Source organism: Eschscholzia californica, unplaced genomic scaffold (assembly GCF_041429995.1).
Source record: "Eschscholzia californica isolate CP2 unplaced genomic scaffold, dmEscCali1.0.p SCAF_3, whole genome shotgun sequence".
Lineage (NCBI taxonomy): Eukaryota > Viridiplantae > Streptophyta > Magnoliopsida > Ranunculales > Papaveraceae > Eschscholzia > Eschscholzia californica.
Window position 1 is genome coordinate 30,932,422 of NW_028238420.1, and position 60,948 is coordinate 30,993,369.

The 60,948-nt window shown below is 36.5% G+C and overlaps 3 protein-coding genes across 3 annotated transcripts; 1 reads left to right on the plus strand and 2 right to left on the minus strand.

The window, feature by feature from the left end:
- Window positions 1-21,346: 21,346 nt before the first annotated feature.
- LOC147549494 (uncharacterized) lies at window positions 21,347-21,754 on the minus strand. Its single transcript, XM_086668311.1, has one exon. The coding sequence runs from the start codon at window positions 21,752-21,754 to the stop codon at window positions 21,347-21,349; it is 408 nt and encodes a 135-aa protein (XP_086524437.1).
- Window positions 21,755-31,690: 9,936 nt separating this feature from the next.
- Window positions 31,691-36,669, plus strand: LOC147549495 (protein SHOU4-like). The gene is made up of 4 exons (XM_086667467.1): window positions 31,691-32,680; window positions 33,923-34,078; window positions 35,763-35,974; window positions 36,054-36,669. Exons 1-4 carry the CDS (start codon window positions 31,943-31,945, stop codon window positions 36,244-36,246), a joined length of 1,299 nt encoding a protein of 432 aa, XP_086523593.1. The 5' UTR covers window positions 31,691-31,942; the 3' UTR covers window positions 36,247-36,669.
- A 482-nt stretch (window positions 36,670-37,151) lies between these two features.
- Window positions 37,152-39,979, minus strand: IBR1 (indole-3-butyric acid response 1). Its single transcript, XM_086667468.1, has 6 exons — window positions 39,663-39,979; window positions 39,414-39,530; window positions 38,907-39,041; window positions 37,936-38,061; window positions 37,531-37,632; window positions 37,152-37,421 (listed from the first exon to the last, which is right to left on the minus strand). The coding sequence occupies exons 1-6, from the start codon at window positions 39,780-39,782 to the stop codon at window positions 37,272-37,274; spliced, it is 750 nt and encodes a 249-aa protein (XP_086523594.1). The 5' UTR covers window positions 39,783-39,979; the 3' UTR covers window positions 37,152-37,271.
- Window positions 39,980-60,948: the final 20,969 nt, after the last annotated feature.

Below are 60,948 nucleotides of genomic sequence, written 5' to 3' on the forward strand. Positions count from 1 at the left end.
TTCATAAGCGTGGTGTTTTGGTGAAACTTAATTCTGATCGAATGTTTCGTTTTGAATTAGAGAGACCAAATGCACCTATATATTTTGTTATTTCTTAATATCTTGGTGATTCTTCTCTCATGAATTTATCTCAATTAATCTAATTTCATGCAAATCTTTTATTCTCTTTTGTAGCATAAACGTTTTGCCAAGTTTCTTGCCTGTAGGTGTGCGAGAATCATCCACAATTGTATTGGCGAGAAAAAAATTGACCATTTTTTGTTCTCATTTATTGTTATTTTTTCCTCAAAAGAGGAATGGCCTTTTCACTTTTTCAAATTGGAAGTAGACGCCTATGAATTGCTTGAATCTAGGATTAACACTATTTGAAGATTTGTTTATTGTTACCCATTCCAATTGTAATTGTAATTTTAATGTTTAAGTGAAGTTTTTTTAATGATTGTCAATTTCTGTCTGGAAAAGGTATACTGCAGTTAACACGGTTTAGATGACCGTGTTCAATTTCAACCTGGTTTGATACGTAGGTGGGTTGATCTTCAGTTTCCAATTCTTTCACTTTGTTGGAACTTTTGGTGTTGCCCAACCTCTCCATCTACTTGCAACTAGGGTAAGTTGTACTTTTATAGCTTTCAAATCTTCTTTTTGCTTTTTCTTCTCTACCTGGAGATTATAAATTTGCAAATAGTTGCTGATTTTATTACAATATTAGTGCAAAGATTCATCTAGAGATATCTACAAATTTTGTTACAGATGATGAGAATGAAGAGAAGAAAATGTGGGAATATTGTTATATTCTGGTTAACACATTTTGTAGGTATGAAAGAATTTCGAAATATTTCCATGAACAATTGTCAATTTCTTTGCTTTATCAATGTAATCTAATGAATTTTGATCCCTCCAATGCATTTTGGTGGTCAGTACTTTCACTACTTTTAATCTTTTGTTTTTGTGAAACCTTGGTTCGTGAGTTTATGGTGTTTGTTACCCTGATAATGTAGTTGGGGTGAAAACAACATTGTGAGGTGGATTATTGGAGAGATTGTTAAACGATTTTTGTTACCCATTACCTTAGTTTAAAGAGAGATGTATGTCAGCTTATATTTTTTGTCATTTTGTATTACTAATATAGAATTTCGTCATGTGCGTCATTGGATGCTACACTATTTTGAGTTCAAAGTTTAAGTGATCAACCACGCACGTTGTAATCGAGCAAACGATCAGTGTTTAGCATTTGATTTGTAGACCTGATATTGAATTTCATATTTACTTGCTCCCTAATAGAGGTTGGTTGTTGGCAGGAGAATATGATTCAGTCAAAGAGTTCCTTTTTTCTGGACAATAAATTAAGTCCTCGGGTTGTACTATACACCAATAGAGGCTGGGTTTTTTTTTTTGTTGGCATGAGAATGTGATTCAAAGAAAGAGTTTGTTTTTGATGTTTAAATCAGTTTACATGTTAAAAAGATATGAAATCATTTGAAAAACTTTTTCTACTACCATTTCAAATCTTGAAGATGTTTGATTCCACGCCCCAACGGAAAAAAAGACTCTGACACCCTCTCATTCTGCAACTACTCCATTTCATCTGTTTCAAATGAGGCAACAAAGCCGTGTTTGGGGGCGGGCGGGCACGGCGTCCGCCCTGGTCCCCCACCTCTTATGAAGGTCGTACTCAGGTTATATATAAATAATCCTAAACACTTCCACGTGCAACTCCATCAACTCTAGTGGTCAAGTTTGTGGAATTCCACACTTGAGACATGGGTTCAAAATCCATCACTTGTTTTTTCTTTTTCCTTATAATTGTGAGGTTGAGAGGGATTATTGCTAAATCAATTCTTATTTATGCTCCGTCACACTTTTTCTTTAAACTGTTTTGTTATTTGGGTGCATATCTTTCATCTTTAGACATGTTTTTAAGAAAAAAAGATCTAAGTATTTTTTTTAATTCTAACAATACATAAATACTTATGAGAAAATTATGATACAAAAGATATCATATTAAAGAAATCGCTTAGGCTCTAAACCATACGTTGTACAAAGATTTTGTTTTATCATTTTAAGTTAACCGCGCTCATTAGAAGTCTTTATTCGGCGCGTGGTTCAATTTTTTGCTTGTAATTTTTTTTTATTATACCAAAGGCAATAATCAAACTTCGCCCAAGGCCCTCAAATTCCTAGCCACGACTCTGTGAGGCAATCCAATTCTATATCAACGAAGACATGATTTCGTGGATACATCAGAAGAGATTAGTGATATAATCTCTCTGCCCATTGACTGAGTTTGATGTTTATGTGTACTTAGTTAGTTAGAACATAGGAGTAAGAGAAGGATGTCGGTTAACGATGTCCCTTTGTTCAATTTCATATAAAAGAAACACAACTTTCCTGAACTGTATCGGTGATAATATGTTGCACGCAAGAAATAACGTATATTGTCCAATTGATGAATAAATTGTTGATTAAGTTACCATATATTCCTTCATCAAAAAAAAAAAGTTACCATATATACATCACTATATATACATCTGTTCATCTGTATAACAAAACCAATGCTATCATTGTATAGAATATGCATCAATTTATCAGGAAATTGTACATTCTTTTATAGAATAAATCTTCCAATATCACTCATGACTTATCTCTAGATTTCGTTTCACGTTATATTCTGAAACCCAAATTAATAATCGCAGGCAAGAAGTGTATTTCTAATATCTTTGGGTTACTATAGCTCAAAATGCTCTACAAGAATATCTGTGCCGGAGGCACGGGTCATACCTAGTAAATCACTATGGGAGAATGGAATATTTTTGAGTTAATTCCTATTTGGCCCCCTACTTTGTGACCAGCTTCCTTTATGGCCCCCCATTTTTTGTAAATTCAAATATGGCCCCCTTTTTTGATGTCAATGTCCTAACTACCCTTCCTATAAATATTTTTGCAAAATAAAATAAATAAAAAACATAATTTCACCACACTTATCTCTCTCCACGTCATCTCTCTCTCCAACTCACCTCTCTCTCTCTCCAACTCACCACTCTCTTCTCCGATGAAGGTCGTTGGCCAGGAAAATTTTCCGGCCGACGACCTTCAAAAAAATATATATATTTTTTGTCATCACTCTATCCTATCTCTTCTCTGACAAAGGTCGCCGGCCGGAGTGGTTAGAGAGAGAGAGAGAGATGAGAGAATTTTTTTTTTTTTTTAGTTTGAAGGCCGTCGGCTGGAAAAATTTCCAGTCGGTGACCTTTGTCGGAGAAGAGATAGGAGAGAGTGATGACATAAATTTTTTTTTTCAGGGTCGCCGACAAGAAAATTTTCCGCCCGACGACCTTCATCGGAGAAGAGAGTGGTGAGTTGGAGAGAGATAAGTGGTGGAGAGGGAAGTGAGGTGGAATTATATATTTTTTTTTTTTAAATATTTATAGGAAGGGTAGTTAGGACATTTACATCAAAAAAGGGGTCATATTTGAATTTACAGAAAATAGGGGGCCATAAAGGAAGCTGGTCACAAAGTAGGGGGCCAAATAGGAATTAACTCAATATTTTTAAATCTCAATTGTAAACATAAATTATTATGATAAGACCAATGAAGTGTCGGACAAATTTGGTTAATTGTCCTTCTCCAATACACAATTCGACGGTGATTTCGTTCTACGAATTATATAGACAAAATAATAATAATAATAATAATAATAATAATAATAATAATAATAATAATAATAATAATAATAGGTATAATGTTATGACCGAATCGAGTATTGGATACTCTCTCCTTAAGACGTTATTCGTCCCGCAATGGTGTTAAACCGGGTTGTATATACGAATCGTGTCCAAGGATAAAATAGTCTCACCTTCCTAAAGCGTAACACTTCGTTCTTCAAGAAACTTCGAATAAAATATGTAGAGAACTCTCTTGATCACTTGGACTTCTAATGCAAACTCTAAATGAAAAGTGATTGATTTTTCTATATATCTAAAATGAAATCTGAACTTTATTTATAGAGATGATGGTGACTATATGGAGAGACATAATCTTAGAGATGTGTCTCTCCTAATATTAATTCAACCAAGGCAATGGTCCATTATTGCCAACAATCCCCCACATGAATTAATATTTATTTTATATGAAGACTATGCAAACTCACAATGCTTGAAGTAGGGAACTTCCTTTCTCTAATTTCTCTAAGTTATAGAGAGATAAACGATAAGTTAATACCGACTTTATCAGTAATTCCTTCTTTCGGATTAACCGAGATAGACAAAAGATAATGGAGTCGAGGCGAGAATAAATTCTCTTTCCATAAGACATTTTACACCCCCGTAACAGTACCAATCGTTAGAGTGTATGCCTTCAGGATACAACGACTATCCTTTCAGAATTTAAGATGGTACTTCTATATTCTGAAAGCGGGCGAACATTCGTAAATAATAAGAGCTCTTGGACTGATCCGATTGGATCTTCTAGACGCTTTAAGGTTATAAGTTCACTCAAAGCTTCTTACTTCCTTTTTCTAGAGATACTAGAATTACTTCCCAATTAGATATTCTAGACACACCAGAATACTAATTGTTAGAAGAGAAGAGACGAAGAGAATGACTTTGATCTTCTAGACGCTTTAAGATTCTAACTTCACTCTTAACTTCTTTCTTCCTTTTTCTAAATATTCCAGACACACAAGAATATACTAGAATTACTTCCCAATTAGATATTCCAGACACACCAGAATATACTAATTGTTAGAAGAGAAGAAAAGGAGAGAATGAATTGAATGTAAAATGAAGTGGGTTTGGGTTGTTTATAAAGGAATCGAATGGGTGCATGTGGCTTTTGGGGTCAAAAGACATAACTGTTCGGAATATAGGGAGTAATCTGAAGTATAACTGAAAGTTGGAGGCGGTGGCAATATAGACCGTTGGATTTGGCTGAATTCCTTGGGTGGAACGCCAGCCATAGATGTTGCTAGACCAAATTCCGAGAGTTGCCCAACAGATGAAGAAAGCAACGACTAGTTTAAAAGCTTGGAGTTATCCCACTAGGTGCCCGCCACAGAGTGAACGCGCGTCGTTGGATCCCGCTGATCCAACGCGTATCCAGACATCCCAACATTGTCCCGCGACATCTAACACGAGACCCTTAGATCTCGCGCAATCCCGCCGACTGAACACCAGCAGTCCAGATTTGGATGCGCGTGCTTCGCTCAAACGACCCCCAAATTGACTTTTCCCTTTTGACGTTTTAGTCCTTATTTCAACCGATCTTTGTCGAAACTTTAAACTTGAATTTCTCATTCATCTGGAATCGGATTCGAGTGATTCTTAGCTCTAAGTTGAAGAGCTCAACGAGACAAATGAAATGGTGCATTCTGTTTCTGAGTTTGACAAGTCAGGTCGAGCCAAAATAGGCTCCGATTCCAACAGGTCACAGAGTAATAAAGCTTCTTCTTCTTCTTCTGAAATATAATCTCTCAATTTTTCATAATCACCACATTGGCGCGTCATTTTTGGAGTTAAAAGAGATTTATATATAGTTGAACAAACTTTCATTAATCATTTCTCATAATTACATTTGTATTTAAAGAGAAATCATAACAACCAAAAACAGAAAAGAAACTAACTCTCCTCTTCTCTAACAAACAAATAACAAACTCATGGGAGTAGGATAGTGTGTGACTCGAGTGGATGAGATACACTCCAACCTCAACTAACTAAACCGACACAAGTCTTGATAAGGGATAGCTAGGCTAGACAAGAGATGTCCAGCTCTTCTATCGTGAAACACATCTCTATTACCCTCCCTCAAGCTAGGCCGAGCTTCCTTTGGATCGAAGGCCAAGCTTGGAACGATGGAGAGTGAACTGAGGTCCAGGTAATGCCTTAGTCAAAATATCAGCTGGTTGATCCTTGGTCGAGATATATGACAACCGAATCCTTTTGTTACCAACAAGTTCTCGAATAAAGTGAAAATCTAAAGCCAAATGCTTATTTTTAGAGTGAAAGACAGGATTCGAGGCCAATGCCAAGGCTGAGATATTATCACATCAGAGAGAAGGTGGAGAAGGCAGAAACATATGAAGATCCTAAAGTAAGGAGCAAATCCAAAGTGTTTCTGCAGCTGAATGAGCAAGAGACCTATATTCAGCCTCAGTAGATGATCGAGAAACTGTAGGCTGCTTCTTAGCTAACCAAGAGATGGGATTATGACTAAGGTAAATAACAAAAGCAGAAGTTGATCTGTTATAAGAAGAACTACCCGCCTAATCTGCATCAACAAATCCCTTAATATTCAAAGAAGGGGATTTGGAGAACTGAATTCCATGTGTAATTGTACCCTTGAGGTACCTTAAAATTCTCTTGACAGCTGATGAAAGATGGACAGTGGTAGGCTTGCTCATGAATTGATATACCAAATTGACTGAATAGTTGAAATCTGGTCTGGTCCAGGTTAGATACTGAAGAGCTCCCACTAAACTTCTATAATAGGTAGGATCTTCAAGCAAAATACCCTCATGAGGAGAAAGTTTTGTACCATGTGGTAAAGGTGTAGGACAAGGTTTGGCATCAACCATTTGAGCTTTTGTTAAAAGATCTAAAGCATATCTGGTTTGAGAGAGAAACAAACCTGTCTTATACCTAACAACTTCCATACCCAAGAAGTAATGAAGGGGTCCCAGGTCCTTCATAGCAAATTGAGAGCTGAGATCATTGATGAGAGAAGAACAAGCTGAAGATGAGTTCCCAGTTACCAAAATATCATCAACATATACTAAAACATAAAGAAGAGTACTTCCTTCTGAGTAAACAAATAAACAAGTATCTGAAAGTGATTTTTGAAACCCAAAAGCCAAAATGGAATCCATCAATTCCTCATACCAAGCCCTGGGAGCTTTCTTCAGTCTACATAGAGACTTATGAAGCTTGCACACAAAATTGGGTCTTATCTTATCTTTAAAACCAGGAGGCTGAACCATATAAACCTCTTCCTTCAATTTACCATGAAGAAATGCATTACTTACATCAAGTTGTTTGATTAACCATTCATTTTGAACTGCAAGTGTAAGTAATACTCTGATTGTAGTTGGCTTTGCTATTGGGCTAAAGGTTTCAGAATAGTCTAGCCCTTCTCTTTGATGAAAACCTTTAGCAACCAGTCGACCTTTGTATCTCTCAATACTACCATCTACTTTTTGCTTAACTTTAAACACCCACTTACATCCAACATGATTTAGAGAAGGATGAGGAGGAACTAGAGACCAAGTCTAAAAATCCTCCAAAGCAGTAAATTCAGTTAACATAGCATCTCTCCAATTTGGGTCTTTGTTAGCTTGTGTGAAACAAGTAGGTATTTTGGGTAACTCAATGGCAGCCACAGTAGAAGAAATTGGATGTTTAGTTACAGCTAGAAAGGTTTTTGATTTATGTATACCAGACTTAGCCCTTGTCTGCATTGGATGGATAGATGTATTAGCAGGTGGTGCTATTTGTTCAGGAGATGACTCAGGTAGTGATATTGGTTCAGGAGATGTAACGCCCCAAATCCTAAATCTCAAGCCGCCTTGAAATCGAAGATTTGAGACCTTCAAACTGGATCCACGAGCGACGCCTACCATGAGTGCACAAACAATACCTGAAAAATGAAATAGCTGGGTTAAAACCCAACTGCAGTAGATTTCCTCAAACCTAAGTCTCGGGTAGGCAAGCTCAATCCCCAATCAAGGAAGTATTTCATTCATATTCATTATTAGCGTTATTTGAAATTTAACGTGACAACTAACATAATACAACGAGATTTACCACACGCATGTAGAAATTAGTAACTTATGTTCTTGGTTATTAGGCTTTCAACGTCCTCGTATTCTAATCCAATATTAACTCTCGTGATAATAATCTTTCTCCTTTTCAATAGATATAAACAGATCACACTATTCACCAAGCTAGACCTTTATAAAACCCTAACTTGACAATTAAGTCGACAAAACATTATGCCAAAAGACACAATCATCCAACTCTCGTCGAATGATATGACAAGTTGGTGTCCACGTTGTGTGGGAGTGTGGTCCACAAGGTCATCCATTGTGTTAGCGCCGACCCCATACGCTCCATACCTAGATCGCATCCGGTAGAGAGGGTCGAACCAACCACATAAACTCATACAACCCTCCATCACATCACACACATAATAGCATCATACAACAAACATAAGTCGAATGAGAGTGTGGCCCACAAGGTCATCCATTGTGTTAGCGCCGACCCCATACGCTCCATACCAACATCACCTCCGGTAGAGAGGGTCGAACCAACCACATAAACTCATATAACCCTCCATCACATCACACACATAATAGCATCATACAACAAACATAAGTCGAATGAGAGTGTGGCCCACAAGGTCATCCATTGTGTTAGCGCCGACCCCATACGCTCCATACCTACATCACCTCCGGTGGAGAGGGTCGAACCAACCACATAAACTCATACAACCCTCCATCACATCACACACATAATAGCATCATACAACAAACATAAGTCGAATGAGAGTGTGGCCCACAAGGTCATCCATTGTGTTAGCGCCGACCCCATACGCTCTATACCTACATCATTTCCGGTAGAGAGGGTCGAACCAACCACATAAACTCATTCAACCCTCCATCACATCCATCGCATCACACACATAATAGCATCATACAATCATAATAGCATCACACCACAAATATTGGCTCTAATAAAGAATTACAAACAAGTTCACCAAACCATTCAAGCCAACAACACATGACAAATCAAAATGGATGATACTCATAATAGATCTCCACGTGGATCACAACCTTAAACAAACAAATAACAATAATAGTTAAAAAATATAGACTCACCAATATAAGGTATCATATACCTAGGAAATACATTGCTTAAAGAATAGAAACCATGTGAATTATCTCAATCAATTCGTTCATTGGAGATTGTAGCGACACCTAGTACAAAAAACCATTATAACTCCTCACTCGGAACTTCAATTAACTCACCGTTTGAACCACTAGAAAGTAGACAAACAAACCTTTCCAATCATATAAGATACACATCGAGATTCATTACCAATCAATACCAGATCTAATTTTAATCTACACCGAAATACAGTAGGGACTGATGTGACACCTCGTACGAAAACTATTATAACTCCTCGCTCGGAACTCCAATTAACTATCCGTTTGAACCACTAGAAATTAGACAAACAGAACTTTCCAAATATATAAGATAGACACCTATATTCATTATCAATCAGTACCAGATTTACTTTTAATCTAAACAAAAATACAATAGGGACTGCTCTGACACCTCCTACGAAAACTATCGTAACTTTTCGCTCGGAACTCCAATTAACTCAACGTTTGAACCAATAGAAAGTAGACAAACAGACCTTTCCAACCATATAAGATAGACACCTAGATTCGTTACCAATCAATCCAGATCTAATTTTGAAGTTAGATCAAAACATTGTCCTATATAGATATTTTATGGAATTCAAGATAGAACTAATATCTAAATCATTCAATCATTCTTTATAGAACTTTATGTGATTAACAATACTAAACCTATCATGGAATCAATTGAAAAAGCCTACAAAAGAATTAGGAGATAAGAAATCTACCTCTTTTGCCTTAGATGACATCAAGACCACAATCATGCTTATTTCTCTCTCTAGAAAACTCCATCTCTACCTCTTTTCTTCTTTATCCATTCTTCATTCACTCAGAGTGGCTTGTTGAAGATATACTAACCATAACATAAACAATACATAGATTTCTTCAACTTATTCATCAAAATCTTCTCCAAAGAATACCATTTCTCTTTCTCTCTCTAAGTTTTGTTCTAGATCTACAAAAAGAGCTCTAGACCCCTTTTTATATAATTAACTCAAGCAGCCCTAGTTTTCCTTCTAACCCACTTCTATTTTTATGATGCTCAAGCCCACACTAACTTACTCTTCATATTTGGCCCCACCCCAAATTGACCTAGAGTTTTTGTTATTTCCACCTAATTTGATATATATAGAGAATAGGGGTGTTACAATCTTCCTCCCTAAAAGAGGATTTCGTCCTCGAAATCTAACATACCATAATCACAAACAATATGCAATAAGTGTAGCAAATGCTAAAACGTATATGTTATACAAGCACAAGAAAATACAACACAACATAAGGCACTCTGTACCCACGGGTTTAAGCAAACAACATGTACAAGCTCGCTACCACAAATCATAAGTTATCAGACTCGATACAAGGCACAAGCGATGTACAATCTCTATATCATAATAGAAAACTCATATGACATCATAACTTTCATAACAACGTATTCCAACCAGATTGATTATGCAATTTAGAAATCCGTACATTTCAATTTTCTTTTTGATAGGTTATAACCCATTTCGAGATCCACTTAATAGCTTCACTTGCTATCCATGTTTGCATCAACTTAATCCTCTCCAATAAACCATGCGACCCTTCAGTCATCGCACCTCTTATGAGCAGGAAGCGAGCCAACTTCTGACATTGCTCATTGAGTAAACATCCAACTCAATGCTCCACTAGATAGTCTACCACAAAGTAGCCATGTGTTCGTATCAACCTTTACGTCGAGGCGACCTCTATTCCTGTTAACATTTTCTCATTCAATCAAATTATTAAGTAATTCATAAACAACTAATACACTAGCGACAACATACATTCAAACAATTCAAAGCCCCATAAAAGTAGAGAGTTTTACTACCCTCGTATACATCATAAACATATAGATTGCTATAATCACGATCACATACTTTAAGTTTGACATCACATTCAAATAAGACATTTGATCACACATATCACAGACAAAAACACATCACATCAATACGCATTATCCTTCATATGAAAAATTGCACCCACAATTTAGATTCAGAAAACACAAAACAAACTTCTTTAAAGTTTTCACAAGAAAATAACTCCAAAAATACATGTTCTAGATTCAACCGGTTGTGCAAGACACTAGTCAAAGTGTTTCTAATAATTACATGTCTAACATCGACAATCAAACCCACAATACAACCCTAGGAACACTAAACCTAGAGCTCTGATACCATTTTGTAACGCCCCAAATCCTAAATCTCAAGCCGCCTTGAAATCGAAGATTTGAGACCTTCAAACTGGATCCACGAGCGACGCCTACCATGAGTGCACAAACAATACCTGAAAAATGAAATAGCTGGGTTAAAACCCAACTGTAGTAGATTTCCTCAAACCTAAGTCTCGGGTAGGCAAGCTCAATCCCCAATCAAGGAAGTATTTCATTCATATTCATTATTAGCGTTATCTGAAATTTAACGTGACAACTAACATAATACAACAAGATTTACCACACGCATGTAGAAATTAGTAATTTATGTTCTTGGTTATTAGGCTTTCAACGTCCTCGTATTCTAATCCAATATTAACTCTCGTGATAATAATCTTTCTCCTTTTCAATAGATATAAACAGATCACACTATTCACCAAGCTAGACCTTTATAAAACCCTAACTTGACAATTAAGTCGACAAAACATTATGCCAAAAGACACAATCATCCAACTCTCGTCGAATGATATGACAAGTTGGTGTCCACGTTGTATGGGAGTGTGGTCTACAAGGTCATCCATTGTGTTAGCGCCGACCCCATACGCTCCATACCTCGATCACATCCGGTAGAGAGGGTCGAACCAACCACATAAACTCATACAACCCTCCATCACATCACACACATAATAGCATCATACAACAAACATAAGTCGAATGAGAGTGTGGCCCACAAGGTCATCCATTGTGTTAGCGCCGACCCTAAACGCTCCATACCTACATCACCTCCGGTAGAGAGGGTCGAACCAACCACATAAACTCATACAACCCTCCATCACATCACACACATAATAGCATCATACAACAAACAAAAGTCGAATGAGAGTGGCCCACAAGGTCATCCATTGTGTTAGCGCCGACCCCATACGCTCCATACCTACATCACCTCCGGTAGAGAGGGTCGAACCAACCACATAAACTCATTCAACCCTCCATCACATCATAGCATCATACAACAAACATAAGTCGAATGAGAGTGTGGCCCACAAGGTCATCCATTGTGTTAGCGCCGACCCCATACGCTCCATACCTACATCACTTCCGGTAGAGAGGGTCGAACCAACCACATAAACTCATTCAACCCTCCATCACATCCATTGCATCACACACATAATAGCATCATACAATCATAATAGCATCACACCACAAATATTGTCTCTAATAAAGAATTACAAACAAGTTCACCAAACCATTCAAGCCAACAACACATGACAAATCAAAATGGATGATACTCATAATAGATCTCCACGTGGATCACAACCTTAAACAAACAAATAACAATAATAGTTAACAAATATAGACTCACCAATATAAGGTATCATATACCTAGGAAATACATTGCTTAAAGAATAGAAACCATGTGAATTATCTCAATCAATTCGTTCATTGGAGATTGTAGCGACACCTAGTACAAAAAACCATTATAACTCCTCACTCGGAACTTCAATTAACTCACCGTTTGAACGACTAGAAAGTAGACAAACAAATCTTTCCAATCATATAAGATACACATCGAGGTTCATTACCAATCAATACCAGATCTAATTTTAATCTACACCGAAATACAGTAGGGACTGATGTTACACCTCGTACGAAAACTATTATAACTCCTCGCTCGGAACTCCAATTAACTATCCGTTTGAACCACTAGAAATTAGACAAACAGAATTTTCCAACCATATAAGATAGACACCTAGATTCATTATCAATCAGTACCAGATTTACTTTTAATCTAGACAAAAATACAATAAGGACTGCTCTGACACCTCCTACGAAAACTATCGTAACTTTTCGCTCGGAACTCCAATTAACTCACCATTTGAACCAATAGAATGTAGACAAACAGACCTTTCCAACCATATAAGATAGACACCTAGATTCGTTACCAATCAATCCAGATCTAATTTTGAAGTTAGATCAAAACATTGTCCTATATAGATATTTTATGGAATTCAAGATAGAACTAATATCTAAATCATTCAATCATTCTTTATAGAACTTTATGTGATTAACAATACTAAACCTATCATGGAATCAATTGAAAAAGCCTACAAAAGAATTAAGAGATAAGAAATCTACCTCTTTTGCCTTGGATGACATCAAGACCACAATCATGCTTATTTCTCTCTCTAGAAAACTCCATCTCTACCTCTTTTCTTCTTTATCCATTCTTCATTCACTCAGAGTGGCTTGTTGAAGATATACTAACCATAACATAAACAATATATAGATTTCTTCAACTTATTCATCAAAATCTTCTCCAAAGAATACCATTTCTCTTTCTCTCTCTAAGTTTTGTTCTAGATCTACAAAAAGAGCTCTAGACCCCTTTTTATATAATTAACTCAAGCAGCCCTAGTTTTCCTTCTAACCCACTTCTATTTTTATGATGCTCAAGCCCACACTAACTTACTCTTCATATTAGGCCCAACCCCAAATTGACCTAGAGTTTTTGTTATTTCCACCTAATTTGATATATATAGAGAATAGGGGTGTTACAGGAGATGACTCAGGTGGTGTTATTGGCTTAGGAGATGGCTAAGGATTAGGTTGAGCATGAGACACAAAGGGTGAGGACAGATTAGAAGCCAATTGGTTGGAACTGATATTAGAATTTGGAGAAATGGCAGAAGTGAGAGGCAGGGCCGTGTGGTGGGGGGTGCGGGCAGGGCGCCCGCACAGGACCCCCCACCACTAAGGGGTCCCATTTGTCTAAAAAGTTGGACTTAAAAGAATATATAAAGATACACACACAACTTACATAAATATGAGAACTACCTTTGCTGGGTAACGTGGTTGCTTTCCAAGCAAGGGACACGGGTTCGACTCCCCGAGCCACCAAATGAGGTATTTATTTTTTATTTTCTCAAGTGGGAACTAGAGTTAAGAAGAGTATTATCGCTAAATCGATTTTTAATTTTGCTCCGTTGCACCTTTTTTAAACTATTTTGTTATTTTAGATCCATATTTTATATTTTCTCAAGTGACCTCAAAGAAATAGAAATCTAAGAGCTTTAAAAAAAAATTCCGACAATAGATAAATATATATGTGAAAATAATTATACAAAAGATACCATGTTCGAAAAATTACTTTTAGATTCTAGACTATACGATGTACGAAGATATTATTTTCTCTCTATTATTTAAGTCAGCTATGCTTGCTAACAACCTTCGTTCACCCCTGGTCATGGTCGATAAGTTGCAAACTGAACATTTAATATGATTATGCGTTGAAATCCAAACATATTATGAAAGTTTAGATTTTTATTATGTTACATGTAGTTATAAGTTTATAATTTAAAATAGAATAATTTTTTTTTGTTTACAAGTAATAGTGGATTCTTAGATTAGATTATTCATAAAAATGATGTTACAAAATAATTTTTTTTTACTATGACTATTTTTCTTCAAAATACGTTTGTAATTTTTATTCAAAGGCCCATAATCAAATTTCGCACTGGGTCCCCAAATTCTCAGGCACGGCCTTGGTGAGAGGAGGTAAAATTGGATTAATAGGAACTGAACAAGGTGAAGCAAGAGGAACATGAGACCTAAAGGATAAATGATCTTTTATAGGAAAGTGGTTTTCATCAAATATCACATGCCTGGACTGTTGGGATATTTCATCATTATAAACAAGAATCAAATATATATCAAGTCTAAACAATGAAACTATTCCAGGAGTCATATTTGATGAACAGAGAGATAAAATTTAAATGAGTTACTTACCTGAATCATTGGAAGCCATAATGATGATGATGAAGCAAAATCTTCTAAACCTAGAGAGATCTCTGTAGTAATTTTGTCTTAATGGGAAGAGAACAAAATCAGAGTCGTGTCTCTCTGGTTTAGGGATTTGCCCATTTATTGATGGGAACTGCCAACCAGTTATTCGAAGTTACCCAAATTATTACAAAAGATCCCATCATTCTTTAGTAATAATACTTAAGGGCTCTACACAATACATATCTATAATATGCCCCCACATAATGTAACTAATATTAAATAGGTCTATATGATAATTAATTAGACCACCAAGGACCCTTAATCGAAATAGCCAACATATTATATACTATAAGCCTCATATTAAGTCCACATAATCATTAGTATTGAAAATACTAACAATCTCCCACTGGGACTTCATATGATTCTGAATTATATAATACGAAAAACTTTAGTGTGCGCATAAAAGGCTATTTCTGAGCTTAGAAATATCACGTCCAATCTGGTTCATTAATCACATTAGCAAAGGATCAAAACGGCGTTCGTCGCATTAGTTCATGACTAGACCTTTAATGGTCACATTACTAACGTAATTAACAACATAAATCAAGTGTGGATGTGTAGCTTGGAAATTACATGTAATGTGATCTAAACATGCCTATTTCCAACTAATTCAGCAACTCCATAGAGTCCAACTTTCTCTAAATGATTCCTCAATAGAAAGTTGTAGTACTGAAGTTCAGAATATTGAGATGAAATACATACTTTTATTAAAACTTAAAACTTGTACAAGATTAATACAAAATACAGTTATGTTCAAAGAATAAACTGAAGGATCCAATAAAATGATCAAATAAACTCCCGCTAATCAATAATATCAAAGGGGTCCTAGAATCCCCATACGAACCACATGTTCACAAAACACTTTAGGCGGTAAACCTTTAGTAAACGGGTCAGCTATATTGGAGTTTGTATCAATGTGCTCAATGCTCACTAAACCATTATGAACTCTATCCTTTATCGCAAGATACTTTATGTCGATGTACTTAGACTTCGAAGAACTTTTGTTGTTCTCTGAGTACAACTTAGCTGCCTTATTGTCACAATAAATCTTCATTAGTCGTTCAATATTATCGACCAATTTCAAGTTAGAGACAAAATTTCGAAGCCATATAACATGATTAGATGCTTCAAAGCAAGCTATGCACTCTGCTTCCATGATTATTTGCTCCCACTCATCTTGAGATATATGCACTGATCAATGATCATTTCCTTAAAGCCAAAGGAGGTAATAACCTCATCAAATTTCTGGTACCATTGACGGGACGCCTGCTTTAAGCCATAAATGGACTTCTTTAACTTACATACAAGTTGTTTTGAGCTACTCGACTCAAATTTATCAGGTTGTACCATATATATGGTTTCTTCAATGTTTCCATTAAGAAATGCTAGTTTTACGTTCATTTGATGGATCTCCAAATCATAATGAGCTACCAGAGCCATGATAATCCTTAGAGAATCCTTCGTAGAGACTGGCGAAAATGTCTCTTTGAAGTCTACTCCTTCCTTCTGTGTAAAGCCTTTAGCGACAAGACGTGCTTTATATCTTTCACCGTTACCTTTTGAGTCCCTTTTGATTTTAAAAATCCATTTGCAACCAATTGGCCTCGCCTCTTTAGGTAGCTCGACAAGATCCCAAACATTGTTGTCAGCCATAGACTTTAACTCTTCCTTCATGGATTCCATCCACTTTTCACAATTTGAGCTTGTTTTGACTTCATTAAGAGAACTTGGATCGTTTTCCAACCCTAAGTCATATTCGTGCTCATTAAGATAGACAATGTAATCATCAGAAATTGCCTTTCTTCCTTCTCTAGTGGATCTTCTAAGTGGCTCCTCAACTTGAGGTTGTTGATTTGGAACTTCCACAATTACTTCCTCTGTTTCTAAAGGTGCTTGTTCAACTTGTATAGGGAAGGGTTCCTCATTTACTACAGGATTAGTCGGCATGATTGTATATGATGAAATACCTTGATTCACGGGCTGAACAATGAGAGGTACTATGACTTGATCATTGTCAGTAGTGACTATAGGAGATATATTTGCATAATCCTCCTCAAATGCAATTCCTTTATTTTGACTACTCCCACTGTAATCAACATCCTCAATGAACTTAGCGTTCCCTGTTTCGAAGAATGCCTTGTTTGAGGGATCATAAAATTTATAACCCCTCGATCTTTCAGAGTAACCAACAAAATAACAACTAATTGTCCTCGAGTCCAGTTTCCTTTCGTTATGCTTGTAAGGCCTAGCCTCAGCTGGACAACCCCAAACATGCAAGTGCCTAATATTAGGTTTCTTGCCTGTCCATAACTCTTAAGGGGTTTTAGTTATTGCTTTATTTGGTACTCTATTCAATATATAAACTGCAGTTTTTAGGGCATCTCCCCACAGTACCTCTGGTAAAGAAGAATGACTAATCATGCTTCGTACCATGTCTTTGAGGGTACGGTTTCGTCTCTCAGCTACACCATTTTGACTTGGAGTTCCCGACATGGTGTATTGAGGGACTATACCACACTCACTCAAATATTGGGCGAATGGTCCTGGACATTGTTCTCCTGAAGTGTCGTATCTGCCGTAGTATTCACCTCCATGGTCAGATTTGACTGCTTTAATCTTCTTGCTAAGTTGGTTTTCAACTTCAGCGTTGAAGATTTGGAACTTGTCCAGTGATTCTGACTTCTCCTGGATAAGGTAAAGGTATCCATAGCGCGAGTAATCATCGATGAAACTAATATAATAACGTTGTCCATTCCATGATGCCTTAGGAAATGATCCACATATATCTCTGTATGTATAAGTTCCAACGGTTGAGTAGCTATATCTGCGCTTTTACCTCGTTTGTTTGTTTGTTTGCCCTTAACACATTTTATGCAAATTTTATTTTCAGAATCGTTAGGGGAGTCAAGAATTCCTTCAGACACAAGTCTCTTGATTCTCTCCTTAGAGAGGTGACCTAATCGTTTGTGCCACAATATGCTGGAATTCTCATTAGCTAATCTCTGCTTTGTACCTGCTAATATGTCAATTTTCATCACAATTAGACTTTATGGCGTTTAATAGATACAATTTGTCAATTAATTTACCAGTACCAACAACATCAGACTTTAGAGAAATACTAAATAATCCATTTCCAAATGAACAAGTAAAACTAGATTTGTCCAGACAAGAAACAGAAATTAAGTTACGTCTAAATGACGGTACAACAAAAGTATTTTCTAAATACAGATAAAAATCAGTACACAACTGAATTCTAAAAACACCAATAGCTTCCACTTTAACCATAGTTCCATCGCGTACGAAAATGTATCTTCCACCATCAGACGGCGTTCGGTAGTGGAGACAATCCTGCATAGTGACACTAATGTGAGTAGTAGCCCCTGTATCTATCCACCATTGTCACTTGGTACAATAGCTAAATTAACTTCAGAACAAACAAAGTTCAGAAATATACCCTTCTTAGCACGCCAAGTGGCGAATTTGGAACAATCCTTCTTCACGTGACCAGTCTCTTTACAAAAGAAACAGGAAGGTCCTAAGACCGTTATTTATTTCCCTCTTATTTGTGATGTTCCACCAACTGCAGTTGCTTTAGCTTTAGCATTGTTTCGCTTAGCAAACTTATTGACTCCTGATTTATTTTTATTTGAATTTGTCAGCGGGAATAAAGGGCCCGAACCCGAACAAAGAGGACTAGAAAAAACTAGAGAAAAAAATAATACATCAAAATGTCAATAGAGAAACAAATAAACGAATAAACAATAAAGAATAGAGCAAATATTGTCTTGCTAACTAGCTACGCCGCACTCTAATAACTCCTCCTTTGTCGTCATTTACAATCTTCTGAAGGTCAGCAGGTAAATTATGTGGTAACATCTCGATATATCCCGATACTGGCTTCATTTTCGATAGGTAATCTGCTGCTTGGTTGATTTCTAGGTAAACATGTCGAATAGAGCATTCATCCATTTGCCTCCATAACTCCCATATTTCTCGGACTACACGGATAAGTTGCGAGGGAGGCTTCTTTCCCTCATAACACAAAATCGAAACAGCAAGGGAGGAGTCCGTAGCGATCTTCACCCGTCTTTTACCAAATTTTGCCGCTAGCTTTAACCCTAGGCAAATTCCCTGCATCTGATGCATAATTACCGGCCTCCTCTCTGACCATGCTGCTGCTGCTATTATAGGCTCACCTCGTGAGGTTCTCAAGATCGCACCATAACCACCTGGGACATCATCAAATGTCCCATCGGTACTGATTAGAGTCTTATCCATACTAGGACCTGCCAATTTACAAGTTTTTCGATACTTGAATTGATAGTGGTAAAGTCAGATTCCATCGTTCTAAGATCTGCTGAGCACCATCCAACCCATTCGGTTTACGTTTCCACGTCATTACCTTTGTCTTGATGTCGGTGACTATTTGCCTGAATAGGATTTGTTCTGTTTTTTCCACCCTACGAAAGACTCGGTTATTACGTTCGAAACAAATGTGATAGAAGAACCCGATAAATACCATGCTATCGAGTCTTCCTATAATGGAGTTGCCTTTGAAAGTGTTAATACACCATTCAATTTCATCAGCCCAACACCCTGTTGCATTTTTTCTAATACCTATTTACATTAGAAGATCTGTCCATACCTTAAGAGAATAAGATTATTGGAGAAAAAGGTGTTCATCAGACTCTTCAGCTACTTTACATAGCGGACATACCTCATCTATATCCAGCCCCGATGATTTTAACTTTACTTTGGTTTTTAACCCTCATTTCATGGCGATCCAGGTTATAAATGAATGTTTCGGTATCCCCTCTGGACACCAAACTAATTTTGACCAGGGAACTAGCTGCTTTTTTTGCCTAATAAAGTTGTATGTATCTCTAACCGTGTAGTCTCCCGTATTAGTCATCTTCCATACCACCGTATCCTTTTCAATCCCTCCCACCGCAACTTCATTCAGAGTATTAAAGACCTCCTCGAAAGCATGTCCAATCTGGTCAGAGAACTCCCAACGACCCTCTAGTAAGAAGTCTGATACCAAGGCGTCTTCCCTCATATTGTGAACGAATCGACCATAAGTAGTCGATAAGTGATCCCATAAGGTGCCAAACATCTCTCCAAAAAAAGGTTTTTGTGCCATTGTGTATCAAGTAGTGAACCATACCTCTAGCCAGATCCCTACAACCAAGTATACGTCTCAAACACCACGAACAGATAGTAGGGACTTTCATGGTCCAGAAACTCTTATTTCTGATCAGATTCCTCGTTACCCATCAGACCCATAAAGTATTCTTCTCACTGATTAAGTCCCATATGTGTCGAAGATTCATTGCTAGATTCATAGTTTCCATATCTCGGATACCAAGCCCTCCTTCACATTTTGCTAAGCAGACATCAAACCATTTCACCGCAAGCTTATTACTGCCCTCCTCGAGCCCTTCCTGTAGGAATCTGTTGAAGGTACGATTAATCTCTTTATAGACCCTCTTTGGGAGAGCAAAAACCGAAGCCCAAAAAACTAGCATGCTGCCTAGAACCGTCCGGATCAACAGTAGACGACCTGCATAAGATAGGAATCGTACTTTCCAATACTGTACTCGAGTCTGAATTTGATTTAATAACGGAATACAATCTTTGTAAGCTAGTTTGGATACTAGTAGAGGTAGCCCTAGGTACCTGATCGGTAGGGTTCCTAGCTGGAACCCAAGTACTGCTCTAACCACCTCCTTCTGGTCCTCTGACATACCTGCACAAAAGATTGAGCTCTTCCCCACGTTTACTGCCAGACTTGTTCCTTTTAATAAGTTGTTCACTACCTCTTTTAAGGCTTGAGCTGACCCTACATCTCCTCTCATAAAAACCATCAGGTCATTGGCGAAGCATAGGTGAGTTACTATCGGGTCTCTACATCGGGGATGCAGCTTAAGGCTGCCACATTGTTGTTGTTTGTTGATCAGGACAGAGAACACTTCCATCGCCATGACGAATAAATAAAGCGAAAGTGGGCAGCCTTGTCGTAGCCCATTCTTTCCCTTGAAATACCCTTGCGAGCCACCGTTAACCATAATTGATGAACGAGGAGTAGAAATACATTCTTCGATCCAACCAACAAATCTGTCTGGCAACCCGAACTTCTTGAGAATCTAAAAGAGAGTTGACCACCTGACTGTATCATATGCCTTCCGTAGATCTATTTTCACGGTGCACCTGTCAAGACCCTGGGCTTTACCGTAATCTCTGACAAGTTCATGAGCCAACATAATGTTATCTTGTATCAACCTTCCAGAAACGAATGCTAATTGATTTTCACTGACAAATGAAGATGCATACCTCTTTAGTCTGATTGCCAAAAATCTTGGTAATACACTTATATATGACATTACAACATGAGATCGGTCTGAAATCATTTATTGTCGAAGGGTTAGATCCTCTCTTCTTCCTGAACACATTGTGCTATGAGCTCATTCAAACTCCATTTGTCCTTCTGAGTATTGTAAGAGATCTTCAGTATGTTATTCTGAGCAGGAAGTGAAATGAGGATCAAATGAACAAGAATGTCATCTGATGGTTCCAACCTGAGTTCCCTGAGTTTGGAAACCAGATTAGACTTTTCCATAATGTACTCTCTTATGTTTCCCTTTTCTTTGTACCGCATGGTGACAAGCTTTGTTAATGCAGTGCTTATCACCACTTTCTCACTGGCTGTAAAGCGGTCAGAAAGTTTCTCAAGGAACTCCTTAGCACTCGTCTCAGTTAAACCACTGCTTATTGAGTCTGGAATTGAGTTTTGCATGATCATTAAGCTCATACGGTCAGAGACCTTTCCCATTTTTCAAAAGCAATTCCTCTGTTCAGAGTTACTTAAGTCTGTCAGAGGTGTTGGGCGGTCAGTCCTGAGAGCAACATCTAGATCCATACAACCAAACACGATCATCACGTGTTTTTTTCATTTCTTGAAATTTGTGTCATTAAACACAGGAATGTTGTTCATGTTTGCAGATACTGCAGATACTAAAAAATAAAGAATAACAAAATACATATATGCTTAATTAGAGTTCAAATTACATCAGACAAAAATTAACAACAATTGAAAACAACAAAAGTTGCAATTTGTGGGCCCATTTCAAGATACCAAGTGTAACATTACTACCTAGTCTTTGGATAGAGATAGTAACCTACTAGTGATACTCTCGGATATTGGTATAAGATCTGCCAAATATTATGCCTTTCTTTGGACCGACATAATACTCCCATGACAACTAAGTATACCACATACCCTCATCATAAGGTAATTTAAGGCTTCCCTTAGACCGGTAAAGTAACCTTCCTTTGGGCCGATCACTTCACATGGACTAAGACATGTTTATCTACATCAACTATGGTATTTTACCCAACAGAGGTCACTTTGGTGACATGTCAGTTCAATGTCATAATCAGTGCAATAACCATCTAAGTTCTTGTCAAAATAAAATAATAATATTTTGATACAAGATTAAATTAATAGCATAACCGTTGTACAATGATTATCAACTTATATCAATTTATTTCATGGATAATAAATGTCAATTCATAATAATCAAATAAAGAATTTCAAATATATGCATAAAACAAAGACATTTTGAAATTCCATCTAAATTTTGTTACACATCCATAATAATCAACCAAACATATACCTAAATATTTGGAATCAAAAGTATCAAAAAATGTTATTGTATCCAAAACATTTTTGATTCATGATTCCATGAGGAAGGGATACTGTATGGCCGATCTATGTTAAAAGTTGTTAACAAACCTAACTTTATATTAGGGGAGACAAAAATAATTAATCAAATATTTATGTATCCCTAAATCACTTAATAGAACCATGAAACCAAATTAATAGTAACTAATACTTAATTTTCTCTACAGAAGTAATAATCATCAGAGAATTTATAAGAATATTATCTACTCAAATATCTCTCAACTACCCAAATATTCAAACAGAGAGATTAGGGAAGAGGAACAGGGGGAAAAATAACTACGATCTCTATTATTCCTCCCTAACCAACCGAATCATACAAATAGAATAGATCTAGGGATAATCCAAAATAAAACAGTTTCTAACAAATTATCTTAAACATCATAAACAAGGTGATGAGAACACATAAAACCATCTCAACATTCATACAAATAGTGGCTCTGATACCACTTGTTGGGATATTTCATGATTATAAACAAGAATCAAATATATATCAAGTCTAACAATGAAACTATTCCAGGAGTCATATTTGGTGAACAAAGAGATGAAATTTAAATGAGTTACTTACCTGAATTATTAGAAGCCATAATGATAATGATGATGAAGCAAAATCTTCTAAACCTAGAGAGATCTCTGTAGTAATTTTGTCTTAATGGGAAGAGAACAAAATCAGAGTTGTGTCTCTCTGGTTTAGGGATTTGCCCATTTATTGACGGGAACTGCCAACCAGTTAATCGAAGTTACCCAAATTATTGCTAAAGATCCATCATTCTTTAGTAATAATACTTAAGGGCTCTACACAATACATATCTATAATACATACAAATTGAATTTGATTGCTTCGGTTTAATATTAATGGGTCCTAAAAATTACATCCACTTACCGAACAAAAAGATTCCCATGGCTGCAGTTACGAAATTTACCCTCCTTCTCTAGAAACATAACAGAATTGCCCCCCCTAGCTGCAGCCAAAGGCAGTCTGATCGTGCCTCTGCCCTTGTATAGTACTATATTACGTTACATTATAATCAAAATATTATAATAATAAATATCTACTAATTATTTATCAATGTCCACATATATCTACGGATGTCCACAGAAGTTTAGAAATATATTTTTGAAATATAGTAAAAATATGTTATTTGTTATGAGGTGATGTGGATGACAATTATTTGATCAAGTATTTGCTTGAGATTAGAGATGACGTGGTGCCTTTAGTTTATATCTTATAGACTAAGAAAGTAAACAAGTATGAGGTGCTTCTTTTGGTGGTGTTCTAAAATATGTCATTAACTAGGAACTCACACCTCATCCCATGCAAAGCCACTATGTGTTAATTACTTGGAGATTCTCATGTTTAGTTTCATTTCAGTTGTACTTTTTACAAAGAACAATAAAAAGAAATAAATAAACCAATAAACTTTCTTATCTTCCACTTTCATTTGCCTTTATTAAATCTAGTAATTTAATACAACACGAGATATATTATGCTACGTTATCTGCACGAAGCTCTCTACAAGCGGGTAAAGAAATCCAGTTACAGGCGAGGAATTGTCCAGAAGGCTATCTGAAGATCAAAGTAAGTTATGTTAATATTTTTCAAATGTCGAATCTAGCTAATATAAATTTTGCACCTCTTGACATATTAGGAAATAACTATATTTTGAGGCTGAATCTCATTTATAAGAAAGGAATCTAAAGAAAACCATAGCAGAGGGTAATAATGAAACTTCTAAGAATCGTGCGACTGCACTGAATTTCATCCGACACCATCTATGTGAAGATCTAAAGTCAGAGTATTTAAATATGAGAGACCCTCTATTACTATGGATCGGTTTAAAGAAAGGCTTTGACCATTAAAAAGAATTATCCTTCCTAAGGCCCTAAATGACCGGCTACACTTAAGACTACAGGATTCTAAAACTGTTTCTGAGTATAGTTCTATTCTGTTTAAAATAACAACAAGATTGGAACATTGTGGTTTTCTTGTTAGTGAAGAACAAATGTTGGAGAAAATATTTTCAACTTTTCATGCTTCTAATTAGAATTTGCAAGAACAATATAGAAACATGAATATTAAATGTCACTCGGATTTAATTACATGTCTTCTGGTTACGGAACAAAATAGGGAAGTGATTATGAAAAATACAGAAGTTCGTCCAACTGGATATACTAACTTTTCTGAAATATATTTCACATCCGTCTCTATTGAAAGACGGAAACGTAACCAAAAAGGGAGTGGTCGTGGCAACTACCACAATAAAAATTCGGAGGATCGTGACCGTGGTGATGACCAAAATAAAGATAAAAGAAGCGGTGGTTACCGTTTTGGGGGCCGCGGTCGTGGCTACGGTTGAGACCGATGGACAAAGTAACAAAATGAACTACTAAATAATTTTCAAGTCAAACGTTGTGATCTTTGTTTAAACTTTAGAATCTATGTTTATTTTATTACTTGATAGTATTATTAACTATTAATTTTATTAAATAATAACTATTTTCAACAAAATAATAATAATAATATTTTGTAAATTAAGTACCCGTTTCTAACGGGTTAGCGTGTCGTGACGGGTAACGAACGCCATGAGCCGTGGCGGGTCGTGTTTCCTTTCCTGACGTGCCGCGGTTGATGGGTCTGGGAGCTTAAAATCCCAGACCCGCCACGGCCCGCTTTACCCGTGACGGGTCGACACGCGACGTTCTGTGTTGCCTTATAAGCGGGTCGTGTCGTGCCATTTTCGGGCCAACACGACCCGTTGGCCACCACTAGCTAACAGATACAAGTCGTATAATTGACAAATAAAGGGAAGAAGGTGGTAAATGAACCTTCTGAAATGAAGAATCAACTCTGTTTTAAATGTCGTATGACAAGGCATTGGCAAAGAACATGTAGGACTGTTAAACATCTAGTAGATCTTTATCAAGCATCCTTGAAGAAACGTACTGTTGATGTAGAAACAAATCATATGAAAATCAAAGATTCTTCATGTAACACAAGATTGGATGTATCTGACTATTTAACTGACGATGTAGAAATACATCTTACTAAGTCAGGACCGAGTCAAGAATAACAGATTATGGTATTAATCTGAATAGAGTCGCATCGGTGATGCAGTACCTCGTCGAAGAAAATGATATATATGGTAGTGAATATGAAAATCTTACATGTAATGAGTTCGATCAATTACTCTATGATGAGTTTGAAGAAATGATTGATCGAATTCATAACTTCCCTCAGTAGTTCTTTTAAATATTTTCAATTCTTGTACATTTTTTATTATATTAATGTTTTACTTTTTGACTATTGTATAACAATGTAATATATAAACATTACATGTTTTCTAATGGTATCTTATGTTTATTTTCATGATCGTTAAGGTATGAGTTCTAGAAGTAGAGTTTTTAGAGATGATGAAGATATTTGTCAAGCAGACAGTGGAACCACGAATTCCATGTTTGGAAGTAAAAAATACTTCTTGACTCTTAAACTGTTTAAGGCTAATGCGATTTCTATCGCTGGTTCATCTAGTCTCATTGACGGCTATGGCAGAGCAATTATAACATTACCAAGTGGTACGAAGTTAACCATTGACGAGGCATTATATTCAAACAGATCTTTGAAGAATCTGTTAAGTTTTAAAGATATACGTCGAAAAGATTAACACCTTGAGACTAGAGATGAAAATAATGAACAATATTTATATATTACTTCAACTGCTTCGAGTCAGAAGTATGATCTCGAAAGATTGGCAACTCTCTCCTTAGGATTGTATATTACAAGGATAAAAACGGTCAAATCTTATGTTGTCATAAACCAGAACTTTTATGATCCAAGTGTGACGAAACTTTGGCATGACCGTTTGGGACACCCAGGATCTACCATGATGAGTAGAATAATCCAAAATTCTCAGGGACACAAACTACATAATCAAAAGATTCAAATAAGCAAGGATTTTGCTTGTACACCTTGCTCATCGGAGAAATTAATTGTTAGACCATCTCATACAAAAGTTCATATCGAATCTGTTAAATTTCAGGAAAGGATCCAAGGAGATATATGTGGTCCTATTCACCCACCATGTGGGCCGTTTAGATATTTTACGATATTGATAGACGCCTCTGCTAGATGGTCTCATGTTAATCCCCTGTCTACTCGTAATAATGCATTTGCAAGGTTGTTTGTCCAAATTATTAGATTACGAGCTCATTTTTCTGTTTTTCCGATTAAGTTCATAAGCCTTGATGGAGCAGGTGAATTTATATCAAAGGCTTTTATACGTACTGTATATCAGTTGGTATTGATGTTGAACATTCTATAGCTTATGTTCATACACAGAATAGTCTAGCAAAATCATTCATAAAACATATACAACTGATTGCACGACCAATATTGATGAAAACCAAGTTGCCTGTTTCTGCAAGGGGATCTACAGTTTTACATATTACTGCTTCGATCCGCCTACGACCTACAGCGAATGGTCAACATTCTCCTTTGCAACTTGTTCAGGGTCATCAACCTAACATAGCGCATTTGCGTATTTTTGGATGTCCGGTGCGCGTACCGATTACACCTCCTAAACGGAAAGAATTCAGACCTCAGCGACGTCTGGGAGATATATGTTGGTTTTGATTCACCATCTATTATCAAGTATTTAGAACCTACATCAGGTGATACTTTCACTGCAAGATTTACAGATTGCCATTTTGACGAGACAATTTTCCCGCCATTAGGGGGAGAAAATTCGTCTGCAGTGAATAACAAACAAACTGAATTGTGTTGTAGTACACAAAGTTCATCTCATCTTGATCCTTATACAAATCAATCTGAGCTAGAAGTAGAAAGGATCATACATTTGCAAGACATTGCAAATAAACTACCAGATGCATTTAATGATGCAACAAGGGTAATAAAATCATATATTCCTGTTGCTAATGCTCGTGCACGAATTAATATTCCTGAAGGATCAGGAGGAACTGCTATAGAAATGAGTCGTCTAAGGCAAGTCAGAAACGTGGACGACCAATTGGTTCCAAAGATACTATAAGAAAAAGAACCAATCACAAAATAATAGTTCTCTAGAGGAGACTATTAATAAAACACCAGCACTTTCTAAACAAACACCCCTTGAAGAGGGTGAAACCGTTGATGAGGCAGAGATACCTAATAAGGAGAAAATCTTTATGAATTACGAATGTTTAAGAGAAGTGTGGGATCGAAATGAAACAATTGTCGATGAGATATTCTCTTTTGCGGTGACAACCTCAATTCTAAAAGAGAACGATGATTATGAACCACGCTCTATTGAGGAATGTCGACAAAAACCTGATTGGTCGAACTGGAAAGATGCAATTCAGGCAGAACTAGATTCACTCAATAAGCGTAGTGTTTTTGGATCAGTGGTCCTCACACCTAAGGATGTAAACCCAGTTGAGTTAAAAGGGGTTTTTGTAAGAAAATGCAATGAAAATAATAAGATCGTTCGCTATAAAGTACGACTTGTGGCACAGGATTTTCTACAAAAACCTGGGATAGATTATGAAGAAACATATTCTCCTGTTATGGATGCAATTACATTTAGATATTTAATCAGTCTAGCGGCTCAAGAAGAACTCCATATGCATCTATTAGATGTCGTTACTGCGTATATATATGACAATCTAGATACTGATATTTATATGAAAGTTCCTGAAGGGTTCAAGCTACCAGAGGGAAAACCACGTATCATATATTCATTAAAACTTAACAGAGCTTTATATGGTTTAAAACAATCAGGGCAAATGTGGTACAATCGCCCCACTGAATACTTGACCAAGGAAGGATATGTAAATTATCCTATTTGTCCATGTGTGTTCATTAAGAAATCATAAACTGGATTCGCTATCAATATACGTATAAATTTAATTGGGACAATTGAAGATGTCTCAAAAGCTGCAGAATATTTGAAGAAAAAAATTGAGATGAAAGACCTTGGAAAAACAAAGTTTTGCATTTGCTTACAAATTGAGAGAAGTGATAGTGGCATACTTGTCCATCAAAATTTATACAGAGAAACGGTTTTGAAAAATTTCGCATGGATACAGCATTCCCCTTTTAGTACTCTAATGGTTGTCAAATCTTTAGATACTGAAAAAGATCCTTATCGTCCTAAGAAAAATAATGAAGCACTACGTGGTCCTGAAGTACCATATTTAAGTGCACTCGATGCTCTATTATATTTGGCTCAATGTACTAGACCTAATATTTCTTTTGTAGTAAATTTATTAGTCATGTTTAGTTCGGCACCAACAAAGCGACATTGGATGGGAGTAAAACATATTCTTCAATACCTTCGAGAAACTATTGACACGGAATTATTTTATTCGAAGAATTCATCCGATGGTTCACAAGTAATAAGATATACTGACGTAGGATATCTCCCTGACCCACATAAAGGTGTTTCACAAACAGGTTATGTTTTTACTAGTGGTCATACAACTTTCTCATGACGATCAAGTAAGCAAAATATGTCCGCTACATCCTCTAACCACTCAGAGATTATTGTTCTTCATGAAGCTACTAGAGAATGTGTATGGCTCAGGTCTATTAACAATCACATTAGAATTTCGTGTGATCTTCCTGCAATTACAAAGTCACCTACCACTATTTATGAAGACAATGCGGCTTGCATTACTCAAATTAAGGAAGGATATATTAAAGATAACAAAACAAAACACATTTCACCGAAGTTATTTTTCCGCACCATCTACAGAAGAATGGTGAAATTGACATTCAGAAGATACAATCATGTGAGAATTATGCTGACTTGTTTACCAAGTCTTTGCCTACTACAACATTCAGAAAACTAGTAAAAGACATCGGAATGCGATGCATGAGTAATATGATGGTATAAGATTACATCTGATGATGCATAAATTGTGAAGACGTTGACTAACGTCAAGAAGTCAATAAAAGACCCGAAGTCCAACGGGTCAACCCGACTTAAGGCAACAGAACAACTAAACCCTCAACACTCTGCCACCTACACCCCTAACTGGGAGGTCAGCCAGGATCAGCTAAGAGGAATCAACCTTATTTTGCCTACAACACGAACATATCAGCCCTGGAATTCGCTAAAGGAATGAGGGGGTCCTACATAAGCTAGGTCGATGCCTCACGTTCTAAACTGGGGAAGCAGAAGCGCGCCACAGGCTTACCGGCTCAATTCCGAAATCTCCATAAAAGATCCGAGTCGATTAAAGATCTTAAGTGTTTAAGCAAGCTTGGACTTCAAGAGTCTCAAAGGAGGAAATATCTCCTAGAAGATCTATCACCTTGACAGGATATCTACGAACGACCATTGAATTTAGGAACTTCTATTTATCTTAGATACGAGATAATTACAAGGGAAACCCTAACCACGAAGAGGGGGAAACTTCCCTAAACGGTGAATCACAACCGTCTCATCTACACCGTCTATCACAGTCGGTCCAAATCAGCCTATAAAAGGGCCCCTATCATCTTCCACAAGACACAAACACTTCTCACTGAGTAACTCATACTCGCCCCCAAAAGGTTCAATCAATATTCAATCTTTTACTACAAAGAGCAACCTGACTGTCTTGGTCGTCGGAGTGGTTTTCGAACCCTTTGTAGGTTTTCTCCCAGGAATCAGAAGCAAAGAGCTGGAGCGAGAAGCAGGAGCAAGACGCAGGAATCTTAATCGACCTAACAGAATATTCTATCATAACAGACGCTGCCATGCATCAAGTCCCGTTTTCATGTTGATCTAACGGAAAATCGCATCCCAGATATGATTATCACCAGGGGAGCCTATCATCATTATGAGATTTCCACATTAATAGTACTGGATATCTACACTTTGTACTCTCTTTCCTTCGTCCAGTTTTTGTCTCAATGGGTTTTTCTGGCAAGATTTTAACGATGCAGCATTTTATATATCCAGCGCCACTTAGGATCTCTAGCATTGTACATTTTTTCTTTCATCAAGTTATGTCCTACAGGGTTTTTCTGATAAGATGGTAATGAGGAAATCTATACATATCTTTTAGCTTCGTGGCTTCGAATATGTTTCTTTCACTCCCATGCTCTTTGATCGAAGTTATTTTCACGTATGTCACCCAAGGGGGAGTGTTATGAGGTGATGCGGATGACAATTATTTGATCAAGTATTTGCTTGAGATTAAAGATGACGTGGTGCCTTTAGCTTATATCTTATGGACCAAGAAAGTAAACAAGCATGAGGTGCTTCTTTTGGCGGTGTTCTAAAATATATCATTAATTAGGAATTCACACCTCATCCATGCAAAGCCACTACATGTTAGTTACTTGGAGATTCTAAATGGGTATATATATATATATATATATACCATGCTTAGTTTCATTTGAGTTGTACTTCCTGCAGAGAACAATAAAAAAGAAATAAATAGGGAAATGCTAAGTGTATAAAGGATCTTTGACAAGATTCTTGACACGATGAGTCACACAGGTAAAAGAACGGCCCAGATCAAAGTCAAATTTCGAAAAACTTTGAATTTCTTGTCTTTTAGTGAAAATGACTCATCATGTCAAGGATTTTGTACATGTAATACTCCCGAAATAAATAAGTCTATAAACTTTCTTATCTTTTACTTTCATTTGCCTTTATTAAATCTAGTAATATTGTGCGGTTTTTTCATATGATCAGACAATAATAATAGTATTAGAAACCATGTTTAATTTCATTTGAGTTGTACTTCTAACAGAGAACAATAAAACAGAAATAAATAAGCCTATAAACTTTCTTATATTTTGTACTTTCATTTGCCTTTCTTAAATCAAGTAATATTGTGCTAGTAATTCATAGGATCGGACAATAATAATAGTATTAAAATAATAAATATCTACTAATTGTCCATCACCGTACAAATCTACAGATGTCCACGACCGGACCCGAGTTGATGTGAGCCCAAGGCTGAACGGGGGCCAGCGCCTTTCACACTCGTACCAGCACCTCATGTAGGATGTGTATGTTCACAAACTTCCAGACCCAATTTAGTAATTTACCAACTCGTTCCTCCCCACCTCCTTCGGCTCCAATCCCTCTCTTCTCTCCTTCACCCACAACTTGTCTTCTTCCTCAATCACCACCACCTTCCTTCACACTCCCACTTCACTCCTCTCTCTCTCTCTCTCTCTCTCTCTCTATATATATATATATATTCTCACTTTCTCTCTCTATATATATATATTCTCACTTTCTCTCTCTAAAACTCTATCTACTTACTTTTCCTCTCTCTAAAATGGGGACTAGAATCCCATCTCACCAACTAAGCAGTGGCTTATATGTCTCAGGCCGACCAGAACAACACAAAGAACGGCAACCGACAATGGGATCCCGTGCCGTTCCTTACACAGGTGGTGACGTTAAGAAATCCGGCGAACTAGGTAAAATGTTTGATATACCAGTTATGGATCCATCATCTAACATCACTCCTCCATCTCTCAAACCCTCTCGTCCTACATCTTCTTCTCAACATAACAGTGGATCTGTTCGATCTGGTTCTAGTTCTGGTCCTCTCAACAAATCTGGTTCATTTCAGAAGAAATCTTCATCTTCTGGTCAGATGCCTTTACAACCAACTGGTTTAATAACTTCAGGTCCTCTTGGATCTTCTGGTAATATTGGGAATCGAAGGAGTGGCCAATTAGAACCATCTGTTTCGATTAGTAAAACTGTTTATGGTACGGCTGTCACAAATGTTAGTGGTGAAGTTAAATTTGGGTTTAAATTATCCAAAGCTATAATGTGGGTTGTTGGTGTTGGGTTGTTGATGCTTTTAGTTGTGGGAGTTTTCATGATGGCTACTGTGAAAAATGGGGCAATTTTAGTTGGGGCTGCTGGGGTTTTGGTTTTGGTTATGGCAATTGTGATTTGGAATTTTGCTTGGAGGAAGAAAGGTTTGTTAGGGTTTTTGAGTAGGTATCCTGATGCTGAACTTAGAGGTGCTCAAGATGGACAGTTCGTTAAGGTTACTGGGGTAATTTTCTTTTACCTTTTTAATCTCACTTTCTTTTGTTTGATTAGGTGCAATTGGTTAATTTTTTTCCTGAATTGTGTTAATAAACTTTTATGAAAAGTATTTCGTTTGGTGCCTCCTTGTCGGTGTGATTGCTAGCTTCTATGTAGTTGTTGTACCTAGAATGATTTCATCTCTATATATATTAATATGTTAATAGTTTTATTTGTTTTTGTTTTCTTCTGATTGCTTTTATGAATTGTGGAGTTAATATGTACATCTAATTTTGAAACATCTAATCTTTAGCGGATCTAGGAGAAGGTGGATGCTAAGAAAAAAAGAAAATAGAGAAGGTGAAACCCCAATGAGTTAAATTGTTGATTTGTCGTGGATGTTGTTTTTGTTGTAGTTTTAGCTTCAATTTTATTGTAAACGACTTTATTGGGGAAGTCATTTAGGCCACGTTAGGCGCGTGGAAATAAAATGTGATTGCCAGGAATCACATTCCATTATACTCGTGTTCTGAGGAGGAGTGCAATTCCTACTAAAGGGGTGGGTGGGTTTGCATTCCCTTTCCCTTCGAATTGTCAACCAAATAAACAATGGACAAACTCAACGTCTACCACACTTATTCCTAACCAAACTAAACAAAATAAGGGTATCCTGAATTCCTGATTATTGGGAATCACAATATGGGTTGTTGTTTCTGGTGGACTCATTTCTTTCCCGCACACCAAACATGGCGTTAGTTTCATAGTGTGCCAAGATGATACTTTTGATACTTCGTATTTCGTAGTTACTGATATAGGGCCCAACAAGGATATGATCATGTACCTATCATACAGAAATGACTGCCCCGCTTCCAATAATTGATAAACTTCAACGAGTATACAATTATGTAGAGATCATATAATTTGACAAGTTGTATAGTGGATTAGATTAAAAATGAATTACCTTGTAATGTTTCATCTTGCAATTCGTTAAAACTTGCTCTGGATGTAGTTCTTTTCATACATTAAATTGCATCTTGATTTGCTACATTTCCACCATTTGTAGCACAGGTTTTGAGTCCTTTGACACTCTAGCCATTTGATTTTCTGTTTCTTTCTGACACATTGTTGTCTAGAGTACGAGGTTATAGTTTAGCTGGAAATTTGTATTAACTTCCTTATTGGCTGAGTTTCTATTATTTATGATAAATTTATTCAATCTACTATGATTAATTTTGATCTCAAATTGAGTTTTCTATATCAATTTATGTAGGTAGTTACGTGTGGTAGTATTCCATTGGAGTCATCCTACCAGAGGATTACTAGGTGCGTATACGTATCCACGGAGTTGTATGAGTATAAAGGATGTGGCGGAAAATCTGCGAACACTAAACACCGGCCTTTGTCATGGGGATTGAGATATCACGAGGTTAGTACAATATATATGCCAGATATCTTGATATTTTCAGGGTTTACTTGGTTACGTCTTATGATGCTCGAGTTTGGGCTACATTAATATGGCCAAATGCATCAATTGTGAAGTGGAGACAGAAAATTGAAACGGGGTAAATATATTAAGGGTAATGCTAAGTGTACAAAGGATTTTGACAAAATCCTTGACTTGATGAGTCGCACAAGTAAAAGAACAGTCTAGAATAAAGTCAAACTTTGAAAAAACTTTGTCTTTTAGTGAATTGAGTTATTAAGTCGAGGATTTTGTCATTGTAGCACTCCCCAAATATTAATCATTATTATTATCTTTCTGTGTCAGAGATTATCAGGTCTGCAGAAGTACACTACAAATATGGTGGTCTGATATAAAACCATAAACAGAACTACGTTTTCTAAATAATATGTGATCGTTTCAGGCTTGTATGACCACATTAGTTGATCTAGGGGATCATACCATCATAGTCAGTGGTCATTTTCTACTCTTTCTGCTATCATCCTTCCAAATATATAGCCCCTCTTCCAGCAATCAACTATTAAACTGAACTTATAGTCACCATTGATTTTGCAATTGTTGTCAATTAATGGATAAAACGTTACATGTTTAGAATGAGCTAAGTAGCTAACTTTTTTAGAAGATAGCCACCAAAAGTTAGCTCATGGATCAGTCCATATCAGACGCATGCGAATAGACAAGACTGTATTAATAAGCATGTATTAGTAGGGTTCTTTCTCATAGATATATTTGTGTATTAGTGTGTGAATGTATGTGTGTCTAGGAGTGGAATAGATGATAACCATAGACTTCAATTTGTAGTTTGGTTAGATATTGAACGGTGGAAGTGGAACCACATTCAGTATGGTTCTTGGTTCAAATAGCTTGATGCTGAAATGGAACTTGAAATTAACAACATGTGCACGAACTGTTTAACAGATAACCTAAATATTCTTATGCTACTAGTTTTTTCCTTCCTAGCGAGCATGAGACCTGGTGGCAATAATCAGTAATTGTAACTGCATGACATGTAGAAATCAAGGATAACCTCTCCGTAAGGTTCGTCTCAAATTTGACGTGTAAAAGATGATTTTTAAGTGAGTAATAAGGATCCAGCTTAAATTTTATGCTGCACACTTGCTAAGGATCTTACTCCAACATTTTAAATAACAAAGGTCAAGGAAAAAAATCGCCAACTACGCCTTCATTATTAAATACTTGAAGAATGAAGCCTCCAAATTTTACAGGCTCAAGAATTATAATCAGAACATGCTGCTCGATCTTTTCTTTTTAGTCTTTACCTGGCCGTTGCTTTTTCTGAACTTGTGGAGATTTTTTCCTTTTCTTCTCGCCCAATAAAGCTCAATTTAATTATTGCTAATTTAGATTTTTTTCGTCTTGTAAATTTATATTTGGATGGCTGTGCATTTGATCTGGCATATGACGTTACCAATATTTTCAGCAAAACCGAAAATGTATTAAATCTGCAGTGAACACAAGTATCAAATGGAATAGCTTTCCTGTGTTATTATACTGTACACTTGGAACTTTTACAAATACTCTGAAGTGTGGTGGCTCTTTCAGATTTGACTAGTATCCGTTATGAGGAAAGCACCTCTTACACTTCAGACGGTTATGTTAATATTATGTTGATGCTCTTTCTCAACAGAAACATGTAGCAGATTTCTACATATCAGACTTCCAGTCAGGGTTAAGAGCACATGTCAAAGCAGGTTACGGAGCAAAAGTTGCTCCATTCGTTAAACCTACTACTGTGGTTGAAGTAACTAAGGATAACAAGGATCTCTCACCTAGCTTTCTACGCTGGCTGGCTGATAGGAGCCTCTCTAGTGATGATCGGATTATGCGCCTTGAAGAAGGGTAAGGCAATTCTCATTTTTGAGCCCAACTATTTAACTTCCGAGTCATCTGAACTACTGCGTATCTCATTATTTCTCAGGTACATTAAAGAAGGGAGCACCGTAAGTGTGATGGGAATCGTTCAACGGCATGATAATATTCTCACCATCATCCCATCAGTAAAGCCAGCATCAATGGGTTGTCAGTGGATCCGATGTCTTTTCCCATCCTATGTTGAAGGTCTTATCTTGACATGCGATGAGAGCCAAAATTCCGATGTGATTCCAGTGTAAGAATTTCGCTTCCGTCTACTATCTGGTGCTCCTATCAGGTACAAATGAAATATACTGGCAGGAGAAACAGCGAGATAAGATTTAAGTGGTGCGAAATACAGCTTTTGTAAAATTTGTAGAAATCCCACGAACTAAAGAGCGAGGAAGACGACATAATAAGTGAAGGTTGCACAGGTGTGGGGTGAATATGCTTATGTATTTAGTGGAGAGAAAGAAGAGTTTGTTCCCCCTTTTTAAGCAGGTAAAAATGTTGTATTGTTTAGTATTTTTTATGCTCTCTCCCTGTGTACATGAAGGTATGGCAGAAATGCTCCAAATTCGTTAATCTGTGTTCGGTGTTCTTTTTTGTTCTTGTGATTTGCGGTTGTCTGGGGAATGCTCTATTCTAAACTATTATGCCCAGAAAAAGAAAAGTTTCTGTAATTCAGTTTTGCTTGAGGATGACTACTGTAGTATTTGTTTTTGTAAGCCAGGTCTCAAATCTGACTCATAGTCCAAATTGTCTCCAATCAATCGGTTTTGTTTAACTTTTGATGTGACTCGTCCGACTTAATGAATGAGGCTGATTATAGTCTATTTGAGTAGATTATGCAGAGCAGGCAAGTCAGAAAAAGAAAAAAACAATCTATGATTGTCCTTCAATCTTGATCCTAAATGGAGATCCAGGATTGAAAGTTACAGACTTAGGCATAACCAGCGGTAAAAGTTTCGATGTGCACCTACTTCAATCGAACTCGTTGGCACAATAGAGGTTTATTTAACTTAAATGGTCCTTTGGTGATGTTGGAAAAGCAGATTTCATCTCTCCTCTCAACAGATAATGGCTTTTTTTTGCTCAATGGAGTTGGAAGAGCAGATTTCATCTCTCCTCAAACAGATAATGGCTTGATGAATCCATAATGGAGTTTGAAGACAATACCACACCACAAAGTATTCTATATGTGGGGGCTAAATTTATTCAGACACAAGATAAATAGTTTGTATCCTCATAGAGTTATGATCATGAAACCCTAACATTTATTAGTTTAAAGTCTTGAAGGGATTCCTCCTGCTACCACTAGTGTCTCCCCTGTAATGTAGGAAGCATCATCGGATGCCAAAAATGCAGTTGCCGCTGCCATGTCTGCTGTTGTTCCGAGTCTGTTCAGCGAAGTCTTTTCCTCAATGGCCGATCTCTGAAATAAAATTGGCAGAGAAGACTCAAGTTCAGAGTAGAGAAGGAATGCCAAACTGAACTCTCTTGATACAAAAGTGAAAAGCCAAATATGGGCAATGAGAACTAACCACAGATTCATCCCTTGTGAGAAAATCGGCAAAATGTGTGGGTACAAATCCTGGAGCAACACTATTGACTCGAACGTCTGGAGACATCTCCGTTGCAAGAGCCTAAAAAAGAAGAAAAAGTTTGTCAAAATGTACCCTTGATACAAAAAACAAGGGGTAATTTTAGCCTTCCTACCATTTTGTTTTTCTTGTGTTCATTAGATTTCATTTTGTTTTCTTTGTGTTCATCGAAGTGGACATCAGAGTTTAGATTCATGAAGCCAAGCAATCAATAGCAAACGTCATTGAGGATGAGGATTAGTAAACATTTGAGACAGTTTCGGGTTCCTAACCTACTATTACTATTCTCTATTGTTGATATGCATCTTGAAAGTAGATATGTGATATTGGGGTAACAAAATCTACCTTGGTAAGGCCTAGAAGAGCTGTTTTAGTGACACCATACATGCCCATAGATGACTGTGGCTGATAAGCTGCAATAGAAGAAATAAAAACAACTGATGATCCTTTCTGCAAATGAGGTGCTACATCCTGTAATGAAAACCAACAGATTTGGTGAGAACCCATAAAAAATAACACTTCAAGAAACCATAAGAGCCAGCATGAGAAAAAGTAGAGCTTGATAAATGTGGCCTAAGAAGTCTGTAATCTTGGACTCAACAAGCAAATGCCCCACTTAGGAGGGAAATCCAACTTCAGACAATCAGAACTTTCATAAGATGTTATAGGTCATCACCAGCTTTCTTGACTAAAAGAATGTCTTTGGATGATTAAGAATTTTAAGATATGCACTCATCACTCATGTTTGCCGAGATTCAACAAGGTGAATCAAGAACATGGCATGTGCCGACTGCAAATATGTGGATCCTCGTTCTATTATACATTCTCACAATTTACTTGACATGAATCTAACACTTCTATAAGATATTTGAAGTATTGGTTCTTTTAACGTAATCAACTTCAGCAGAAAGCAGGATTAGTACTCTTACAAGGAAGTATATTAGGTTCTATCATTTCGATTTTGACCCACATTGTGACTCAAACTAGTTGCTTTTTAGTAGTTTGGGTCGTCCGACTCACCTGAGTACTCATAAATAAGACCGGGAACGGGGTAGCCTGAGCTGACCCCGTGCTGAACCCTGAGTTAGTTGTTATATAAGAAACATTGAATTGTTGGAGTTCTATTTGAATTTGTAGATAGTGAAAACTCAGCTAGAGTTACTTTAGCTCAGGCCAATGGGGACAAGAGATCCGGCCCAACTGCTTATATTTGATTGCTTCTACGCAGTTCTATATGCTTCCAAATTGGAATACGCCCCTCCGGGGATACTTCATATGACAGTAAGAAGAGTAAAAGAAATCGAAATGTGAATTACCTGTAAGAATAGAATAGATGCTTTGACATTGATCGCCCAGAGCTTATCAAGAACAGATTCTTTAGTTTCTAAAATAGGATCTACAGACGGATTAGCAGCCGCATTTGATACAAGAACGTCAATTTTCCCATATTTCTGCAAACAACACATCAGTAACCTCAGGTGAAGTTAACACTGAATTTTGTCATGGTGACGTAAATAAACTGAAGCGAAAATATCAAGAAGCAAAAGCGTTTTAGGGTTCGTCCAGTTTCAGTAATATCAATACTTGATCAAAATTTGAAGTCCTGAAAGTCCAACAATATTCCTAACCAAATTCGTTTCCACTAGGATTCTCGAACTACTGATCCGATGTGAGGGTTTAAAATCTAAAATTCAAAAGTAAAAACAGTATTCCCTTTAAGGCAAATGAATCAGGCAAATGAATCTATTTCATGTACAAATCTTTATAAACAAAATCCCCAAATTAATCATTCAAAATCAAGTTGTTCAAAATTTATTTCATACTTGAAGAGTCTTCTCTATGAGATTCTTCCTATGCTGAGCATCAGATACATGACAAACAACACCAAACACCTCAATTCCTTGAGATTTAAGCTTTTCAACAGCTTCATCTACGTTCTTCTGTAGAAATCAAATGAAAACCTAGATAAGTTTACTTCCAATTTCCTCCTAAAAACACAAAAACAAGAAGAAACTCTAAAAATCATAGAGAACCCAGAAGAGAAAAGTGAATTTAGAAGAAACCCATTGAACCTGTTTACGAGATGAAATGACTACAGAAGCTCCTTCCGATCCAAGTCGTTCTGCTATACCAAAACCAATTCCCTGTGTTGAAGCTGTAATAATGGCTACCTTTCCTTGAAATCTCTTCATAGTTGATTACCCTTTTCTTTGATGATGACAAGCGATGAAATAAGGACAGAGATCCCAAAGAAATATATCAACTTGGAGTCTTGGACCCCCCAAGAGTGATGGTAAGAACCAACTTCCCAACTAATAATTTTGTCTCGGGAGAAGACTATATCTTAGGGGGTGGCAGTGGTTGAGGACATTGGAGGACACTCAGAGACAAAATGTTCTAGAGACATTTCAAGATGTTTCGGGAAATTTGTCTGTAGACAAAATGTCTTTATGGATATTGCAAGACATTTGATTCATAGACAAAATGTCTCAGAGACATTTCAAGACATTTGATTCATGGACAAATTGTCCTGGGGACATTTCAACATATTGAATCCATGGACAAAATGTGTAGTGGATAGTATTATTATTGAAGGATAATTGGTAGACATTTATTATTTTAATATTATCATTATTGTCAAACCATATGAAATAATATGTTTGTACTCATATTTCAATAATATATTTTTTGACTTTTGTGGATATCTGTGGATATCTGAGGACATTGATGGCAATTGGTAGACATTTCAAATGTCCCCAACCAACATGAAAATGTCCCCCAATGTCCTCAACCACTCCCCCCCCCCCCTTAGTAGTTGTCAGACAAGTGCGTCATCCGTTGGGTCGAGATCACCTTTTCTTGGGTCTCGGGAGGAAGAGAGTTTTTTTTAGGCATCTCCATCCGAACAATCTTAGAAATTTTAAGTGTCTAAGTATGATTTTAAGTTTTTTCTTAAAAATCCACTCCAATGAAACACTCATTTTGGGCTTCTAAGATGATGTGGATGTAGTTAAATCGAGTGTCACATATCTATAATTGTCTAACTCATCAATACTGAAATTTCAACTAATAGAAATCGAGTCTTCAATATTTTCTAAATAATTATGTCACATAAGTGAATAAGATATGTTTAGAGTTTTTCATTTGAGACGCAAAAGAATTTTTCGTCACTTAAGAGAAAGAATTTCAATTTGAACTTGACACATAGGACAAATAAGGTTTTTTTTTTTTGTTAGTTTTGCATAGATAATAGAGATGTTCTTGGATTTAGGTACGCCTACTTTTGTATTTTTTAAAATTTATACCACCCAACTTTTTTTTTCGTTGAACTTATACCACTCAACTTAAATAAGAATCTTATATAGAGGAAAATTATGGATCCAATTTAAACATACACGTGGTTATAAAACAAATACACTAAATGAAAGGAAAGAAACACAGTCACATGTTATTGTTTTTTTTTCTTTTAACAAAAAGAAAATGTTACTACTTAACAAAAAAAAAAAAAAAAAATGTTACTGTTTTCTCTTCTTCTTCCACCATTACTATAATTAAAGAGTTAATTCCTATATGGCCCCCTACTTTGTGACCAGCTTCCTTTATGACCCACATTTTTACGTAAATTCAAATATGGCTCCCTATTTTCAGGTAAATGTCATTACTATCCTTCTTAATTCTAAATTTGAAACATTAAAAAAAATTATTTCCACCTCACCCTTCTCTCTCTCCACCTCATCTCTCCCTACACCTCACCCCTCTCTCTCTCTCTCCAATTCACCTCTCTCTCTCTCTCCAACTCACCTCTCTCTCCAACTCACCCCTTTCTTCTCCGGCAAGGTGGCCGGCCGGAAAATTTTCCGGCCGGCCACCTTGCCGGAGAAGAAAGGGGTGAGTTGGAGAGAGAGAGGGTGAGGTGTAGGGAGAGATGAGGTGAGTTGGAGAGAGAGGGGTGAGGTGTAGGGAGAGATGAGGTGGAGAGAGAGAGGGGTGAGGCGGAAATAATTTTTTTTAATGTTTTAAATTTAGAATTAAGAAGGGTAATAATGACATTTACCTGAAAATAGAGGGCCATATTTGAATTTACGAAAAAAAAGGGGCCATAAAGGAAGCTGGTCACAAAGTAGGGGGCCATATAGGAATTAACTCATAATTAAACTACAACCTCTATCACCTTCATGTATCACAATATTAAAACCAATCTCAAATATATAATGGAAAAGATTTTAAGGTCTAACCTCTCTAACTCTAACAATATTAAAATGAAATTCGAACTTAAAACGAAAAGAATCTAAGTTTTAACCTGTCTAACACACCTAGTATTTTTATTTAGTCGGCCATGAACATTGGATGAAAAGTTTTCAGTCGAAGAAGATCAAACCCCGATTCTCGTAGTAACTTTGCTTCCTTGCCACAACTTTCATGGCATCACCCCCTCTCATTGACAAATTTTTGTTGGAGTTCCACTATGGGACTCCCACGAAATACATGCAGGGTAATATGCCCTCTCGTTAAGAGCAACAATTTGCTCAGACTTTTAGGGTTCCAAAATCATAGAAATTGAGCTTAAATCTTTCTCCAAAATCCAAGATGTTTAGAGGTATTCAACAAAAATCCGAATATGTTGATGAAAAAACTAACATATTGAAGTTTTAGGTTCGAATACAAAATTATTATTTCTTTTCAAAGGTTCTTTAACCATGGGTGTCTTTGATTTGCTTGATTCCGACAGATTCAGAACACAAATATGTTATTAGAATCAAGAAAATGATAAGAGATCATAAATTTTTTTTGCAGAAATATCTTACTTTCCCATGTTATATTTCATGGAGAAAACAAGATTTTCGAAATAGAAACGGTTGAAGAAGATTTCTGAATGATTTGCGACGAAAAAGGTTGATACTGAACCTATAAGAAGGTTTAACTTAATCAAAAAGTTAAAATAAAAATATAAATGAAACTTACTTCGAAAAAGTTAAAGTCTTAAAGATGACTCAAAAGCCGTTGTTGGAGATGATAAAAAAATCCAAGCCATTGTTAATAATAAAAAATATATTAAAGAAGTGTAAGGATACTAAATCACAATCGACAAACTTTAATGAAGAAGAACCTTGATGAAGATGAAACTTCACGCTTTTGGTGATTTCAATTTAGTGTAGAAACCATGGCTTTAGCTCAACATGGAAAGAGAGATGAAGGAATTCCGAATGGAACAAAATGATTTTGGTTTTCATAACTCAATCCGTCAATCCTATATCTCAACTATAAGCATGTAAAGATGTGTATATAAGACAATACGAGGAGGAAGAAAATAGTTTGAGACTTGGGGTTTACAAAAAGGCGTACTTTTGAAAAGGTTGGAGAGAGAGAGAGAGAGAGGACACAAGAAATTTTACTTTCTCTTTGGGGTTCAAGAAATTTTACTTTCTCCTTTCATGGCTTCCCTCAATAGATATATCATTCTTTAATCAAAAACTTTTACTTTCTCCTTTCGCGAGGATAACACCTTGTTCATCCATGAGAGAGGAAATGGGACTAACATGAAAGCCAATCTCCCCTTTCCCAACATTCTAAACATCATCAACTTCATGAGAACAGAGGCACCTATAACATCCTACAAATATGGACAACATAGATTTAACATACATGGAGATAAATGGGTGTGGGAAAGGTTACACAACGACAGAGGGCAATTCATTAGAGGTTTTGCAAATTCTATCAATCAGTCAAGCTCTTGGAAGTCCTTCATCCTACCAGCAGATAAACAAAATTGGGCTTGGGTTGCACTTACAGATTACCTTGAAGCACTGCTAAGAGAAAGAACACAAAAGATGTTCAAACAGATACCAAAATATCCTGCTCACTCACTAACTCCAGCTTGGAGCAATCCCCCAAATTTACCTCCCCTAAACTCCCATAGAACTAAACCAACCTCTCAAAAGAGATACCCAAACAACCCTCACAATCCTTCCAACTCGCCAACAATACCTTCATCGAAAAAACTGACCATCAATCTAGATCTCACCATTACAGTCAAAGTGACTCCATCAGTCCCAGGCCTGGGATGGGCTAAAGTAGTTAGCCTTATCAAGAGGCACCTGCATAGAAACACCATTCCCAAACTGAAACCCATTGCCCACAATTTGGCCATTCTCATTGTTACTTCTACTGTAGAGAGAGATCAATTCTTATCCAAATCTAACGTGATTACTTTGGGGAGACACTGTATCACTTGGTCACATTTAGAGAGAGGAAGATATCACGCAGGTAATCCCATCAAACCATATCAACACATTTGGGTCCATATCACAGGGCTGCCTTTGTCCTTCTGGGAGTTCAAAAATTTTCAGTCTATTGGAGATCAATTGGGAACATTCATGGGTGTTGACATCACTACAGACTCTGGAGCCGATCTCCGATTCTGCAAAATCTTGATCCACCATACCAATAAGCCACAACCGTTCACATTCCCGTTCACTCCGGCCAAAGCCAGTAAAAGTATCATACTATCAACACAATTAGTTCCCACACCCTTCAATGTTTACAAGGTTGCTAATCATGGAAGCCTCACACAGTTCACATCCACTCCAGTAAACGGATTATCATCGGGAAACCAAATTACCACCGGAGATGAAATAGACATAGGCGGGCACTTGCAAAATTCAAATTCAAATTTCAACATCTCTGCTCAACCCGTACCCTCTATACCTATCACCAGTACCTCTGAACCCTGTAACCTTACCCCAGAGAACCCCCTATGGTCAACTTGCACTGATATGGCTAATCCAAATCTGCCACCCACTACAGCTTTCCAATAATGCTTTCAAACAACTTAGCTCTTCACCCAATCTCTATTCATAACCAAGCTCCTCTCACTAATACCACTTCTTCTTCCAACCTTTCTTTAATAATAGATCTTAACCTTCAGTCTGAATCCTTCATCACCCCCAATATCCCTCTACAAAACAGATTCACAAGTTTGGAAACCCTAGATACCAATATACCCATCAAAGCTCTTGGGCCTACACAAGCCCATCCCCAACTCTAAAGGCCCCCGTCAATCTAAAACCTCAAGCAACAACAATAATCAATCTAGAGGCTCCCAACAGTCAAAAATCAACTGCAACAACAAACACCATCATAGAGCCCTGGCTCATCCAGCCTCTCAGGTCGATCGATCCCATTGCAATCTGAATGGGGCTGGAAACTCAAGAAAGCTCCACTCTTGAAGCCTTTACTTGATAGAAGAAGAACTGTTCAAATGGAATCATTAAAATACTATATCAAGAATGCAACAAAATTGCGAAGGCGTCCTGCATCAATCGTATCCAACCAACTCCTTGCTACTCCGATGTTTACATCAAAGAGAGACAAACCTCGATAATTGTCTCGGATCATCTTGGTTGGATTAACAAACCAACCCACACCAACTCAAGCAAGAGTCTTGATTCTACTGTCAAGAAGAATGATGAAACCCAATTAATCTCTCCGATAATTATGAGATTTAATGAGGATGTCGTGGTGTTCAATGGATTTTAACGTGCTTACTTGGAATGTTAGAGGTATGGGGAAGAAAGGCAGAGCAGCCTCTATCAACTCCATTATGAAGCAAGAAAAGACATCATTTCTTTGTATACAAGACACAAAGAAGGAGAAAATAACTAGAGCAACCATCCGGAAAATTTGGGGATCAAATGACATGGAATGTCTGGAGCTTCCAGCTATAGGCTCAGCTGGTGGCATTCTTTCTACTTGGGACCCACATAAGTTTGAGATGCAATCCTCATTCCAACAAACTCACTCTCTTACTATCATTGGTAAGATCATAGCAAAGGATACAGTGGTAATGATTTCAAATATTTATGGCCCTACTGGCAGAAAAGTGAAGAAGAAATTATGGTTGGAGTTGGAAACCATTAGAAATTTGAACGATCGTCCTTGGTTGTTAGCCAGAGACTTCAACGTAATCAGATTCATCCAAGATAAGAATAAAAAGAGTTCTAGTACCAAGCACATGGAGAGATTCAATAATTTTATTAACTCCAATGGAATGATAGATTTTCCTATGAATGGAGGTTCCTTTACTTGGTCGAATGGTCAGGTTGACCCTACAATAAGCAGGATTGATAGAACCAACAATGGCATGACATCCTTCCAAAAACCACCCTTCACATGCTTACCTGGTCCATATCAGATCATTCTCCACTATCCCTCAAATCAAATGAACTCATCAACCATCCCCACCCCTTCAGTTTTGATATCTTTTGGCTAAATCATGATTCTTTCTATGATTTAATATCAGAATCATGGAATTCTTTCTGTTTTGCAGGTACGACTAGTTTCATCTTTGCAAAAAAGCTCCAAGCTTTGAAGCCCATTCTTAAAACTTGGGCTAGGAGGAATTTCAATAATCTTGAGGATTAACCCAAATCTCTTAATATAGAAGTGGATACTCTTAACAACATAGAAGAAACAAGAAGTCTTTCTGGGGCAGAATTACAGGAGAGAAATACTCTCATTGTCAAAGTCAATAGAATAGCAGCTGACTTAGAAAATAAATGGCATCAAAGATCTAAGACGAATTGGATTGCTGATGGTGATAAGAATACTAAGTACTATCACCTCATAGCCAACCATAAGAAGAAAAAAGGGATGATCAAATCTTTGCACATGAATGGTGTCGCTATTACAGAACCAGAGGCTATCAAGTCAGCTTTTGTAAGTTACTACTCTACCTTATTCTCTGCCCCTTCTTTATCTCCCAATTGGCTTGATATCCCCACACTGAATTCCATCTCAGAGGAAGAAGCAATCTCTTTAGAGAAACCCATCACTCTTGAAGAAATTGTTGCAGTAGTTAGAAATCTCAAAACAGGAAAGGCCCCTGGTCCGGACGGTTACACAAATGAATTCTATAAGAGCACATGGGAGTTTATAAAAAAGGACTTCATTAATATGATAGCAGAGTACAACAATGTTGGATTCATCGATTGGAGACACAATTGCAGCTTCATCACCCTGATCCCAAAGAAAGAGATATCTTGGTTTCCGAAAGATTTCAGACCTATTAGTGTCATTAATGGGACACATAAGATTTTCAACAAAGTTTTTGCTAATAGAATCAAGCCTCTTGTCAACAACCTCACTTCAGAAACTCAAGGAGCCTTTGTAGCCAAGAGACAAATTTTAGACTCCATATTAGTAGCTTCAGAGGTCATTGATTCCATTTCCAAATCAAAATCTCCGAGCCTGATTCTCAAGTTGGATATTGAGAAAGCTTTCGACAATGTTAGATGGGACTCAATAGATAAAGTACTCGATAAGATGGGGTTTAAATGGAGATGGAGAAGATGGGTCAAGCAAGGGCTTAGTTAAGCTCACTTCTCTGTGCTTCTTAATGGAGAAGGGACTGGATTCTTCAAAAGCTACAAGGGACTAAGACAGGGGGACCCCCTGTCCCCCTTCATTTTCATTTTAGTGGGGGAAATCTTTTCAAAACTAATGTCTGAAGCTCTTGCCTCTAATAGAATCCGTGGTGTCAAGGTAAACAAGCAGGGTATGGAGATATCTCACTTGCAATTCGCAGACGACACAATTATCTTCCTACAAGCTAACAAAGATCATATCAATGCTCTTAATGTAATCTTATTACAATTTGAATCCCTCACTGGATTGAGAATCAATAGAGATAAGTCGACTGTTATTGGTATCAACACGGAACAAGCTTTGCTTAACGATATCCAAGGTATCCTCAACTGTACTCAAGAGGAGCTACCCTTCACCTACTTAGGCCTTCCTCTGGGTAAATCTCCTAAATGCAAATATTTTTGGGACCCTATTATAGAGAAGATTCAAAAGAAATTTGCCGTATGGAAATGTAGATACCTTAGCAAAGGAGGTAGAATGGTGTTAATCAAAAGTACTCTATCGGCGATACCGCTGTACTTTCTCTCCTTATTTCTAATGCCAGTCTCAATTAAAAGCAAAGTTGAGTGCATTATTCGTAATTTCCTATGGGGAACAACTTCTAACAAAAGGAAGCATCATTGGGTAGCCTGGTCGAAAATCAAATTGAGCAAGAAGTCAGGAGGTTTGGGTATAAAGAACATGAAATTGATGAACAAAGCCCTTATAGGCAAATGGGTGTGAAGATATGGTAATGAGCCCCTAAGACTATGGAGAACAGTTATTAATGATAAGTATAAGGGCATTCCGTCTTCTTGGTTCCCTCAAGAACAGAAAACATCAAAGCATAAAGGTCCATGGAAAGGCATAACTTCTATGATTCCAGAAATTCAGAAAAACACCAAGTTAGAGATTAACAAAGGAGACCAGATTAGCTTTTGGTTTGATAATTGGACCAGTAAAGGTCCCTTCAAATCTAGATTTCCCACTCTATGGAGAGCAACAAGGAAAAAATATGCAACCATTAGAGAAAATTTAGGGGATCGATTCAGTGATGATGTATGAAACTTCCACTTCTCTCGTCCTATCAAGAATTCAGAGATCAGAAAATTATAGGCTCTCCTTACAGATACATCTGAAGCTACTATCAGCCTTAATTCAAGTTCTGGTTTTCGAAGTTGGCTCCCTGATTGTCGAGGATTTTCTGTTAAGTCGTTTTATGAAGAACTAGAAAATCAGTCGGCATTCTCTCATATAATGACTCCCAAATGGATAGGGCACAAAGTGATTCCTTCTAAAGTGTCATTCCTCCTTTGGGCTATCATTCATGAAAGTGTTCCTACAATGGATAGGCTTATAAGAAGGGGACTCACTGCCCCCAACAGATGTTCCCTATGTAAGATGAATTGTGAAACTTCAACTTATCTTTTTCTCAAGTGCCCCTTTACAGCCAAGGTTTGGTACTATCTACTTAAAAACCAATCTCCTTAACAATTCCATCTCAATCTCTCATCTTATTTTGGATTGGTAGCAACGTAAGATATCAGATCGAAAGTCCTTTATTAATCTATGTATCCCCCCGCCATAATTTGGTCGATATGCCTTGAAAGGAATAACAGAGTATTGAATACAAAGTGTGAGAAGGAAGAATCGTTGGAGAATGTCATTGTTTCAGTTAAGAGTCTCATTTTCTTCTGGGCATCTTCCCAAAATTGGTTTAAGAACACTTCGTTTAGTCAATTAATTGGAGATTGGGATGTCATATGTAGGCTTTGAGCCTTTTGTAGATGATAATTGTTCTTGGTTTGTTGTCTGCAAGGGCTGGCTAGCTATCTTAGCTTCCACCTTTGCTTTGATTTTCTTAATGAATGATACTATTTTACCTCTTCAAAAAAAAAGGCGTACTTTTGTGTCTAATTCCTACAAGTGTTATTTTGGACTTGGAATTTCTTTCATTTTTTGTTAAAAGATTGGAGTTTGAATTTTTATTGATTTATAGACGGATATACAACTAATTATTCCCCTCATTTTGTAATTTAGACAAAAAAATTCATTTAAGTAGAGAATATATTGAACTAAATACGTAAATGTAGCTCTTGGGTATCAAAATGCTTTAAGATCCAATAAGATAACACCTCAGGCATGGGGTTGTAGCCAAATGTTGTGCATCTCCCCAGTGACCTAAAGGTCATGAGATTGATATTTGGAGAGTGTAGTTCGCCCAAATATTTTTCACTGTAATATTTTTCCAAAAAATGTTTTTCCTGAAAATCATTGTTTTCTTCAAAAAATCGTTTTCCCCGAAAAATAGTTTTTTCTCAAAACCCGATTTTTTCCAAAATTCTATTTTTCCTCAAAAATCTTTTTTCCGGAATTATTTTTTTTACCTCGAAAACCGACTCTTCTCAAATAACTTTTTTTTCCCCGAAAACAGATTTTTCTTCCAAACCCGTTTTTTACAAAAAAAAATTGTTTATTTTTCTCAAAAAACGTTTTTCGTTAACTGAATTTTTTTGCTTCATATAGACCGCTTTTCCCAAATTATCGATTTTCGAAAAAAAAGATTTTCAAAAAAAATAATTTTCGTGAAATAAAAGGTTTTATGAAATCTCGGTTACCGAAAAATGTTTTAGAACAAAAAATTATTTCCGTGAAAAAAACGGTTTTCGAGAAAAACTATTTCTGAAAAAAAATGGTTTATGAAAAATATTGAAAAAACGATTCTCGAAAAAAAATTATGAAGAAAACGGAGAGTCCTCGAATGAAACGAATTTCGGAAACAAAGTTTCTTCAATATTTTTTTTAAAGAAGCATTTAAAAATACTCAAATGGTAATAAGTCATAGGATTCTTATTAGTTGCCAAACAAACAAAAAAATATTACTTGGACTCTTATTAGTGTTATATCTCGACCTAACTGCTTTTTGATAAATACAAAATATGTTTTGTATGAGACAGACTGCATGAGACAAGAAAAAATTATTAATTAATAAAATATGCTTTCGCGGAATTTGTTTCGTAGATTTATAGTGTGTACTTGAAAATGTGTTTTGCTTCATACATAATGTGTTTTGTTTAACGAATTTGAAGTTTTATGTATGGAAAATAATATATTTCCTAAAACAGTGGGATTTTTGGCTGAGTCCTCTACTGATTTCGTATTGATTTTGTATGTGACAACTATCGTATTTAAAAAAACACCGATTTACATTTCAATAAGGGTCATCCATGAACTCGCCAATTACAGTCTTCTCTTGTGCATTCCGCAATCGAACAGTGAAGATCAATCTTCACGAAATTGAAGTCGTGGCCCGTATTAATACAATACTTATGAAGGACAAACCTACATGCCTTTGCACCTCCAAGGAATAGAATAACTGACCCATATGCGTAAAAATTTATCCCATCCTCAGATCAGAGAGTCGTCTCTTCTAGTGAAGTAGATAGGTGCGAAGCAAAATCCATCACGTTCAGTGAGCTTGCACATATAATAATGTACATTGTCCGGTAAATAAACTAAAAAGACTATACAAAATGCATTTTGTATAAACAATTCAAAAAATGTTTGTCCCAACTTATATTTTGTTGCATAAAATATTGCTTTGCGTGTCTCCTTTTTGACGACCACTAAAAATATCTTTTACCTAGAAAAAGTATACTGAAATCAATTTTGCATAGAGAAAAATAAAGATTAACTTGAAGAATTTATATTCAGGAAGTTTTATAAGGCCTCCCCACTTTTGTTAAAAGGCCTCCCCATGAACCATTTTACATGGTAAATTATCATTGAGGGGGGGGGGGGGGGGGGGTTAACAAAAATGAGGGGGCCCTATAAAATCTCCCATTATATTCCAAAATAATGATCGGACATATATCACCACAAAATTAAAAAAAAAACAAATCACGTTTGTACGAAACAAAATGAGATTTGTGAAACGCATTTTAAAGGATGTTGTTGCAAAATGCATTATGTGAGCAAAAACTCGTTATGTAATTTCAGTAACTGATGGAGACCATCAAGATGGGTCTCACGGCCGAACTAGTTAGAGGGCCTCATGGCCGAGTCCGTTAGGGTTAGAGTTTAGAAGTTTCCATGTTTTAGTATTTCCTACTAAGTCTAGGTTCAGAAGTTTCTATATTTGAGTATCTTTGATATTTAGGAATCCTAATTTGAGTCTATCTAGAAGTTTCTAAGTTCCTATAAAAGGAAGTCAGGTCTGTCCTTGTTATTCCGATCAGAGTATATTATCAACCAAGTTTATTATTAATCAAGTTATTAATCAAGTTTATTGTTTATCGTTATTTTATCAGTTTTATTTCGTTAACTTAGTTTATTAACAATGGTAGATTCCATTACTTTTACGCTTCCGCAACAATCTACATCAGCTGGTATTCAGAGCTTTAAGAATCTGGGAACAGATAATTTTTTTTTAAATACTTCTCATCTTCAATGTTGGAATAATCTTCCGCGTTTAGGTTGGGATCCTTTAAGAGATGCACAACAACTCTATGTTCATCGAAAAGATCAAAACAAAATTAATGTCGATTCCAAAATTCCTATGTTTGATTATCAATATCATATAGATTTTTGGATTCAACAGATGGAAGATTGGTTTATAAACCAAGAATTCCATGACGAAGATAAGGTTTTTGTCATCGAACAACACTTGTCTAAAAGAGTCTATGAAAAATTCAACGAGATGCAATGGAGACTCATTGATCAAGGAAAAAAATTCGCCGACGATTGGACTACATTGAAAAACATCTTTAGGTATGTTTTTCTTCCTTTAGATGAATATTTTTCATATGTGGAGACAAAGATTGAATCCAGTAGACAGTTCTCGAATGTTACTTCGGTCACCGTGTTCGATGGAATTGAAGAAGTTCTTGACAAAAAAATAAAATTTTCTCTATGACGGAGGAACAAGAAGAACAAAGTGAATTATCCTCTTTTAGCTTGAACATGTCAGTTCATTCTAGTTTAGATTTGATTAAGCCATATTCGAGTTTGGTCTATAAGCAACACGAAGATGAACGTGGGAAGATCGTTCAAGTGAAGAAATTCAAGGTTGATTTTTCCATAAAATATTATGTGGTGTTTGTGGTCTTCTTCATCAAATTAAAAGATGACGGGAGATGTTGCAATTTGTTGGAAGTTTCTTTCCTACATTTATTTTTGCAAGATTCTTTGCACTATGAGATTGAAGCTAGTGATTTCGTCCAAGTGGGTGTCCTTCGACCCCAATGCACCGTTCGCTCGAAGTGGGAATTAAGGATTGCATTGTTGAGTCTCACTTGAGGGAAAGTTCGTTCTCGGTCGGGGAGTATGATGGAGACCATCAAGATGGGTCTCACGGACGAACTAGTTAGAGGGCCTCATGGCCGAGTCCATTAGGGTTAGAGTTTAGGAGTTTCCATGTTTTAGTATTTCCTACTAAGTCTAGGTTTAGAAGTTTCTATATTTGAGCATCTTTGATATTTAGGAATCCTAATTTGAGTCTATCTAGAAGTTTCTAAGTTCCTATAAAAGGAAGTCAGGTATGTCCTTGTTATTCAGATCAGAGAATATTATCAACCAAGTTTATTATTAATCAAGTTTATTGTTTATCGTTATTTTATCAGTTTTATTTCGTTAACTTAGTTTATTAACAATGGTAGATTTCATTACTTTTACGCTTCCGCAACAATCTACATCAGTAACTTTTCTCATGATGTATACAAAATGCAATTGGTATACGATAATGCACTTTTTGGACAAAAAAAACTATAGAAACTAAAAACAGACGGTAAAAAATGCATTTTGCATCATATATTAATCTTTAAAAATGTTTGACGCAAATCTAATTTTTAAACTTAAATAAAATATTTTGTGCATGATCCATTTTTAAACATATGTATATGTATATAACAATTTGTATCTACTTATACATTAAATCACATATATTAAGAGCAAAACACATTTTGTGATGAATAAAACCAATTTATGACGGGCCATAACAGTGAATTGGTGTTACAAAATGTGTTTTGATCCAAAGTCCAAATCAAATGTGTGATAGAGAAATGTCACCAATTTTTGAAATTTGAAATTGTACTCTAAACAAAAACACATTTTTGTAAAACCAACTTATTACGGTACATAACAGTGAATTGGCGTTACAAAATGTATTTTGCTCCCAAGTTGAAATATAGCGTGTGATAGAGACATAACGCCAATTTTTGAAATTTAAAATTTGAAATTTGATATTGTATTTGTTACAAAGCAAACAACATTTTGCTGAAAGCAAAATATCTTTTATAACAAACAAAATTTTGTAGCAAGCAACATTTTGCTGAAAAGCAAAATATCTATTAGAACAAACAACATACATATTTCTCTCGTCATGATACAATTTAGTTTGTAAAAAATAATATCCAACTCTATAAATAACCTTATCTCCCCAGAAGATAAAACACACACAGAAAACGAATTCTCTCTCTTTCAGGTTTATACTTCTCTACTATGTTTTCTTCTCAATCACTTAATAAGTGGGGTCAAAGTAAGTGCAAAAAAGTAAGCTCTAATTTGGAGCTTATTTTTTTGCACTTACTTTTTAAGTGCTAAAAAAGACATTTTTATCCTTCTCCGAATATAATAATTACCAATATAATAATAATTAAAAATAAAATCCTAAACAATTCATAAGTAAAGAATCTTTATATGACTTTAGCGATGACTCTTTTCCTTCTTCACTCATCCTTCACCTAAGCTTTTCTCCGAAGTTTTTTTCACATCTCTTCCTTCATTAATCACGGAACCAGCCAAACTCCATGACGGAACGTAAATTCTTTCTCGTTCGTAATTTTTAATTATTTGAGGTTACTGTTTTCAACGCAAAGTATTTCATAAACCGTAATTTTCTTCGATCTAGACTCGCGAGCATAATGAATTAATATGAAATGCTATTATGTAAATACTTTAAGGTCAAAATAGACAATTTCTCGACATTTAGAATTAATATAAAAACAAAAATCAAGCACTTAGAAGTGATGGAAAACAAACTCCATAGCACTTACAAGTGATATCACTTACTAAGTGATTATCACTTAGTAAGTGATATCACTTGAAAGTGCTAAAAAATCAAACACCCTCTAAGTTTCCGTCTCTACTTCCTGAGTTCCTGATATAGGATAGTTGAATCCTAGGGAACTTCGCTCAGATATTGTTAAGTAATATCGAATTCTATGATAGTAAGGACATTTTAAGTCTTCAAGACAATGAGTCAAACTCGTGCCTCTGTTTTACCATCACCGTTACTTCATCTGTTGCAGGTTCATTATCTTAGGTGGTTCTATTACTGGTTTATAGCAAAATACTGGAAAAGGATAAGTTGCTTGTTTACTTTACTATTCATTGTTCGATTCTATTTTCCTATTGCTTTTACTGGTTTTAATAGGGTTAATTCCGTTTTGGCCCCCGATTTGTGACCAACTGGCCGTTTTGGCCCCCATAAGTGTCTGGCGGTTCGTTTTAGCCCCAAGGGCTAAAAATTTTGACGAAATTATCCTCGGGGACCAAAACAGAATTATTTGTGAAAAAGGTTAAAAACAAAAAAAAAACCACATCACACCTTTCTTTATCATCCACCTCATTTTATCACTCCTCCACCACACCACCTCCTCTCCACCTCACCCTTCTTCTCCGGCGGAATGTTGCCGGCCGGAATAAAAAATTCCGGCCGACCACTTTATTAAAAAAAAAAAAAAATTCTCTCTCTTCTTCTTCCTCCTTTCCCCTCATCTTCTCTCTCTCCCTCCTCTTTTTATATCTCCCTATTCCGGCGAAGGTTTACCTTCGCCGAAAATTTCTGGATCTGGGGTTTGAAACCCCAGATCCAGATCCTCTTCGTCTGGGATTTCCCAGACGAAGAAACTCCTCTTCGTCTGGAATCCCAGACGAAGAAACTCCTCTTCGTCTGGAATCCCAGACGAAGGGGATCTGGATCTGGGGAAACCCCAGATCCAGAATTTTCCGGCGAAGGTAATCCTTCGCCGGAATAGAGAGAGATAAAGAGAGGAGAGAGAGAAAGGAGGAAGAAGAGAGAGGAAGAAGAGAGAGAAAGGAGGAAGAAGAGAGAGAAAGGAAGAAGAAGAGAGAGAATTTTTTTTTTTTTTTTTTAATAAAGTGGCCGGCCGGAATTTTTTATTCCGGGCGGCAACATCCCGCCGGAGAAGAAGGGTGAGGTGGAGAGGAGGTGGTGTGGTGGAGGAGAGATTAGATGAGGTGGACAAACAAAAAGAAAAAACAAAAATTACAGAAATGCCACCGGGGTAGAATTGGGAGGTTGGATAAAATTTGGGGCCAAATAGGAAATTTTTGGGGCCAAAACGAACTGCCGGACACTTATGGGAGCCAAAACGGCCAGTTGGTCACAAATCGGGGGCCAAAACGGAATTAACCCCTTTTAATATTATTTCATATTACAATTCCTGCATCGTGTTCATGCATAGAGCTCCTTACTTGGATGGTTAAAACTCACTTGAAACTTTCGGGTTCAAGGATTCCAGCATATGTTGCATGCATGCATATGTTTAACCCACTGCTTAAAGGGAAGATGTAAAGGTGGTTGGAATTGGTGGTGGTCACACGTATTCTATGGCACTCACTTATTATGGTGTTGTTAACTGATAGTAGCTCCTAAATAGTGTGAAGTCCTCTCAATACCACCTTAGATTTAAAAGATGAGCCGAGTGAACTTCTCTTTGGCGATTAGGTATTAATCATCCTACAATTATCTTGCTTTATTTTATTTGTCGACTATTTGTCTTCAACAGCTAAAGATATATAGTATATTGTTTGCAAACTATCTTAGAATTTAGGGTAGTTTATACACCTTCACATTTTCTTCATTTCACGACTTAGTCAAGTATATCAGTTAACTTAATTAAATATAGAGTTAAATATAATCCATGAGATATTGGAGAAAGCTAAATGATGCGAGCTTATTTGGGTTAATAGTTAATCTTGCTTCTTTGGCATGGAAGAAGGAACAAAAAAGAGGAACAACATTTTCTTAAATAGTGGATGAGCTTGTCTTCCCACATTCTTATCATCAATATAAGTTGCATTAGAACACGAGTCAATTAACTACCTTAAATTTATTTTCTCTTTCTTTTGTCCACGTTAATATATTTGAATTTTTAACCTACGCTAGAAAAACACAGGGCCGTGTGGTGGGGGGTGCGGGCAGGACGCTCGCACTTGTCCCCCCACCACCAAGGGGCCTACTTGCTAAAAAAAGCTCAAGTAAAATGTATATTAGAGGCGAAGGATGTATTCACACACAAACCGTATACCAGCTCAGCTGGTAGGCGCCATGAGTTGTCACTCAAAGGATGTGTGTTCGAGTCCATGGCCATCAGTTATGTTTGATTTTTTCTTTTGTGGCTTTACCATGTTAAGAGTAATATTGTTAAATCAACCTTTAGTTTTTCTCAGCTACACCTTTTTCATTGTATTATCTAATGTGAGTTTAAGAAATCTTAATTTTTTTTAATAAACTCGAACGGTTTAATAAGATCCAACATTCTATGAAAATTTAGAATTTCATTATATTAAACGTAGTTATAAATATAATTTAAGATCGAAAATAAATATTTTTCGTTTCCAAATCACAAGTGATAGTGGATTTTTAGACTAAATCTCTTATAAAATTGATATCAAAAGATAGATTATTTTTCCGGCGACTATTTTCTTCAAAATGCATTTGGATTCATCTATCTAATAGTAAATTATCTTGGATTTTGTTCGATTTTTGTTTGTACTTTTTTTTTGTTCGAAAGGCCTATAATTAAATTTTGCACGGGGCCTCGAAATTCTCAAGCACGGCCCTGGAAGAACAAACCAAGGATTAAAACCAAATTTTATAAATTCTTTTTGAGTTGATATATAGAGAGAGAAAAAAACACAACGAAGACTAAAACCGATTCCATGATGAAAAAGATGTGAAGATGGTAAGAAGAGGAAAGACACAATTTGATACCAATGAAGATAATGTCTTTGTTGAGGTTTGCTTTCACGCGGATAACGGATAACTATATTATTTCCTTTGTTTGGACTTCTTGAACTTGAATAAAACTCTATTAAGCTCCATTTCACACTCCTATGATCCTTTTCGCCGGGAACGTCTAAAGCAAATTAATAATAATTAATTCGTTACGAAGATAAATAGATTATGAGGGAATCAACAAAGAGTACTATTTAAGGTTGAAATCTAAAGGACATGTTTTCATAACTTAAAAATAATAAATCTTTTAGAAGTTTTTTTTGTATTATTAAGCGGATTAAAGGCCTGACCCATTACAATTACGACTAGAGGAAAATAAAATCGAAATAAACAGGAAAATACACTTGCTTAGCCCACCCTATCCTCAAAGCGGTAATATCCCTCTCGCATCTCTTATCACAATGTCGGTAAGCTAATAGGCAGCCGGGCTCTAGTGGCGTCTCACCTCACAGATCTTCATTTTGATGACATCTATTTAATATAATGGCTATTTGGTAAATGTCATTTAAAGGAGGTTGGTTTTTATAAGTGGTACATGAGCTTAAGATAAGTTAGAGTTCAGATTGGAAGGTAATTAATTAGATAACCACGATTTACTAGTGATATATCAAACGCATGACCATGACCTAGCATAGTGTTTTGTATAATAGATTTAATGAGTGGGTGAATGAAAGTATATTTTTTTTAGGTAGGTAAAAGATCAAACTGCCAAGATGTAAGAAGAAACTAAAGAAACGTTTGTGATTTATGAATGGTTTGTCTCAATCAACACAAGACATTGTGTTTTTTTATAATAATAATAATAATAAAACCTCTCACAAATGAAATTCATTTTTTTTTGGAAGACGACTACGATCTACGTAAGTCGTGATATTTGGCATTTGATACATCATAGAAGTGATAAGCTCGATAACTGCCCACTCAAACACTAACAAGACCGGATCTATAGCCCAACAAGACAATGGTCGGGAGCCCCGCAACATTTTATACACCCTAATAATCCCAATTCAAGTAACCGAAGACTCCACCTTCTTTGGGATTCGAACCTGGGACCTCCAGGGCTTTCTGGAGTTTATGTCAACACCTTGGAACCACTTGGGCTACCAACTGTTGACCCAGATGAAGATCTTAATTGGGCCAAAAAGGTGAAAACAAAATAGGTATAAACACTTTGTTTTGGTCCATATTCTTCTGAACAAGCAGGTACGATTGACACCCCCCCCCCCCCCCCCCCCCCCACCCTCCAAAAATGATAAAATGAAATGAGGAACTTACAATGTATGTTCCTAATAATCGCACGGTATGCCTACTAAATCAGATGATGATCAAGAATACGAAGTCTTTCCTTTTTGCTGAAAAGCCAGAAACAGACCTAGGATGAACTCAACTAAAAAATCTTTATAAGCATTTTTTCCATTCCTAAACCCTAGACGAAGAATACGTCTCATTTATAACAATCCATACAGAAGATAGGTAAAGACGTAAAGTAATCCAGCTGCATGGATGCATTCTCCCTAGGCCGGTTCAATATCAGACTTCAGCTCTTGGGAAGATTGATTATATATAGTATTTAAAAATCAGACAGATTTTGAGAAGATTGATTATATATATTTAAAAATGGTCGGTGCGTTATAAACCTGGGATACGAAGTTTTGGGTGAAAACAAATTCTTTTTGTGTCTTCCAAACACTACCCACATTTAATGTTTTCTATTTTCTTCTTCCTCCGTCTTCCCCTCCCACCACCATAACTCCGGCAACTATTAACTCCGGTGACACATGTAACGGCCCAAATCCAAATTTCCATGTCGGCCGCCATGAAAACCTAAACTTAAAGCATTTCTCCGTAGAACAGTGAACATATACGATATACTCATTAAAGAGACAAATAACATCAAACATGAAGCTCAAAAGTAACAATAAATCAACTAATATAACTTTACCAAGCTTCTCAAAACTCGCACGATATCTCTAAATCATCGACACATATGTCGGACAAGATCAAATAAAGAAAAAACAAGTATTTAGGAGATGCAACTCCAAAATAACTACCTAAAGAAAGAAATAAGAATACTAAGAAGCTCCTTCAAGGCTAACTACGACTCAAGCAGGTGGCACTTCCCGATTTCCTTGTCTTGAAAAATAAAAGGTTGGGTCAGACCCCAACAAGTAGATTTCGAAACCTCTAAAGCCTCAATAGACAGTTTCAAGAGCTACCAAAACAAATGGACTCCAAGCATATAGAGGTGTCAGAAAATAGTATCCGAGTTGTGACCGTTAAAATAAAGTAAACCACATCTGCAACAAGCAACCAAAAGTGATATGACAAGTTGGTGTCCATGTTGTATAAGAGTGTGGTCCACGAGGCTACCCTTGTGTTAGCGCCGACCCCATACGCTCCATACCTAGGCCATATCCAGTAGAGAGGGTCGAACCAACCACAAAACTCCATCATGTCACACATACATAGTAGCATCACACCATTTGTAGTAAACAATCAAAAATGATATGACAAGTTGGTGTTCACGTTGTATAAGAGTGTGGTCCACAAGGTTACCCTTGTGTTAGCGCCGACCCCATACGCTCCATACCTAGGCCACAACCGATAGAGCGGGTCGAACCAACCACAAAACTCCTACAACCCTCCACCAACTCCATCATGTCACACACATATAATATCATCACACCACAACATACATAAATCAAAATCATATTCGCCAATCTATTACGACATACGAGCTTCATTTCTATAACATTTTGCAAGTAATGAATCGATATATAATAATAGCCTACAATTCTCATACCATGTTGAGTTCTAACACATGTTCATGTATCTACATAAATGATATTGTCCAATAGTGAGAGGCATCTAATTTTAAGAGTTATATGCTAACATCATGCCAAATAAAGGGGTTTAGCACTAATTACTATTGTAATACATGAATGTAGCATGAGAATGTTAATAAAGATTTTATGGTTCATCAAGTATGTCATTGGGGCAAATATCCTTCAAATCTAACACATAGATGAGATTCAAAGTGATCTAAAAATGAGTTTGTAGGAATATAAATCTACTACTTCTAGTATATATATTTGTGTCAAGAACTCTAATCTATGTTCAAGTAATACTAAAATCTAGGGTTTGTAGTGTCATCTAATTTGTCTAGATTTATCTATAAAAATGGCTATTCAAGCCCTAGAGAGATAGAAACCTACCTCACTCTAAAGCCAAGCAATGAAGAGAACTCCCACACTAAGAACCAAAGAAATATCACCAAGTTTAATGCCTCCTTCTTCTCCTTCACTTTGCCATAGTTTCTTTCTCTACAACCATACACCCTATCTCTAACACTAATGGCTACAACAAGAAAAGAAAAGAGATGAAGAAATTGAGAACTCAAAAGTGGGTGTAGGGTTTAGGGTTAAAAAGGGTTGGGGTAAAGTTGGATGGGAAGGAAATCACCTTCCCACTTTCTCACTCTAGAATCCAAAACGGCAGCAATGAGGAATTAGAAATGATGGTAAGGGTTTTAGATTACAAGTAATGCTACTATAGGCAACCCATAATATTACGAGGGGCACTACACACCATCAACACTAACTCCGGCGACCATTAACTCTTCTTTTCTCTCTCTCTCTCTCCTCTCTCTCTTTCCCTATTAGCATATATATAATAGGAATTGAGATGAAGTAGATGTACCAACAAGCTCTTTCTCCTGAAATTTCATCAGGTAGTTCTTCAATGGATTTATGTGGTTGTTCTTCTTCTTTTGTTTATCTATCATCTTTTCGAAGTCTCAGCGCAGATATTCAGTGATGAAGTTTTACTGTTTGACAAACTAAAAAAAATTTGGACATGAACTGTTCGACGTTTTGCCTCACTGAAATTTTTGGCCAATATGGTAATTCCATGGT

What these genes read in the sequence shown, in the direction of transcription:
- LOC147549494 (XM_086668311.1), bottom strand. Translation starts at nt 21,754, where the DNA reads ATGGGAAAGGTCTCTGACCGTATGAGCTTAATGATCATGCAAAACTCA.
- LOC147549495 (XM_086667467.1), top strand. Translation starts at nt 31,943, where the DNA reads ATGGGGACTAGAATCCCATCTCACCAACTAAGCAGTGGCTTATATGTC. An exon ending in AGTTCGTTAAGGTTACTGGG is followed by an intron (nt 32,681 to 33,922) that starts GTAATTTTCTTT and finishes CAATTTATGTAG; the next exon opens with GTAGTTACGTGTGGTAGTAT. An exon ending in GGGGATTGAGATATCACGAG is followed by an intron (nt 34,079 to 35,762) that starts GTTAGTACAATA and finishes CTTTCTCAACAG; the next exon opens with AAACATGTAGCAGATTTCTA.
- IBR1 (XM_086667468.1), bottom strand. Translation starts at nt 39,782, where the DNA reads ATGAAGAGATTTCAAGGAAAGGTAGCCATTATTACAGCTTCAACACAG. An exon ending in TCATAGAGAAGACTCTTCAA is followed by an intron (nt 39,042 to 39,413) that starts GTATGAAATAAA and finishes TGTTGTTTGCAG; the next exon opens with AAATATGGGAAAATTGACGT. An exon ending in CTCTTCTAGGCCTTACCAAG is followed by an intron (nt 37,633 to 37,935) that starts GTAGATTTTGTT and finishes CTTCTTTTTTAG; the next exon opens with GCTCTTGCAACGGAGATGTC.